Here is a 72,089-nt window from a genome sequence, read left to right as displayed (position 1 = left end):
AGAAAAAATTTAAATTCTAACTCTAAAAATATTATTTTATTAAAAAGTCAAAAGAAGGCCGTATAACATCATTTAACGTATGATAGCATGCAGCATTTATTTGAAGATTATACAACATGATCTAAAAATACTAATTATTTAAGAATTTGGATGTGGATAAGTAGAAGAATACTGTCATAGGATCAACATTGATGACCTCTATAAGATTTATTTTCACGGAGACACCCATGGATTATTTTGGACTTAAAGGAGACCTTAGAAGAGCCTTGGCTTCCGAGTTTTAGCATCCTAGTATTCGTTGTGCACCTTTATTTCCTAGGTTGAAACATCTATTATGAGGTCTCACTGTTGCAAAACAGTCTCAAGGTCAAGCAACTAAGGATGGAAGGAGAGGAATTCACGCTTACGAGGAGGCCAATTAGCCTAGGAATTGCCCGTGCAGGGAACACCATAGAGGAACATTCCTGCTGTTAGCTAATTATGTGCTACTTTAGTATATGTAACAAGATGTAGATTTATGTCAATAAATGGGTTAGTATATAAAAGTGTCAACCTGATTCGGAAAATAAAAGCACCAAGAATTAGACTTTTTGTTAACCAGTTTTTAGCATCTCTGTGATACAATATGTGGACAGTATGTAGAGACTGAAGACATGGTGGTCCTGTTCTCAATAATTTGCACCCCATATCGTTATCATGATGCGAATAAAAAAGAAAATTTGTAAAGAGTATATTAAAATAGACAAAATGAATTGTCTCCATATGTAACATGCGGCAATCACTGTATTGGATCATCAGTGTCAGAGTTACTCCTTTTCCTTTACATAAGAAGAAAAAAGAAAATTTTGATCATCATCTTATCTCACTTTAGCCTAAAAAATAGTACCATCAAACCAAGCCATATGGATCTCCTTAGTCTGAGCTGCAAAATCTTGATGATAGGAGAAAGGGTCCTCCGCCAACTAAATTTATAGATTTTATAGTTTTTTTTTATTTTTGTAAATCTCTCATCAAGTCAAGCATAACTGATCAAATTTTAAATAGATCCGGTCCCAAGCTCGATAAGAAATGAATACAGTTTAGACTCGAGATCTGATCCATGATCAATTTCAAAATCAAGCAAATAATAATCATATATTTAGAAATTTATTCTTATTCCGATGGTACTCCTATCCCTTCTCCTTCGGAGGAGGTTTTGAGTTTGAATCTTGAACTATTCAGCTTTGATGGGACTTATAATCAAACAGATATAATCATAAATTATTCTAAAGTCAAGCAGATATAATCATAAATTTAGAAATTTCTTCTAGTTCTGATAGTAGTCTTGCCCCTTCTTTTTTTTTGGAGGAAATTTTGAGTTTGAATCTTGAATGATTCAGTTTTATCTTGAGCTGCTCTTACTTTCAGATAAATAAGGAATTTCAGAAGAAGTCCACAATCGTTATCTGAATGGTTTGCTAGCTGTGATGCAAAGTCCACATCAAGGGGCAGTATTTGGAATCTCACTCAAACATCTCTGGCTGATGCTTGGCCCCCATTATAATTGAAGGGGCATCGCATTCCAAGGTCCCATCCCAACTGTTCCTTTCCGTTTGGAAAAATGTGACATGTGGATAAGAAACGGAACATAAGAAAACAAGGACATTGATAAGAAATAAAACGTAAGAAACCAGGAGGATGGGTAGGATGGGCCCCAGGTTCGTTCCATCCTTCGAGGCTATAACCCGCAGGAGCGGTGGAGCGCGGCGCCACCTCCGACCTCTCCCTCGCTCTCATCCACAGCTTCTTGGCGCCTGACTCTGTGATCGAGCGTGCTCGACCGCCGTGTTGCTGCCAGCCACCAACACGTGTGGACGTGGAATTTTGGGGCCCCAACACTAACGTCCGTGTGACGCCTGAGGAGGAATCATGGTTGCATGGCTGCTACGTGGCATCATGGTTCACATATTTTTTTCCTTTCTGTTTGGCTTCCCTAAATTGGCAGAATAATCGCCACCATATTTCTGTGTGGGCACAAACTTTAAAAAAAATGTGGTCTCCCCCCACTTTGAAAACCCTCTCCAAGAAAGTTACAAGCATCCAACAATTGGACTTGATATAAATTATATCATACACAACATACATCATCTGACCACCCCCATCATCAATCATAATCACTTATTTTTATAAATTTTTTTAATAAATAAATATTTTGATACATCATTACAAAAATAAATGATTATAATTGATAAAATATATGATCATACGAAACAAAATACGTAGAATATAATTTTTTCTTATTTCTATGATTCTTTTATTCGAAGTGCATTAGCTTGTCTTTTTTTTTTTTCTTTCATTTTTTTTATGAAAAATTTGGAGAAGCCATTATGTATGCTAATTTATCCGGTGAAGAGTTAAAAATTAGACAACTGCCTACATATTGTTATACGTCATTCATCGATTCATCGGTCATAGGTTCTTGGGATAATTGGTGTGGTATATAGAGATAGATGGTGTGTGTCATTAGAGATTGATTTCTACTTAGGATTGGTAGAACGAGTGGTGATTGGATAGACAATGTTAAGCATTTTGCTTGGAGATGCTAGCTTATGGCACGTGTGAGATTTCTTTCATTTTTTTTCTTACTCCAAAAGAATCCAACCAATTGCTTCTGAGATGGTCATACATATATACAGGCGTTTAGCTGTCAATTCCTATCACAAAAGCATGTCTGAGAGCAAATATGAAAATGGTAAAAGGAAAGCCTTTCATTTTGAGTTATCATGATTCATGATTCATGGAATTATTGTCTATACTTTTGTGTGCACATGGATAATGGGGACCTATATCTAATTTGGTCATCACCTAAAACACCCTACTTGTTGTTGGATATGATTAGACCAAGAGCCGAACACCCCACTTAAGCTTAAAATGGATCTAACCGTTAAAACTCAACCCAAAAACTTAAGCTAATAGGTTGATGGGCTCATGAGTATACTTGGGACTATTCTGCAATACCAATAGTATTAGATCCTACGTACTTGATCAAATTCAATATCATTAATCTAACATATTAATCCCAATCTTAGAATTTAAACATAATATAAAATTGGCACATAAAAATGGTGCTTAGCCTTGAAAAGTAAATATGATGGATCAAGGTTTGAATCCAACATCGAAATTTAGTTTAGCCAGGTAAAGGTCATAGAGGAAAATCAACCCCAGTTTTAATAAAATTTTGGATGATGTGACATATAAATTTTTTATATTTTTAAGTTTATAAATTATATTATCAATATTAGGCATATATTTATTGGTTATCGTAGATTTATAATGTCATCATAAGGATGAAGGACCATAATTAGTAGGTTACCATGCCAAGCCCTTCAAATATAATTTTTTTTTTTTTAAAGAAAAAGGAGACTAAGGGTCAATCCTTAGTCACCTAAAAATTATTAAAAAATAAATATTTACAAAGTAGGCTGGGGAAGAATGTATGGAGAAAAGAGTTAACAAAAAATGATCATAAGAAGAAGCATCATTCAAGGATAAGATTTCTAGTTGACTTATATATATATATATATATATATAAACTGAATCATATGCATTTTCTATGTCACAATCCAACTCTTGTTGCATTGTAGAAAAGAATGTGATTTTGAGTCAGATTTCTCTTTTGATAGAAGGGTTTTGAATTAGATTTCACGAAGGATTATAATTAATAAAATACATAAAGTGCCCCATATCCGGCTTGTCATTTTTTGGCTCTATTTATATATATATAATAAATGTTTGTATGCAATGAAAATGATGATATTGCTTTTGATGATAATATTTTTAAAGTTAAATTAGAAATTCTTAGAATTAAAAAACTTAGAAAATTAAAGTGCAATTTTGATTCTCATAAACTTGCTTTTTAGTTGGAAATAATGATATGACTCTATGGGAGAAGAGAAATTTTTTGTAATTTTAGTAAAATGGTTAATGTTTGATTTTGGATCAATTTACATGATATCCATGCAATGGTGAAAGAAAGATTCACTTTATTATCCTATGAAAAATTGGATAAGCCTCCCTACTAAAAAAGAAAATTGGATAAACCCACCAAATGCATACAAAATATGCGAGTGACTTGCTCAATATGCATCCAAAGTATCCAGTTCGTATTTGTATATTTTTAGTGTAAATAGTGAACCAAGCAATAACCTAATCAATGGCCCTTATGTATAAACTTATAATGCTGACCTTAGAAGCTATGGTCCTACAACTTAAGGACATTGTGAACTTCTATTTATCTTGCTTGTTTGATTGATAAAAAAAGAGTTCTCGCACTTGCTTGTTTACAAATCAAATCTAAATCAACAATTTGAGGTCTATAAGGAACATGACAATGAGAGAAAAATTTAATTTTAAATGAAAAATTGATCTTGATCGAACCAAACTATATCTAAACCTCGACTTGGTCAAAGGCCAAACTCACATTCTCTTATTCAAATTTTTTTTGGATAAGATCCATTGAAGTAGGATGCTTTGACCATCTGTGTAATAGGAAAGCTTCGATCTCTATCATGTGACAGTCTCTCATTTCAATGAATACTATTCTCCTATTCAAATCAAAAGTAATTTTTTTTAGTTTCCACTTTTCTACGTAGATGATTTTATTTTTTGCATCTTTCTTTTATTTTTATCCATCTCTCTTTTATCTTTTGTTCAGAAGGATATTTATTGTGATGACCTTTATAGGTCTATGTTTAGTTCAATATTGATTAAATACTTGATAGGTTTTGGATGTTTATATAAGCTTAATAAATCTAAATAACTTCTTTCAATTTTTTTTGGGAAAAGATAAAGTAAAGAAACAGAAGATGAGCATGGCTTATCATGGATAGTCAATTCTTCCTCCGTGACTTGCTTTTTTTCTTAAAAGAAAAAAGATCAAAGGAAAGTTTTATCCATTAATCCGAATTTTCGTGAATCTTCTAAAATGCCGTGGCAAAAATCCACAGTATCTCAAGCTCCATGTAAGTGTCTATATATATACGAAATATAAATTCACACCGGCCACCTTCCCTTCCAAAGCCTCCCAAAGCCTTCTCTTGGCGACACCACGCACCCGACGAAACGCGACGCCTCCCCTCGGAAACCCGCCGGCGAAGCACGAACAAATCGGAAAACGGAAGACTCCTCCTTTTTGATGACAGATAGGAGGAGCGGCGGAGCGACCGAGACCACCAGACGACAAGGCCGTGGCGGCGGCGGCGACGAGAGGGACCATGGCCAGGGCTCTGACCAGGAATCCTCTAATGGCGGCCGTCGGCCTCTGGGAGAGGCTGATAGCCGCACCGGTTCTCTCATCCTATTCCCCTTTGTGTAGAAACTATGGCACCTCTGCCTACAAGAACGAGCAGCGCCACCAGAAGTACTCCACCGAAGCGGCCGTGGCCGAGGTGGAGGGGTTGCGGCCGCTGCCGGGCGGCGGTGGTGGCTGGGATTTCGTGGGAGCGAAGGAGTATCTGGATTATAGGAGGGCCTTGTATGGAGAGATCACGCACAAGGCCGTCCTTGTGGACGCCGTTGGCACCCTCGTCGTCCCTTCTCAGCCGATGGCTCAGGTTTTCTCCGACTCTTTTTTTTCCCCCCTCTAAAACAACTCATTCATCATCATTTAAGCTCCAAGGTGGATTTTTTTAGGGTTTTAAGTTGTTTTGTTAGTTTTACGATCAGGTGTGATTCTTAAAGATTTTTTTTTGCTTTTTCAGAAATTTGTGGTTACATTGTTGTCTTCCCTCTGTTAAATATGTGTTCGATTCTAGAATTAGTAACAGATCAGGCAGGTGCATTTGTTTTTTGGACTGTTTGTGTTGTTCTTGTTTGTGTTGTTCTAGCGCTATGTAATCTTTTGGTTACTTTAGATTTACAGGAATATTGGAGAGAAATATGGCGTCCAGTACTCAGAAGATGAGATATTGAATCGGTACCGATGGGCCTATGAGCAGCCATGGGGCAGATCTCGTTTGAGGTCTGATTACCAAAAACATTTATTCCTTTCCCCCACTTTTTTGCTGTCATGATTTATGTTCCATAGTTCATGTGTAGGAAGACAATTGATTGCATTTTTAGCACTAAATATGTGACTTTGATGAATGTCACTTTTTTTCCTAGTCAAGTAAGAAGTTGCTATTTATTATTTTTGTTGTTATTGTAGAAATGGGTGGCATGTGTACAATGTAATTTATAATTGTAACCCTCAATTTTTATAGCAGGATGAAGTGGCAGGCTTGCTTTACTAAGACAAAATGGTCCTTCAATTTGCATTCAATGGGTGCCTAATTATCTCCTGGATGTTAAACGTTGTTTCCGCTTTCTCCAATTTAATAGCAGTTGAATGAGATCGAGACCTTAATTCCCTGACATGATTGTTTTTATTAATTTAGAACGTTGGAATTTACAAACATAATGATTTATGTGAGGAAGCTCTCAATTTTTTTTCTTTTGACTTTTTCGTATAGAGAATTCTATGATGTGTAAAATAGTCAAGTGCTTAGATCAGAGAATCTCAAAGTTCATAAGGTTTGTGTCATCTATTTTTAGTCTTTCAATGGGCAATGTTGGTTTAAGTGGCTGAAATTATCAAAATATTTCAGAATTTGAAGGCTGTGGATTGGTTCAATCAAGAAAGAAATATCGGGGAGTTTTTAATATAGGAATCAAAATAAGACAAATATTTAATATTTTGCTTAAACTTTGTACAGATTTAACTATACCTGTATCAAAAAGGTGCAACATACAAGATATAAATTGTGCAACTGAAAATTATTTATATAATAAAATGACAGGTTTGGTTAATCTTCGGTATGTAGTCGTGGCATGTTACCAGGACACTTCAGTTTCTGGGAGTTAGAGTATGGACACTCCTAGACATCACATGATACGACAAGACACTCTGTGATACTTGGAAACTTGATCGTTGTGCTTAAGTCAGCTAGAATTGTGAGCACTTGGCTTTGTGTTTTGGTGTGTCCTGTCAAGGATACCTCACTGCAATGGATGGCACTTGAATTCTTAACTTTCTTGGTATCAAACTATTTGTCGGAAGTCTTCAGATCATACCGGTGAAGTGTCATTCCTATTTCTTCTTTTTCTTTAGTGTTAATCGATGACTGAGTGCTATTCACTAGTCAATAAAATCTAGTTGTCATCATCATTCACATATTTATTTTTTCTTGCTTTTATAAATTGTATTATATGGACATGTCTTGATACAAGTGTCCTGTGTTGAGGTTTTTGGAGGTTATGATGTCAGACACTTGGGGACACTTGAAACCTGTGCCACTTGTATAGGTAACACTGTGTAGTGAGCAGGGAAAAAATTTTTGATGATAGGTGTTGCTTTGTCTGAGTACTTTATAGTTATTTCCACAAGATATTTTTAACTTGAATCTTAATGTTCATGTATGTTATATCTCACTGATATTTTCCTTTCCTCCCATTTGTGGAGGATCTTTAATTGATGTTCAAAGGGAATCTTTGTCTGGTTACCAGTTACTCTCTGATCCTGTTTGAAAACCTTCTCGTATGAACTTTTAAATAATTATTTGCAAATCTGGATTTGGAAAAATAGGACAGATAATATGCCTATTTTAGAAGCATGCATTTGATAGAGATTAGGGAATGAGAGAGAATGGATAAAATATACTATAATCAATAGCTTAATGGAATTCCCTTCCGATAATGCAAATCTGATATGGAACCAACTTTTCATTGGTTATGGCTGCTTTCTGATTATAGGATACTAAGCACCAATGCCACATCATTACTACTTTACTGTGTCTAGGTTCAAATGTAAGATTCAGCATTCATATAATTTATACCATCATACATTGTTTGTACTTCATCAATTCCTTAAATATGCGTGGTTGTCCGGTTATTATATTGCCTCATTAGGGTTTTGATTCATTCATCTGTTTGTGTGTCCTAATCCCAGGTATGTGGCTGATGGGAGGCCCTTTTGGCAATTCATAGTTAGTTCTTCAACAGGGTGTTCAGATTTACAATACTTCGAAGAGCTGTATCAATACTATTCAACTGAAAAGGTGGGCTGAATCTTTTGTGGGAATCTCATTGTAGTATCCAAGTTTGCTGTCAAGTCAGGTCTTACAGTTACTATTTTGTTTGCTAGGCTTGGCATCTTTGCGATCCTGATGCAGAAAAGGTTTTTCAAGCTTTTAGAAAGGCTGGAGTGAAAACAGCTATAGTCTCGAATTTTGACACCCGCTTACGGCCTCTGTTGCAAGCACTAAAGTGTGATCACTGGTTTGATGCAGTTGCGGTGTCAGCTGAGGTAAGCAGTCTTTTTGGTTTTCTTCCTTTTTCCCCTTCCTGTTAATAGGTATGTGGTGTGTATGGTCATTAATCACCTATAATTTTTTTTCTTTTTTTTGACTTAAAGAGTTCCAACTTGAGTTATGAAACCACCCTTCAAAATTTTTACATTTGTTCATTTGTATTAAGATGCTTTATAGAATTTAGATTGGTGAATCCCTGTTTATATTATCTTATATGCCACACAAATAAATCACAATAATATGCTCTTTTTAGTGTTCCTTTTTCATTTGATCCACTATTAAATGTTTGTCCTTGTCACTGCAAACGAACTAATTTTATTGGTGTTGATCTTATTTCTTGACTTTCTCTAAGATTTTAGGAATGCTTTGCAACAGGTAGCAGCTGAGAAGCCCAACCCGACAATATTTTTCAAGGCCTGTGAGCTGTTGGGAGTAAAACCTGAGGAAGCAGTGCATGTAGGTGATGATCGCAGGAATGATATTTGGGGAGCTAGGGATGCAGGTTGCGATGCATGGCTTTGGGGCACCGATGTCCACTCTTTCAAGGAGGTATCTTACATACTCTTAATTGTCAACTCATGACCTAAATCCTTAGATATCATCAGATACGATGAAGGTACTCAAAAAATATTGCTGCATAAATTATATGGCCCTTGTATCTGGATGCAACTATTATGATATAATGTGGATATCATTCAAAAGGCCACCACTGATCTTGACTATGACTACGACGGATCCAAACTCTTTGCAAGTTTCTGCCATGACTAAATTCATGTTGCAGGTTTCCGTGGAGATGTTTCGCATGATTTCAAAGTCCTTAATCAACTTAAATACCTTACAGGAGAGCACTGCCTTGGTTTTCTGTTTTGGAAGCCCGTTATTTCCTCTCTGATTTCTTTTACTTTTAGGGTTGCATGTCATGTTTGTGAGAATTTGGGGGATGTTCTTGGGCTTTTTAGCTTTAACCTGTTTTGGTGTGGTCTGATGGTTGAGCAGCTCAGTGCCGGCCTTGTTTCTTCTCCTTTTCTTTCCTCTTTCTTTTCTCTTCTTGTGATCATTGTATGTTCTTGAGTAATGCTAATACACTAGCAAAAGATTATAGCCCTTATTATATTAGTTTTGACTGGACAACAAGGTATCCAGCGGCACCGACGATCCGAGCTATTAGATGTGATTAACTGTTGCTAAGATGCTTACTGTCGGAATTGGAGACTCCTAGCCTCTATATCAAATGATTAAAAATGGACATTTTAAAAATAAAATAATGCGTATTTTGAGTATTTGATGCATAGGCTAGAAATCTTCAAATCAATTGATTTTTTTGATGGTAAATAGTTTAGAGATAGTAGAATATATCAAATATCTTGGATCATACTCCTTTCATTTGGTTAGGACTGACATGACGGGCTAATATCCTGTTGCAAGTAAATTAGCAATACTCCATAATCTTATTATCTAAATGAAATGATGGTGCTTCAACACCATATTTCTCAACTTAAAAAAAGAACAAAATGCCTTACTGTTTTATTGCATGGCAAGTTGGTTTCACGCAATGGCATTATGGAATCTTATTCATGGGTTGTTTGTGCAGGTTGCTCAAAGAATTGGAGTCCAAGTTGGAGGAAGCATTCATGCTCATGGCACCAAGTGATTCAGTGTTCAGATCGTGTGTACAGGATATCATCTCTTCCCTGTCAGCTAGTTTCTGATTGTAGCTATATTAGATAAAATTGCAGAAAGAAATAATAAGAAAGAAGGGAGATGTATCAGGACAATGCGATGTTGGTGAATTATCAGTTTCTTAAGTTGGAAATAATTATGCGAACTTGGATATCCATCATCACTATCTATTGCCATATTTTGCTGTTGGGAATCATGTAACTTGAGCAAGGAATATGCAATAAGACAAAAAGAGAAGAGTGTGAGATATGTAACAAAAAATGAAAATCTTCTCTCGAGGAAGTTATGTAACCGAGACTTGAGTGTGTTCGTGGAATTTTGAAATAGATTTGAATTGGCCTTTCTGATTTCTAAGATGCAGAGTAAATTAAGCCATCCTAATTATTCTATGATGAAGGTAAAGCATATATGCCTTTTCTCCTGCAATCCTCAGAATGGTTTTGTGTTTCAACTTAAATTGCTCATGCAATAATCCTGTTTCCTGACACCAGCACAATGTAAGTAGGAAAATGCTTGGTAGACTATTTTGCAACAAATCCCATGAAACAACTAATATGATTTGTATTTTTTATCAGCATGATATCAATTAGACCTATAGAAATAATTAAATATTATCCTTTATGAATTCAGTTGATGTTATATTGATGAAAGAGATTGACTTGTTTGTTGTTATATAGTATTTGCCCTATAAAGTGGTCTATTAGGATTGCTTAGATGTTAATTTCATGGGAATATTTCTCCCACTTAGCCCAACAGAGGTGGGTTTCACTGCCACATGTGGATGTGCTGTTTGGTCAAAGTTGACGCTGGACTCGCGCACCTATTCACCTGGGTTGTTGCTTCCCTTTGTTTCTGTAATTCTTGAGTTCATGAAGATTAGAAAATACCCTCATGTAATGCTAATAAAGATTGCACTGTTATTGATTAAATTCTTCAACCAGAATTTGATCAAATATTTATGGGATCAGAGGTACATCAAGTAGGAACAAGTATTGAAACATTCAGACAGCTTGAAAATTTAATGCTGTGCTGTTACTACTCTTTCTTTTCTGTTCTGAAATGGAGTTTTACTGGAAAGGTTGATGCAAATTCTGTAGGAAAACTTAGGCTAATTCAGCTAGATATATGTTCTTGCTTAACCTACTTGCAAGGACGGCATGATTTGCTTAACCTACTTGCTTATACTCTTACTTCACATCCAAGGACGGCATGATTTGCGATAGCAAGAGAACAAATCGATGAGAGAAAAATTAATTTTTATTTAAAGGATTTACCAAGACACCAGCACTGGGGACACCCACCTCCCCCCCAACATCAGGGACAGGTGCACTCCAGGACACTAGACTGACTCCAAGATACTGCCGGCACTTTTCTCAAGCCTCCATGTATGTGCCATGGTCAAACACCATTTAAGAAATGGCCTTTATTGGGACTTTCATCAGGACTTGAATCTAGGAATTACTTGGCCTGAGTCAGTCTATTGTAAAAAAAACACTACATGTTCCCATCCGTAAAGAGTTTCAGGTGTGCTTCAACAAAACTATCAACTGAATATATAAAAAAATAATCCTAGTAATGCTAGGATGACAAAAAGTTACCGTCAACACAAATATCTATTCCCATAAGAGTGTATTTAGCACTTAGCTTTGTAATTAGGGCCACTTTTTAGTCTAGAACCAATCTGAAAAATAACTTGGTACAATCTGATTGGAATTTGCAAGTTATTTGATTTAAGCTTAGATTGAAAAAAAAAAAAAATATATGATACTTTTTAAAAATAGTCTCGCTATGGATCACTAAGCATCCTGATTCAAATCCAAAGCAATATGAATGAATCCAAAATTTATATACTATGTTTTCACATATGTTTTAATATTTTTATATAATTAAATCATTGATTTATGTTGGCTTCAAATTTTATGCGGTTGTCAATCAAATTTAAGAAACTAATCTATTCAGTTTTTATAATTTTATTGTGGTACCATAGATTCGATTTAACCAAAAGACTTATAGATCAAACCATATCATAAATTTGACTCGATCCAATCTGAATGGAAATGGATGCGACTTAGATTCAATTTTCGGACATGATTCAAAAATGAGTTGGACTTGAAGTTCGCCGATCATCAATCCAACCTAACCCTCTTGCAACTATCACTCTCACGATTACCATCCTTTGAGTCTCAAACCATCTTTTTTCTCCTGATGTTGCCATCCATTTACAACCATTTCAAACGGTGGCTCATCGTATTTGTTCAGGGATGCATCCATGAGGAAATCTTTATAAACTTATCATCACACAACGAGGCGCGGACAGGATCCGAAGGTGGTAAAGCAATTCTAGGAATCATAAGTCACGGGCCCACCATTATTTGTAGGAAAGAAAAATTCTTTGTCCATTGTCCTCGTGGAAAAAAAAAATACATCACTTCACTAGATTAGGCGATATAGTATTATTGCGGCTAATCCCTGCTGCATCTGTCGTCGGTAAAGAGTACCTACAAAACAAAGTCCACACTAACCGGAATTGTATCCGGTGGAGACCCTCCGATATTTAAGTTAGTGGAGAGTGGTGAACAGCAGATAAGAATTTTGAATGGTAGTCTCAGCCTAGAATTGCCTTACCAATGTTGTTCATTTACTTCCCTTTTATAGGTGATTCAGATGTAATCGTTGAGCACGTGGTCCCACTTTTTATGGCACTAAAGGATAATTACTCCGATTATCAGACCATAATCATGGAATTAATGGACTGTTTATGTCCACTAATGATCGTGACATATAGTTGATAACCATTTATAATGATTAGACACGTGGGTTCTGCATATTCCGGCATTATGTGATCGTAGAATAGGTGGTTATACCCATCACTGATCATGTTCTGACCATTATGCGCTTTCTGCGCTGGCAGTTTCAGATAAGCCGACTATATGTCGATAATAATAGTATGTTGATAGTCGTGGAGATCCGAATGAGCATCGATCGGTAACTTTGATATGTCGATGGTCATCGATCGGAGATTAACCGAGTTGTCGTGGTTGTCTGTTGATGGCTGAGAATAGCCGACCGTCAGTCGGTCAACTAATTGTTAGTCGGCATATTGTGCTTATGAGGCTGATCTAGAGTCAAAATCAGGAGTCGATTGAATTGTCCCAATAGTTGCCCTTCACTCCCAAGTCCAAGGTAGTCTGACATGCATGTTGTCACGTGGTCTATTACGTTGGACGAAGGGAGTTGTCACATGCTGTTTCTACCCTCGATTCGGCTACTGGTATTAATGACTTTTTGAAATACGAGAGGTCTCTAGCTATTTTGTCGTTTCGATAACTGTGAGATCATCATTGGACCGTCATTTCGGAAAGGTAATTCGGCACCCAGAAAATCTGAACGATTTGATTCTGACTAGTAGATCTTGGCCACATGTTCAGATGTCATTGACTCTGTGCTATTCACATGGATAATGGTGAGGTGGCATGATCTGAGAATAGATGCGTCGAATCGTCCGATCAATGGTCGGTCTTAATGCAGCCACGTGTCGACATCTGAGAAGACCCTGATTTGAATGATTTCATCTGGACTGTTGAGGGATCCTATATATACAAAATTGCTTTCATTTGGACTCTACTTTTGCATTTGTCGCTTTTCTCTGCAACAAAAGGTTCTGCTAGAAGGTTTTGCCCCAGTACTAGGAGCTTTTCGAGTTTTGTTCATCGTGGGCTCCAGGTCGAGTTCTCCTTTCCTTCTCTTAAGATTTTTCTTCTCTTAGGGTTTTTCTTCTCTTAGGGTTTCCTTTCTTCTTCTTCTTTTTTTCAGTTCTCATCTTCAATGGCAAGCAAGAAGGCTTCATCTTCTCGAGATAGTCGGTCAGAGAATCCGACCGACGAATCTCCTTCGGATCTGAAGACAGAAGTCTCTTCTTTATCCGAGCCCAATGTTGAATGGCTTCGAGAACAGTATTGTATCCCGAAGCAGTATCAATTTTTTGCTCCTGATCCAGACAGTTGGGTGAACTATCCTCCTCCAGACCAGGTCGTATTTTATGTCGAGGACCTTCGGGCCAGTCTTTGAATTTCGATTCTGGAGTTCGTCCAGAATCTTCTTGATTATTATGGTCTCTATCCTGCTCAGCTGGCTCCGAACTCTATCTGGGTGATCATTAGTTTTGTCTTGTTATGTCGTCTTATCCCGACTGATCCTCATCCCTCTTTATTTCAGACTTTCTTTGTTCTCCGCCCTCATCCTAAGGCCAAAGATTGGAGATTTTTCAATCTGAAGAAGGATCTTTCTTTTATCTTCGATCTTCCATCATCCATTCATGGATGGAAGAATCAATTTTTCTTTACTTCTTCTTCATCTTCTTGAAATTTTTCTTCGTGCTAGGGTGAACCGAGAATCGATCCCAACGAGAACAATCAGGTGGATTTTATCGATCGAGAAGACTTCCTCCGACTAAAAGATATGTAAGTTCCACCACAGCGAGAGCTAATGATCGAACAGGCTCTTTATGATGTCGGACTTAGTTCGATAATTTCTTTAGGTATAATATAGTCGATCATTTCACTTTTCTTTCTATCTATTTCTGAACTTTGTACTGATCTTTTTCTTTTGATTGCAGCGATGTAGACAAGGACACGAGTGTCGGCTGGTGACATCCATTTATATGCTGTCAAGAAGAGGACAGCGATCGATGCTGGATCTTCTCGACCGTCGAGAAAGTCGGATTGATTCTCCATCGGTACCGGCAAGGAAATCCGATATTCTGTCGAAGACAGAGCCGATCCTAGCATTGTCGACCCCGACAATGCTTCCTCTGACTGAAGCATCGTCTATTGGAGTTGAGATGGTGAGAGATGAAGAAGCCACGATAGAACCATCAGCGGCTCCATCAGTGGGGGTTCGAGCTGAATCAGCAGTCGTGGTCGAACCCGAATAATTTGCTGTTGTGCCAGCTGTTCCTCCAGCAGAGCGATCTCGGGCGCAATCAAGTACTGACTTTCCAGCAGCCTCAAGCACGCGTCCGTCGACTGGAGATTAGGGGAAGGCACCTACTGTTTCTGTCGATGATGGGTCGTCTGCGGACCTCTCCATCAGAATCCCTATCGGTGAGTCAGCCTTGGCTAATCCGACATTGGCTAAGCGGCTCATCGAGGCTGCACTTCTTCCGACAGATAGGGAGAACAGAAGAAATTGGATAGTGTCCGAAATATTTTCGTCTTTCTACCTGATGATGCTTGGGGTAATTTTTCGATACTTCTCTCTCTCTCTTTTAATCTGACTTGTCCTTTCTTTTCAGTTGGTGCACGATATGTACGACTTAAAAAGTGGATATTGAAAAATCATCGATGTTCACTGGGCATGGATGGATAAGGTGGCGGCCGTCACCACTGAAAAGACTGCTGCCGTCGAACAACTTTAGATGATAACTGAATAGGAGAAGAAGCTTCAGGAAGAAGTCTTCCGTATGACGGTCGATCTACAATCCTCTAGAGCCAAACTTGAGTCAGCTCGTCAGAACATCACATCTCTCGAATCTCAGATCAGGAGTAAGAAGCACTCTACTAGTCAGTTTTGGAGAGAGAGAAATGGATGTATTGAAGAGCCAGAAGTGGAGTGCGGAAGGCATCGGGCCACCATGGAAAGGCTGGCACTGATTGATGCTTAGTTGGCCTCCGCGAAGGTTGAAGCTGAGTCGGTGAGAGACGCCCTGAGTCTAGTTGTCGAGAACTTCAAGAATTTGAAAGAATTCGAGGAGGAGATTCTTGAGGGCGGATTCATCTCTTACCGTGTCGGATACGAGGACGATCGAGATGCAATTGAAAAATTATATCCAGACTTAGATTTGAGCAGCATCGTTCCTCCTAGTTCGGGAGAAGAGACTATTGAAGAGGGCACCGCGTTGGTTGAAGAAGATGCACCAACTGTACCAGAGCATGCTCCAACTATCGAAGCTGTGCTAGAGCAAGGTGATAAAGAAAATGACTGATGATCGGTGTAATATTTTTCTTTTTTTTTGTAATTTGATAAATTTTATAATCGAACTTTAATCTAATTTTGTAACTTTCTCTTCAATGAATGAAAAAAAAAATTTAAATATAATTTTTTTGATATTTTTCTCTTTGTACTTTCAATGTTGTGGAATCATAGTCAGACAACTGATTACCCATCGATGAATCGGATATTCAGTAATAACTATATTAGAGTTTGTCTGTTAGTCGAGTGTCGGTTGACATACCTTATCTTTGAGGTATTTGGATAGACGGTAATAAGCTGAATATCCTTCGACTGACCGTAGTCAAATCAGTATGTCTAGATATTTGATAGACGGTGGTTAGCCAAATATCTTTCGACTGACTATAGTCAAGTCGATGTATTTTCAATTCGATTGAGGTCGAATCGGTATAATATTCCACTTAGTTAAAACTAAGTTGGCATAAGTAGTCATTCGATTGGAGTCGATTTTTACAGTAAAAAATTGAGATATAGTCGGTATGTCAATTTTTGTAGTGAAAAATCAAGATGTAGTCAGTAAAAATCGATTGATTATTTGTCGGCATGATGTCATTTTGTAGATATAGTTGATCAAAGCTTTCATGATCCTAAATTCCAATATTTTATTCTGAATATTGCATATGTGAACAATTTTACTGAAAATTTATCTTTAAATTATCGACATTCCAAGTCTGAGAGATAGTTGTTCCATCAAGAGTTTCTAACCGATATGCATCCGGTCGAATTATTTCGGTTATTCTATAGAGTTCTTCCCAATTCGAAGATAATTTTTTCTAGTCCAGAGGCTTTGAAACTTCTGCCTTTCTTAGGATCAGATCTCTTGGATGGAAGATCTTCGATTTAACTTTTGAATTATAATATCGGATTATTCTTTGTTGATATATTGCCATTCGAACTTGAGCTTACTGTCGAACTTTTGGAAGTAAGTCTAGATCGGCTCTCCAACATTCTGAATCACTCGGCTCATTATACTATTCAACTCTTATTGATGATAATCCGATCTCAAGTAGAATCATTGCTTCCATTTCATAGACCAGGTTGAATGATGATTCTTCCGTCGGTATACGAGGAGTTGCCCAATATTTGATGAGATCAGATACAATTCTTCCACCCAGAGGCCTTTAGCTTCATTTAGTCTGGTCTTGAGACCATATAGGATTGTTCAGTTTGTCACTTCCACCTCACCATTAGATTGTGATGGCCGATTGATGTGAGTTTGTGCATAATATAAAATTTTATACAGAACTCTTTGAGGTTCTGATTGTCGAATTATCGATCATTATCAGTGATGATAGTGCTAATAGACTGAATCTACATATGATCGATTTCTGAATAAAATCTTCTATCTTACTTTCAGTGATTTGTGTCAAAGGTCAGCTTCCACCCATTTGGTGAAATAATCAATGATAACCACTATGAATTTTCTTTGACCAGATGTCGGAGGGAAGGGACTGAGTATGTCGATTTTTCATGGTGCGAAGGACCATGGTGTAACAATTGATGTCAGCTGACTGGCCGGTTGATGTTGTATATTTATATACTTCTGATATGGTTCACATCTTCGGATGAGTTCAGCTGCATCTCTCTTCATGGTGGACCAATAATATCCTTGTCGTAAGACTTTATAAGTTAAAGATTTGTCCCCTTAGTAATTTTCACAAATCTCTTCATAAACTTCTCAGAGTGCATAGTTGGCATCTACTGGTCTTAAACACTTCAGTAAGGGAAGAGAGAACAATCTCTTATAAAGCTGGCCATTCATCAAAATATATTGTGAGGCCATTTATCTAAGTCGTTTGGCTTCTGAAGAATCTATGGGTAGAGTTTTATCAGTCAAGTACTGGATGATCGGATCCATCCAGCTTGGCTTATTATTGACTTGTAGCACTTCTTCGACTTTATCGATGCTTGATTGTTCAAGACATTCGATGAATGTTCGACCCAGCGAATTGAATGACGTAGTTGCAAGTCGAAAAAGTATGTCAACTCGAGCATTCTCTGTTCTTGAAATGTGAGAGATCTCAAAATATTTTAGAGTCGATATAAGTCTCTCACTTTCTGAAGATACTTCATCATAACGGAGTCTCGGGTTTCAAACTCGCCCTTAACCTATCAGATAATCAACTGTGAGTCAGTAAAGACTTTCAAGCTATCAATATCAAACTCTCTAGCAATCTTCAAGCCAGTTAGGAGAGCTTCATATTCAGCTTGATTATTTGAAGCTTTAAAATTAAATCAAAGGGCATATTTGGTTACAATCCTTTAGGAATTGATGAGGATGAGACCGACTCCGTTACCCTGTGCATTGGATGCTCCATCAATATATAGCACCCATGCTGATGTCAAGTCGGGCTTGGGAGTTTCTGTTAGATGTGTGTCCTAGATGCCAGATCGGCTGATACATTTCTGTACAAATCTAAGGACAAAATTATAATTTTGACTATAAATGAATGAAAGGATTATTCTTCTATCACATTATGTACATTGTGTCTGTGATACATCCTTTGAGTTAGTGAGAATGTTAATTCATATTTTCAAGAGTTGAAAATTTAAGGCATGAATTTACATAACTAACTCATAAACTGCTCCTGACCATAGGATCATCACAAGCATAGTGATCGATACAGAAGGTTGGTGTACGATCGCTTCCTTAGGGTAGATGAGTCTTGAGTCTACGGTGTGGAGACACCGGAGCGAGAGTACAGATATTCGTTGAGAACGAGAGTACTGAGCATGACCACCTCGAGCAGTCATAAGAAAGTCTACCTTCTCGTCGATGACTAGCTCGATGCTGCAGTTGTGTGTCTCGTTCTTTGACCTGAGGTGCATCGACGGTTCACCTTGAGTGTGTTATGGTTTGACTACACCATAACTCGATCTTCTAGCCATTTGAAATCCTGAGGTATATGTTGGCTGTAGCATATCCATTGTAGGAACCAGATCGCACCAAGATGGGATCTATCAACCTCATTAGATGTGAGGAGTAGTCCTATGATGATCGAAAGATTGAGTCCTTAAGCCCATGGCCATGGCAGAGTGAAATAATGGAAAAAAAAATTTTATTGAGGTTTCACATCAGACTCGGATCGATCGATTGATTTATATGACTGATGTTGGGTTTGACGAGTTCACCTTAACCCTAATTCAGTCGGGACTCATGATAGAGGAATTCAATCACACAGGTAGCTGCACCAAGAGGTTCGTCTTTAGTTCTGATGGATTGCCACCATATACTGCTAGGTATCACTGATGGATTTTGAGAGTAATTAGAATAATTTTGATGATCGATCATTCTAATTGTCTGAATCAGAAGAGTTTTGGTCCATCGAAAGGAGTTTCGATGATGTCGATGATGAGATCACGACATGTCTCATTACCATACAGAATTGAACATAACTGGGTCACACAAACAAGGGTTAGGGTCTGGATGTCATCAATTGGGCTACCCCAATTGATTTGAATAAGATCCAATTAGGTTCAAGAAAATCGTGCTAGCACTCGATTGAGCCTAACTTTCTCCTCATGTAATCTTTTCTGTCTCTACTGAGCCAAATATGATCTGGCTCATCCAGAGAACCTTGAAAAAGTTTTTCTCAGTCTAATTGAAGCTTGTCCAGCTTAGAAAAGGTTTGTCTTAATTTATGAGATGAATTTAAGACAACACCTGCTAATTTCTAGCACCTGCCAATTTTATTTTAGGACATCTGTCAAAAATTGACATATGGGTCTTAAACTGAAGAGGACTTATTGAAGGATTTTTGTGAAGTGTCCACATGCCTAAACCTAATTAAATTGGATGCCATAATCAGATTATGGCATGAGCCCAATTGGATTTAAGTGGGCGCCCCAAATGGATAAGAACCAAAGAGTCCAGATAAACTTGGACTCTTTGGCGCCACTCTATTTGTGCTTATCCAATGTTGGTGCCACTTTTTGGAGATAAGGTGGGGTTCTTATCTGATATGATTAGATGATATCACTCCACCAATTAAAATTTTTTCAGAATTTATTGGAATTTTTTGATTGATCGAATGATGTGGCACTGCGCAGCATACGGGAATTATATAAACCCTGCTGCACCTAGGGTTTCGAGAGAGAACTTATTTTATGCAAAAAACCTATTAGCTGCCATCCCCTCCTATCTTCTCCATATCCTCCCTATTCTCCTTTCTCCCCTCTTCACATCCAAGAAGTTGGACGTTCATCTGGCAAAGGTACAAGGCGTGGTGATGCTTGAAACAGAAGGCTGCAAGACATCTTCGACAGGCTACTGCTCCAACTTCAGAAGGAGTTCTGAAGTACTTCCAAATTAGATATTGATCTAATTTTTGGAGCATAGAATCATGAAGAGAAGTCATTCTAAATCCTACCTGAGTGGATACTGGTAGAGGCCAGGCACTTGCGTGGCTACATCAGAACCTCAGGCAGTGCTGCGATCATCTACAGGGTAATTAGATTATCCTTAAGGTATGTCTATATTTCTCATACTTTTAGATTTAATTTTAAATTTTAAATATCAAATAATAAAATTAAATCTAATAGATATTAGATCTAAAATAGCATAGGATAAAAATATAAAATTTATTCCGTCTCAGATTTGGTGAAATCTGGAAGATCCTACACAGGAAAAAGGCAGTTTTTCCCTTGAAGTGGTATCAGAGTCAGGTTGTTGGCTCTATTTCAGATCTATTTTAGATCTGATTTTAATTTTAATTTATCTGATATTAAATAATTTTAGATGTTACATCAGATATGATAGAATCTAAAATTAAAATATTTAAAATTAAATCTAAGAAGATCTAACATGCATGAGATGCATAACTAGACTAGGATTAATTGAATCCATGAATAGTCTTAAGTTTTATATTTTAATGAGATTAAAATATAAATTAAATATAATTTATTCTTTATTTTTTTAATATTATAATTATTATAATTAGATCAAAAAATAAAAAATTAAATTTTAATTATTTCATAAAATTGATCTGTTGCATGCCTAGACTAGTTGTAGAATTGTTCTAGTAACTTGTCTAGAATAGTTTTTATTTTGAATAGTTCAATTTAAATTCTATTTTTCAGATATTACATGTGATGTATCAGATCTAAAAGTATGTTAATTAGATTGATTTATGATACATGAGATGTATGCAAAGCATGTATTAGTTAGATCTTAAATTGTATATGTGATATGTTAATTTAGATCTAACTAATTTTGTAGTTAAATTTATATTTCTGATTAAGGTATTCCTCATGACCGTCCGGTCATAAGAACAAAATAAAGTTTTAAGACCCTCTCTTCCCATTCAATAGGGTGTTCATATGACGTGTAGGGGTGCCGCGCGTTCATCCTTAATCAAAAATCAAAACTTACTTTTCTGCAAAATCTTAGATCCTGAAACCCTATGATTTATTTTACATGTTTTGTTTATGAACCCAAACTTAATTAATGTATTGAGCTTTTGAAATTAAGTTAGGTCTAAAATTGAGAATTTCAGATCTAAGACATTTTCATAAGATTGGGTTCGGGCTTGGGTAGCTCAATTAGGTCTAGCGGTTGATCAAATCGAATCAAGAGTTGGTTAGGTGGGATCATGAAAGCTAATAATTGACCAGCCTAATAGGATTAAGTTTGGGTCAAGGTCGAATCACATTTAGATGTGACTCGATTAAGTTAAGACCTAATTTGACTCAGTAGTTAGAGCCTGGATTGTAGACTAACTCAATTAATTCTGGTTCGACAATTTGGTGTCTAAGGTAAGTTGGGCAAATGCGGCTGACTGGTTTTTAATTGGGAGCTACTCGACTCGAATGCGTTCTTGTCGAGTTAATGGCATATCCCTCCCACCGATCTCACTTATCCGGTCATATGTGTTGACCCAGTTCTGATTTGAGGTGGCTAACAATTCGAGCTGACCCATGCCACTAGGTTAGTCATAATTGTTATGACTATGTCAAGTCAAGTTTAAAGAGACCTAAATCAAATCTTTCTAAGAAAATATTAAGTCTAGGTCTTCCACCATTGTGGATGTGCGGGCCCTTCCCAGGATTGATTGTTCTCGACTAGTTACAGTGGCTCAGTTGCACAGAGAAGACGCAACCATGTCCATTAGGCATTGGATGCTACGGATTAGAGGATGGGTTGGGCTCAATATTTCGGATACGGTGAGGGACCCAATCAGGAATCTAGTTCGTGCAAATGGTGGGTTTGGCTTAACTAAGGATTGGAGTAATATCCCAGATACGGTGAGCTTCATGAATTAAAGACCAAGTTTTGGGTGCACCATGATTAGAGAATCATTGGACAAGAGTTGTCCACTCATCGGTTGATTCATCATCAATAACTGTTAGGTGAGGTGATGAGCCAGTCGGTGAGACTGCACCACCCACTAGAAATCACTAATCATAGAGATTTTCACATCTCTACCAAGAGAGTGTAGGGATATGAGAAAATAGTGAGAGCCTAATTTGTTTAAAAATAAAAATCTTAAATAAATTGGTTGAGTCTGATGACAAAATCTAACTTGAAACTTTTGACTCTCTACAGAAAACATGTCTGCCTCAAACCCCCTGATCAAAATTCTAGACACTCATAGACTGACTGGACCAAATTTTAAGGACTGGTTGAGGAACTACAGAATTATTCTAGGTTTCAAAAAATTGACTCATATCTTGGACCAGGACCCACCTGCCATGCCAGCACGTCTGACTGCTGAACAGAGAGCATCTCTGAAAAAGTGGATGGATGATGATAACAAAGCCAGGTACTACATGTTGGGTGCAATGTCTGATGATTTGCAGTGCCAACATGAAAATATTTTGACTACCCACCAAATGTTGGCTCACCTACAAGAGTTGTTTGGTGAACAGAGTCGCACGGCCAAGTATTAAGTCTGTCAAAGACTTTTTAAGGCCAAGATGCATGATGGGCAGTCAGTCCAAGATCATTGTTTGATAATGATCAAGGATCTTGAGGAGCTTGAGAAGCTCGGTATCATCTTAGACAAGGATTTTCAGATTGATGTGATCCTTCAGTCCTTGTCCGATGCATATGGTCAGTTCATCATGAACTTCCATATGCATAAAATGCAATGTACCTTGGCCGAGTTAATGAATATGCTGGTTACGGCTGAGCTTTCAATGAAAGGTTCAAAAGGCTCAGTTCTTACTGTGGAGCGGACTTCTTCTAAGAGAAAGTCTTTTGAAAAGAAAAAGAAGTCCGTGAAGAAGCAGAAGGTGAATGGCAAGAACAAGAAGACAGGACCGAAGAAGAAGGCTTCTGAAAAAGGAAAGTGTTTCCACTGTCAGTCAGAAGGCCATTGGAAGCGAAACTGTCCTCAGTACGTGGCCACCCTGAAGAACAAGAAGGATGGTCCTTCTGGAAGTATGCTCATTATCGAATCTAATCTTACGGTTTCTTCTGCATCCAGTTGGGTGCTTGACTCTGGTTCTAGTGCTCATTTGTGCACTTCTATGCAGGGTCTTGAGGAGAGCAGAAGGCTGAGGGATGGGGAGATGATCCTACGTGTCGGGAATGGAGTAAGAGTTGCTGCTGTGGCCGTAGGAACCTATCCTCTGCGATTACCGTTAGGATTAGATTTAGTTTTAAGAGACTGTTATTATGTGCCTGCAGCAAGTAGGAATTTAATTTCTGTTTCATGTTTAGCACAAGAAGGCTATGTGATTAGCTTTCATAAGGACCATTGTAACATATTTTATGAAAATAATAAAGTTGCAAATAGTTTTGTTATTAATGATCTCTATCAGTTACATGTTGATGTATCTGTTTTTAATATTGAGCCAAATGTGAATGCCATAGGAATTAAAAGGCCTAGAGATAGTCTAAATGATAAGTATCTGTGGTACCTAAGGCTAGGTCATATAGCAGAAGACAGGGTTAACAAATTGAAGAAATTCGGGCTACTGAGTCCGTTGACTTTCGAGTCATATCCAGTTTGTGAATCATGCCTTCAAGGCAAAATGACCAAGCTTCCTTTTGTGGGACATGGGGAAAGGGCCACAGACCTACTTGCCCTAGTACATATGGATGTGTGCGGCCCATTTGATGTGCCGGCTAGAGGCAACTTTGTCTACTTCATTACCTTTACCGATGATATATCTAGGTACGGGTATGTGTTTCTAATGAAACACAAGTCTGAAGCCTTTGAAAGGTTCAAAGAATTCAGACATGAGGTAGAAAAATAAATAGGAAAGCCCATTAAGGTTCTTTGATCAGATCGAGGAGGTGAATACCTTAGTCAGGAATTCCTAGACTATCTTAAGGACAATGGTATAGTCTCTCAATGGACTCCACTTGGAATGCCTCAACTCAACGAAGTTTCAGAACAGAGAAATCGGACCCTATTAGATATGGTCCGTTCCATGATGAGCTTCACAGACCTCTCAGAATTTTTTTGGGGACATTATCTCATGACAGCAATTTATGTATTGAATAGAATTTCTTCTAAAATTATTCCTACCACACCGTATGAGATATGGCATGGTAAGAAGCCAAGTCTGAATCATCTCAGAATTTGGGATTGTCCGGCTCATGTCAAGAGACAACAGACGGACAAGTTAGAGTTCAGATCTTTTAGAGCTCGGTTCATAGGATATCCTAAAGAGTTATTAGGATATTATTTTTATATTCTGAAAAACCACAATGTGATTGTGAGTCGAAATGCTATTTTTTTTGAAAAATAGTTTATTCAAGATGGTGGCATCGGAAGAATAATTAAGCTCAAGGAGAATGTCTCCCAAAAGCAACAAGCTAAAGAACCTGAGGAACCTAATCAATCAGAACCAGTCCTAACACAACCTCTTCCACCTCGTAGATCGACTAGGGTTTTTCATCCTCCTGAAAGGTACTTAGGTACCATACAAGAGAATGTAGAGGAAATATTCCTCACGAAAAATGGGGTTCATGGTGATGATCCCAAGACCTATGATGAGGCGATATCAGATATCGACTCCAAGAAATGGTTAGAGGCAATGAGATCAGAAATTGACTCGATGCACTCAAACCAAGTCTGGACCTTGGTAGATCCACCTAAAGGTATTGTACCTATTGGGTGTAAATGGATCTTCAAGAGAAAGATAGGTGCAGATGGGAATGTAGAGACATTCAAGGCTAGGCTCATAGTGAAAGGTTATAGTCAGCACGAAGGCATTGACTATCAGGATACCTTCTCGCCCGTAGCCATGCTAAAATCTATCTACACATTGCTTGCTGTTGCAGCCTATTTCGATTATGAAATATGGCAGATGGACGTGAAAATGGCGTTCTTAAATGGATATCTTGAGGAAGATATCTATATGGAACAGCCGCTTGGTTTCACATCCAGTGATGATGTTCACAAGGTCTGCAAACTGCAAAGGTCCATTTATGGACTTAAGCAAGCATCTCAGAGTTGGAATACTCGTTTCAATGATGTGATCAAAACGTTTGGTTTCATCAAGAACGAAGAAGAACCATGTGTGTTCAAAAAGGTCAGTGGGAGCGCAGTTGTCTTCCTCGTATTGTACGTGGATGACATCCTCCTAATTGGGAGTGACATTCCCTTGTTGACCTCAGTCAAAGTATGGTTGTCTAAGGAGTTCTCTATGAAAGATCTAGAAGAGGCATCCTTTATACTGGGTATTAAGGTCTATAGAGATAGACCAAATAGGATGCTAGGACTTTCACAGAAGATGTACATAAAGAAGGTGCTAAAGAGGTTTAGCATGGAAAACTCCAAAAGAGGTTTATTGTCTTTTAGACATGGCATTCATCTCTCCAAGAAGATGTGCCCTAGCACACCTGAGGAGATTGAACGCATGAGCAAGATCCCTTATGCTTCGGCAATAGGGAGCCTCATGTATGCCATACTATGTACACGACCTGATATAGCCCATGCTGTGAGTGTCACAAACAGATATCAGTCGAATCCAAGTGAAGAGTACCGGACTTCTGTGAAATGTATCCTTAAGTACTTGAGAAGGACTAAGGATATGTTTCTAGTCTTTAGGAATGGAGAACTCCAGATTCAGAAATTTACAGACTCAGACTTTATGTCTGATATAGATGATCGAAAGTCGACATCTGAAAGTCTATTCATTTGCAATGGTGGTGCAGTCAGCTGGAAGAGTTCTAAGCAGATGGTGATTGCAGATTCCACCTTGGAGGCAGAGTATATTGCTGCATCAAAAGCTGCAAAGGAGGTATTCTGGTACAAAAAATTTGCCACAGAGCTTGGAGTGATGTCATCGGATGCCATACCTCTTTACTGCGACAATAATGGCGCCATAGCCCTAGCTAAGGAGCCAAGGTCTCACCAAAAGTCCAAGCACATCGAGCAGCGATTCCATCTGATCCGTGATTACCTTGAAAAAGATTATGTCGAGGTCAAGAGAGTCGACTCCACAGATAATGTGACAGACCCGCTGACTAAGCCATTGGGCCAACAGAAGATCGAAGCCCACCTTGAGAAGATGAGACTTAGATATGTAGCCAATTGATATTAGGTCAAGTGGGAGTTTGTTAGATGTGTGCCCTAGATGCCAGATCGGCTGACACATTCCTGTACAAATCTAAGGGCAAAATTATAATTTTGACTATAAATGAATAAAAGGGTTATTCTTCTATCACATTATGTACATTGTGTCTGTGATACATCCTTTGAGTTAGTGAGAATGTTAATTCATTTTTCAAGAGTTGAAAATTTAAGGCATGAATTTACATAACTAACTCATAAACTGCTCCTGACCATAGGATCATCACGAGGATGGTAATCGATCTGGAAGGTTGGTGTACGATCGCTTCCTTAGGGTAGATGAGTCTTGAGTCTACAGTGTGGAGACACCGGAGCGAGAGTATAGGTATTCATTGAGAACGAGAGTACTGAGCGTGACCACCTCGAGCAGTCATAAGGAAGTCTACCTTCTCGTCGATGACTAGCTCGATGCTGCAGTTGTGTGTCTAGTTCTTTGACCTGAGATGCATCGACGATTCACCTTGAGTGTGTTATTTTTTGACTATACTATAACTCGATCTCCTAGCCATTCGGAACCCTGAGGTGTATGTTGGCTGTAGCATATCCATTGTAGGAACCAGATCGCACCAAGATGGGATCTATCAACCTCGGTAGATGTGAGGAGTAGTCCTATGATGATCGAAAGATCGAGTCCTTAAGCCCATGGTCATGGCAGAGTAAAATAATGGAAAAGAATTTTTCATTGGGGTTTCACATCGGACTCGGATCGATCGATTGATTCATATGACTGATGTTGGGTTTGACGAGTTCACCTTAACCCTAATTCAGTCTGGACTCATGATAGAGGAACTCAATCTCACAGGTAGCTGCACCAAGAGGTTCGTCTTCAGTTCTGATGGGTTGCCACCATATACTGCTAGGTGTCACTGATAGATTTTGGGAGCAATTAGAATGATTTTGATGATCGATCATTCTAATTGTCTGAATTAGAAGAGTTCTGGTCAATCGAAAGGAGTTTTGATGATGTTGATGATGAGATCACGACATGTCTCATTACCATACAGAATTGAACCTAACTGGATCACACAAACAAGGGTTAGGGTCTGGATGTCATCAATTGGGCTACCCCAATTGATTTGGATAAGATCCAATTAGGTTCAAGAAAATCGTGCTAGCACTCGATTGAGCCTAACTTTCTCCTCGTGTAATCTTTTCTGTCTCTACTGAGCCAAATGTGATCTGGCTCATCCAGAGAATCTTAAAAAGGTTTCTCTCAGTCTAATTGAAACTTGTCCAGCTCAGAAAAGGCTTGTCTTAATTCATGAGATGAATTTAAGACAACACCTGTTAATTTCTAGCACCTGCCAATTTCATTTTAGGACATCTGTCAAAAGTTGACATATGGGTCTTAAACTGAAGAGGACTTATTGGAGGATTTTTGTGGAGTGTCCACATACCTAAACCTAATCAAATTGGGTGCCATAATCAGATTATGGTGTGAGCCCAATTGGATTTAAGTAGGCGCCCCAAATGGATAAGAACCAAAGAGTCTAGATAAACTTGGACTCTTTAGCGCCACTCTATTTGTGCTTATCCAATGTTGGTGCCACTTTTTGGAGATAAGGTGGGGTTCTTATTTGATATGATCAGATAACATCACTCCACCAATCAAAATTTTTTCAGAATTTATTAGAATTTTTTGATTGGTCGAATGATGTGGCACTGCGCAGCATACAGGAATTATATAAACCCTGCTGCACCTAGGATTTCGAGAGAGAACTTATTTTATGCAAAAAACCTATTAGCTGCCATCCCCTCCTCTCTTCTCCATGTCCTCCCTGTTCTCTTTTCTCCCCTCTTCACATCCAAGAAGTTGGACGTTCATCTGGCAAAGGTACAAGGCGTGGTGATGCCTGGAACAGAAGGCTGCAAGACATCTTCGACAGGCTACTGCTCCAACTTCAGAAGGAGTTCTGAAGTACTTCCAAATCAGATATTGATCTGATTTTTGGAGCGTAGAATCATGAGGAGAAGACATTCCAAATCCTACCTGAGTGGATACTGGTATAGGCCAGGCGCTTGCGTGGCTACATCAGAACCTCAGGTAGTGCTGCGATCATCTATAGGGTAATTGGATTACCCTTAAGGTATGTCTATATTTCTCATACTTTTAGATTTAATTTTAGATTTTAAATATTAGATAATAAAATTAAATCTAATAGAGATTAGATCTGAAATAGCATAGGATAAAAATATAAAATTTATTCCATCCCAGATTTGGTGAAATCTGGAAGATCCTACACAGAAAAAAGACGGTTTTTCCCTTCAGTTTCAACTTGCTTTATTTTATTGTTGGATTCATCTTCAGGATTATTGTCAGATATGGTACATTCGATGATGAAATCGATCAAAATTTATGTCTTCATCGATAGATGTGGATGATATTGAATATCAAACTCACTGAGTTTTATTATCCACTTCATCATTCATCCTGAAGTATCAGGTCGGTATAAAATCATCTTCAATGGCTGATTTGTCAAAACGATGATGAGATATGCTTGGTAATAAGTGACCTATTTTTGTATTTATTATAGGTATTTTTGATATTTTATGGTGCTAAAATCTTCTAAAAAATCTAATTTCATAAATAAATTAGATTTTCTTACATAAATAGATAATTTAAAAAAAATAAAAATAAAATATATTTATGAAAAATAGATATTGATTTAATTGAATAATTTAAGTATCAAAATAATAAAAAATTATTAAAAAATTTAATACATATTTTTTTCTAATTTTTCAAGCAAAAATCAGAGAAAAAATCATGTCAAAATATCCTAAAAAATATTAAAAATTATCTTCAGTGCACGGTAGATCAGCCGCTCGGTCTACAGATTTGGTGGTGCGGTCCACGGGAGTGTTTCATGGCATTTGGCATGATCTACGATGGGCGACTCATTTTTGCACGATCGAACGATTGATATCGCTCCGAATACCAGCTTAGACGGTCGAGATTGCATCTTACCATATCCAGCAGTGGTGGCCCACTACAAATGCGCGATCTGATGGTCCAAATTGATTTGAATCAAGATCCAATGGTTGCTGTCGATTGCCAGCTGAAAACTAAGTGAAGAAGAAAATCCAGTGCGCGATCCGACGACCAAAACTTTATCTAAAGCTTGATCCGACGGCTGCAGTTATTCCCGACTTTGAATAGGAAGAGTTAAGCACTGATCAACGCTCCAGATTCCATTCGATGCTTGATCCGACGGTCAGAATTATTCTCGATCGTAAGAAGGACTTGATCAACATGTTTTGGACTGATCTAGGCGGTCCAATGAAGATCCAACGACGAGAAATTAATGTTCCGGATATTATGCAATTTCTAAGGATTTTGGGACTCCTTTTGCTATCAGAAAAAGGTAAAAAATTTATCTATAAATAGGAGGTTCGAGAATAAGAGTAGAGAGGAGAAAAAATTAGTGAAAAAGCGAAAAAAAATTAGAGAAAAAAATAAAAGAGGTTTAGGGATCCAAGAGAAAGGATGAATATGGAGCTAGAGATCTTGATGCATGGCTAAATCCCTTCAACCCGGGAATACGATGAAGCCTGTAAATAGATTTTTATTTTTTTTCTTATATTTTAATTTTTATATAATAAAATTATTCTTTTATTTCATATTTTTTATTTTTTTAAGGTATTGATCTAGTCTACACGGCCTAAACCATCCACTGACGTGCCGTGATCCTTGGATATGGTATGTGCCTAAGAGAGATAGATCGTGGTATGTTAGATTCCAATCTTATATCTTGTAATTGAATTTAGATAGATTATACTCTAATAGGACGAGCCGTGATCTACTGATACAGTCCGTACCCCTTAAAGATAAGCTATATTAATACCCTAATCATAAGAATTAATATTGCAATATAAAAAAAAATAAATCTAATTTGCATGATGGATTCAGAATTCTTGAGTTATCTCTCTGACTTATTTTCTTTCATAAATTAATTTATATTTATAATTGATTCTTACTATTTTATTCTTTCTTTAATTCTTCTATAATCAATTCTCTTTTATTTCTTCTTCAATAAAAAAACAATCGCTCTAGATCTCCGTGGAAATGATCCCGAGTCATCCTATCTATATAGTTTGAGTTGATTTTTATTCTTGACCATCTATGACAGTGATCAAATTTTGATACCGTTGTCGAGGATCTAAGCATGATTATTTTTTTATTAAATTTTTTTTTCAGTCTTATTCTTAGTTTCTTTTTATTTGCTTTCTAACTTGCTTAGTTCCTTAGTCAAACTTACTTTCTTCCAAAAAAAAAAATCTCTACATTGACACCTCATAATCTACTTAGAGAATTAGATACTTAATTACAAAACCTAAAAACTGAAATAAATCAATTTACTCTCGACTAATTACCAAATCTGGCCACCTTTTCTTCTTGCATTGCATAAGTCCATAAAATATCTTAAGGACACAAATCCTAAACAAGATAAGGTGGAGTTTTCATCACCTTTCCTTGGCTCACAAACCATCATACTGCATACTGCATTGACCTAAACTTTAACTTAAAATCGATTAGACGTTGGCCCCTAAGGACTCTCGAGTTCAATAGGACAAGAGATCCTAAGAGTTGGATCGGGTTAGGGTTAGTCAGTTTGACTGGTGTCTAAGAAAGTGGTTCAAAGACTACGTCCTGAAAGAAGATGATTATTTAATTGGTTCTATTCGCTTACCTGACCAACTCAGTTGGTATTTATGGAAAGCAACGGAGGGACCCCCACCAATCTTACACTTATCTGGCCAGTTGAGTGGCTAGTCTTTTATCCAGAGTGCTCAAAGACAATTTTGACAGTTAGGAGCTGTCTAGATTTAGGGTTATCCTTAGCTAGGATTGACTGCACAACTTGATTACTAACCTATAAATATTAATCCTAATTAAAATACTCTTCTCTATCATCTCTAGATTTAGGACTCCTTAAGCTCTCATTTTTAGAATTCTCTTCTTATCTATCTCTCTTTCCTCTTCTCTTTAAAAAAAATTATAAAAATAACTAAAAATTCTCAAATTTTTTTTTGGACAAAGATATCTAATCGATTAGTGAGAATAGATCCAAACTTTACATCGATCCAGTAGACCTTAAGCCCCCCATGGGTAAATCCGAACATGAATCTCGAGTACTGAAAGACCTTTGCTACCCAGTTGGGTTAGCCCAACCCTTATATATCCGATTGCCACAAACTGATGTCAATTTTGAAATTAAACCTCAGATCATAAATATACTTCTCAAATTCATTAGAATCGAGGATGCATACATTTTTATAAGAAAATTTGAGGAAGTATGCACTACGATGCGGCTCCAACAACTCACTGAGGATGCTGTAAAACTTAGGTTGATCAACTTTGCCCTCAAGGATAGTGCCAAAAAGTAGTTATACAGTTTTCTTAACCAATCCATAGCATCATGGGAGGGTTTTGTTAAAGTGTTCTTGAAAATTTTTTTTTCACACCATAAGACTGCCAAATTTAGGAATGAAATTAATCAATTTTATCAATTACCCGGTGAGTTTTTTTGGAAGTACTTTGATCGTTTTAAGAACCTTTTAAGTCAATACCCATACCATGGAATAGAAACTTGGAGGCTGTGCCAAATCATTTATGAAGGACTAGACCCAAACTCTAGAACCATGTTAGAATCAATGTGTCAGGGTCAATTCATGAATAAAGAGCCTATAGAAGTCTGGCAATTTCTAGAGGACCTAGCAAAAAAGAACCTACAATGGGAGATTACTAGGGAACCCGATAGACTCACACCTTCAAGAGGAGGTGTATATCAAGTTCAACCTTTTCTAGCTGAAGAGGCTAAATTTGCATCTTTGATCTGTAGGATAGAGGCCCTAGAACTCAAGAAACACACCCAAGTGAACCAAGTTGCAACATCCACTTGCAATGGGTGTAATGCCACAGACTACATAATGGAAGGATGTCCTTTCTTAATGGGTTCAATCGAGAACGAAGTAGCACAGGTGAGCACAGCCTATCAAAGACCCATAAATGACCCCATGCACCAACGTACAATCCAGGATGGAGGAATCATCCTAATTTTTCTTGGTCATAAGGGTCAAACTCAAATAGATCTGCCTTCACTCAGTCCAACCCCAGATTCACTTAATCATCAAATAATCCATCAGGTTTTAATAATGATCAAAGGTTTAACTTGCTAGAAAAGAGTCTAGAATCCTAGCGAAATCGACTGCTAACACCAACACTATACTAAATAACTTCATACAAATCACGGGCCAGCTTTTAACTTCCAACACCCAAGCTATTGTCTGTTTAGAGATGCAGTTAGGTCAATTAGCCATGGCTGTGAGTGAAAGAGAAAAAAATAAACTACCGAATCAACCCGAGGCTAATCCTAAAACTTAGAACAATCAAGGACCACAACAAGAAGCCCACACTACAATAAAATAGGTTATTAGAAATAAAAATTTTTCATCGCTAATAACCTATTTTCGTCGCTAATAGTTATTAGCGATAAAATTTTCATCGTTAATATTTCATCACTAAAATTCATGTCGTCGATAATATTTTATGATGAAAAAAAATTTTCATCACAAATAATCATTTATTTGTGATAAAAAATTTTCATCATTAAAAAAATTTATTTTTTCAAAAACTATTTACGATGAAAAATTTTAGTCATAAAAAAAATATTTACGATAAAATTTAACATCGCTAATAAATAATAAATTAATAGCAGTGAAAATATTTTTATCGTTATTAATTTAATTAAAAATTTTTATGAAAATTAAATTTTTAACGATGAAAAATTTTCATCATAAATAAGATTTTTTATGATAAAAATTTTTGTCACTATTAATTTAATTAAAAATATTTATAAAAATTAAATTTATAAAAATATTAATGATAAAAAAATTTTATTGCAAATGTGCTTATTAGTGACGAAAATAGTTTTGTTACTACTAATTTAATATAAAATTTTAATTTTTTTTAAATTTATTAAAAATTTTATTTACGACCAATTATTCATCGTAGTAAATTTTTTTTTATGATCAATATTTCATCGAAAATAATTTCATCACTAATAATTTATAAATATTTTTTTAAAAAATAATTTATGAATATATATTTTTAATTTATATTTATAATATTTTTTTATAAATTAAAAATAAAAAATTTATATAAAAAATTTATAAATAAATTTTATTATTTTATTATATTAAATTAAAATTATAAGAGATTTAAAATAAAAATAAAAAAACTACATATAGAGGCCGTCAAGTGTCGGCATCTGTAGAAGGAGAACGAGCTGGAAAAGAAAAGCGCTCGAAAAAGCTCGGACCGATCTGCTGCTGCCTTATCTGCTGTATCGTCTGTTCCATCAGCGTCATCTGCTCCATCATCTAGATTTGGAGTTGCTGATGCTCGTCGATGCGTGCAGCCAACTCATGAGCTCACTATCGATCCTTAGTAGCCTGCCTCTATACCTCCATCAGTCGAGCATCGCAGGTAACATAAATGTCAGCCCTAGACGAGCGTGTGGATGAGAGAGTAGTGATCCCATATCCTAGATTTCTAACATAACAGGATCTCGTACCAAGCACCTAATCACAGATCTCGTTATCTGTGGGTGAGATCGAGCCCTCAGGGATAGGTTGGGATCTCATGTCTGTCATACAGTCTTGAAAATTAAAGTTATAGCTATTTTAATTTTATAATAAAAATCAGACTGTAAATAAAAAAATAATTAAAAAAACTTATAAAGAGCTCCTGGCTCTCCATCGTCCACTCTCCTAACCGTCGTTGGTGGATCCACTGGTAGATATCGATCCTACCAGGAAGCTCGCCACTCTTAGTATCTCTCTGTAGTTTGAGAATAATTAATTAAAAATTTTTAAATAACTAGAGATTATATACTAATTAAAAATTACTTACCATTTGCTCCATGTGACAAGCGAACGACCTCGAACCTCCATAATACGGTACGATCTGTCTTGCCCGATTTGCGATGTTTTGGACACATCTTCTCTGTATAGTTACTAGTCAAATTAGTAGATAACATATTTAATTTAAGAATAAATGATTCAATAATTAAACTAAAAAAAATTAGATGTGTAACCTGATATGTCGGATCCTTGTAATGCCGGCATATGACATTCCAATCATCCATAGTGATGCTGTCATAGGGCCGTTGCCACACTGCCTCCTCCCCATGATCCTGCATTATATGGTACCAATGCTGATGGATGCGGTGGCGATAATTCTTGAAATGCAAAGATAAATGAGCGTCTATGGCTCGCCGCACATGATCTTCCTCAAAATCAATAATATCAAAAATATCCTGTCAATAACAAATATTAGAAGAATATTATACTAATTAAATATTCACAGTATAATTTATTTTACCTGTAAGTGGGTGTAGAAAATCTCTCTCTGAGCCGATACAATGTGATGCCAATCGAAAAGCATCACGGGGGCATATGATATCCAGCTCGGTCTGCCACAGCTCACACCATCCCCTAATGGGCCTGGTGTAGGTGGATGGTATCTCGATATGGAGATGCTATCCCGAATGCTTGCATCTCTAACACTGTAGAGCGAGGTTATTCAATGGACCTCATATTGGGAATAGTGTCCCAAAGCCAATCGTCAGCCTATTGACGGTTGTGCTCCTTTTGTATTAGTACATGAATTATAAATAAATAAAAGTTATTTTAATATTTTTTCATCACAAATATTTCATCTTCTAATGAACTCCTGTGTTGTGGTGAAGTCCTTAGGACTATTTAGACTCGACAAAGGAGGATTTGTCGCTTAGTCCTTAAACCTGTTCGCGACCAAATGATACGTTGTTACCAAGGACGACAATATTTATCGAGCATAGGTCGTTGTGTGCCATATGGGTTGGTTGTCCTCATAACCAAGGAGTGTGGAGACATTGGTATGGCATACAGGTGAGATGTAATGGTACATCTGCACTGAACGTGACCGACTCCGGAGCTATTTCTGCGTCAAGATTTGCTCCGATGGGATATGGGTATAAATGTCCCTCTGACCTGAGACCGCCACGGTGACTTGCAAGCAACTCACTGCACTTAGGCACTGGACTACCTGAATTTCTAATTCAGTGACGGAAGGCTGCTGGGTGTAGTCAAGTACTTGACTTGTCGGTGCGTGTGTCAAGATGGGATTGACCACTCCAGTTTAGGAGCTGTGTACAGTCGTGTTTCAATTTAGCAAAACCTTGGCCAGGATAGTCCTAGTGAGGAGTCACAGGACTAATTGAGTTGAGCACGATTCGGATGATCTCATCAGGGTTGACAGTTTCACCCTGAGTCGTCCTAAACACAGGGGTCAAAAGAGATGAATTATACGGTAACCATATTCACGTAGGTTCTGAATGTTGTGATTGTGACTATTCGATCTATCCGATCGTCGGGTACCATTGCTAGATGGTCACTTCGATTAGTACAGGAATTGGTTCCTGTGCTACCGGCTTAGGTTCGAACCTGCGGGGTCACACACATTAGAGGTTCTTTCTGATCTGATGGCTGATTATGAGTCTTATGTATCTAGGACTCTATGATTGAGAATTAGGATTCTCTGATCATGAGTTCCACACATTTTGGGTACCGGAGTCAAAATTTTGAATTTCAAATTTTGAATTTGAAATTTGAACTCTTTGATCAGGGTTTCATATCGATGGTCTCTGATGCCTAATTGCCCATCGGATTTGGACTCAATATTTATGAGAGATTTAATTAGTGATTTGATCGCTAATTAACTCAATTTGATTGAGTAATTATTTTTAGATCAAGTCCAATTGAATTGGATTCAGTTTGGATTGACCCGATTAGGTTAAGTGTTGATCTAATCGCTAAGGTGGTTTAGTCTCTGATTTGATCAGGGGTTAGGCTTAGTTATTTTCTGATTTGATTAGGATTTTATTGAGCCTAATTAAGCCTAATTGTGTTGGATTTAATCTGGTCTAATTGTGCTTAACCTATTTTAATTAGGTTGGCTCAATTTGAATCAAACCACCTTGTTTTAAATTCCCTGCGCCACCCAACTTTCTTGCGTCCATTTGAATTCACAAGAAGAAATTTTCTCCCACGCAAAGCTCTCTCATGCCCATATTTTTGTGCGTCAATTATTTGGATTAACTTGGTTTGTTACCCATCCAAATTCAAAGGGGTTTTGAATTTGAATGGATAACCAAATAACCATGCTCCAGCTTATCCTCTTTTGTGTGCCCCATATTCCACACGAGAAATGGTTTCTCGTGAAAGTCTCCATGCACAAAAAGGAAAAAAAGAAGGCCACGCCATCTCTTCTTTCTCGCACAAATGGATGAGGATAAGATTGGTTTACACTTGAATTCAAATTTGATTTGAATTTAAGTGAGCAACCACCTCTTCTTATCCACTCATACGCTTTTAACATCTCTTGCGATGTTTTATAAAATGAGAAAGGGAGGGGGCATGGGCAGAGAAAGAAAGAAGAGATAAGGGGCATGGGGAGGTTCTAAAAAAATTTTGAAGTGTTCAAAATTTATCGAGAGGAGAGAAAAAGGAGAGAGAAGTGGGCGCAGGATTTTTGGTGTGTACCCTAGGGTTTCTACCTAGGATTCGGGAAGTGAGATTGGTGTGCCATGAGTGTCGTGAGTCCATCAAATTTCAGGAAGAGATCCATCAGCCTCTCAACCAACCGTGCAGACGATCTGGAGCATCCGAGGAGTCGGCACACATCGATCGAAGGAGTTCGATCAACATCAGCTATCAAAAGGGTGAAATCACGAACTAGCATTCATGAGGAGCTGATCAGATGGGAGCTTCGTATGGACGATCCGCAGAGGTCAGACACTTGTGTGGCTATGATGTGATGATCAAAGCCCCCTGACGGTGATCAGATTGCGGTGATCGACTACCCGCAAAAGGTGATGTGTTTTGAACACAGTACAGTAAAAAGTTTACTGTTTCAAATTTGAATTTCAAATTTAAATACATGCTGTTGTATCATATTTAGATCCTAGTGTAGGGTTAATTAGTATTAATTAATGAGATTAATTAATAATTTTACTGTAAAATAGTAATTTTGAAAAAGTTTTAAAATTATCATTTTGCCCTTGCACTGAATTTTTGCTTCACCTCACCCTCGCCTCACTACTGGTGGAGACTGATTTGAAACAATAATAAATAAATCATTAATATGATAGCTATCCAAATAAAAAAAATTAAATTTTATTATATAAAAAGAGTAATAATACCACTCAGACTTGCCTCACTCGAACCTGTCTCACTGGGACCTGCTAGTGTAGGATCTTCTGATGACAAAACTGGTGCGGCAGTAGAAATCAGTGAAGGTGCCTCAGCCTCTGAGGTAGATAGCGAATACAAATATCGTCATCTGTCTCCTGGTGCCATACTTACAATTTTTGACATATAAATGAATATAATATTAAATAATAATAATGAAAACTATAAGTAGTTGAGCATGCAATAAATATAAAATAAATTTATGCAACAAATATAAAATAAACTATAAGTAGTTGAGTATGCAAAATAATATTAACAGAAAGTAATAACACAAAATCTAATTCTGAGGACTCGATGATTTTTTATTTTTTTTAAAATATTTTTTATCTAAATTTTGTTTTATAATTTTTTATTTTTTTTTAAAATATTTTTTACCTAAAAATATTTTTTTTCTAAATAATTTTTTTTCTGAATGAACTTCAGACTCGGCCTCCCATGGCACCTACTCCCACGATGCCGGCACCGTCACACACCCCGTACCGTCCAAACTCGGCCCCTACGACCTCTGCTCCCATGGTGTCGATGTCGGTGCTGTCACACACCCTGCACCATCCAGACTCGACCTCCCACGGCCCCCGCTCCCAGATACTGGCACTATTACAGACCTTGCACCACCCGGATCAGATCCCGATCTGGATTCCAATCTGAATTGAGATCTCGATCCGGATCCTGACCTCGATCCAATTCGGATCATGATTCAGATTTTAATTTTATTAATCAAATAATAAAATTTTTGATTAATATTTTTTTATTTTTTATTATTTTTTTTCTATTTTTTTCTATTTTTTTCTTTTTTTCTTTTTCCCCCTCCTTTCTCTCTTCTCTTCCTCCCCATCGTGCAAACTCCTCCCCGCCACCGCCGCCACCCCCTCCTCGACCTCGTCTCCCCCGACCACCGACCGCCCCCTCCCCGGCCCCATCTTCGCTAGCGACAGCCTCCCCGGTCCCATCTACGTCGCCGCCAGCCGCCCCCTCCCCCCCGGTCCCATCCCGCCCCCCACCCCATCATGCGTGCCTATGCTCCAGACCCCCCTACCAGCTGACAACCTCCCTGTCGGCCGACCCCCTCCCCGACCTCATCTCTGTCGCCATCGGCCACCCCCTCTCTGGCCCCATCCCCCCCTCTAGCCCCATCCCGTCCCGCCCCCGTTTGGATCCCGCCCCCTCCTCGCCGGCCGACTCCTCCTCAGCCCCATGGCACCGTCAGCGGCCCATGGCACCCCCCTGTGGATGGCTCCGCCCCCCAGTGGCTCGATCGACACAAAAAAAAAGGGTTGAAAACCTTACCTCCGACAGACGGTGGACGATGGGCGGCGCGGTCAGTAGACAGTGGATGGCGGACGGCGACGGTAGAGAGGGGCTCGCAGGCAAGAAGAGACGGAGGGGAGAGCATGGAGAGAGGAGAGCTCAAGGAGAGGGAGAGAGATCAGGGAAAGAAGAGAGGGGGGGATAAGGGTTTCATGCGGTTTCACACGAAAAGATATCGATTTGACGTTGATTGAAAGCAGGAGTATTAGCGATGTAATTTTTTGTTACTAATCATATTATTAGCGATAGAAATTAATTTTTATCACTAATAATTCAAAAAAAAATTTCTTCGATAAAAAAATTTTATCACAAAAAAAAATATTTGCGACGAAAAAAATTTCATCGTTAATAACGTTATTAACAATGGAAAAAAATTTTCATCACTACTAATTTCTATCAAAAAAAAAATTTCTCATTTTTTTCTAAAAAAATTTTTCGCTAAAAAATTTTTCCACCAAAAAAATTATTTACGACAAAAAATTTTTTTTGTCGTTAACTATGTTATTAGTGACAAAAAAATAATTTTCCTCGCTAATAATTCTTGTCAAAAAAAAATTATCCTCATTTTTTAAAAAATTATTTATGATGAAAATAAAATATTTCATCGTTAATTATCTTATTAGCAACAAAAATTCGATCTGAAGCTTGATTCGACGGCTGCAGTTATTCCCGACTTTGAATAGGAAGAGTTAAGCACTGATTAACGCTCTAGATTCCATCCGATGCATGATCCGACGGCCAGAATTGTTCTCGATCGTAAGGACTTGATCAACATGTTTTGGACTGATCTGGGCAGTCCAATGAAGATCCGACAATCAAAAATTAATGTTACGGGTATTATACAATTTTTAAGGGTTTTGAGACTCCTTTTGCTATCAAAAAAAGATAAAAAATTTATCTATAAATAGGAAGTCCGGGAATAAGAGTAGAGAGAAGAAAAAATTAGTGAAAAAATAAGAAAAAATTAGAGAAAAAATAAGAGAGGTTTAAGGATCCAAGAGAAAGGATGAATATGAAGTTAGAGATCTTGATACATGGCTAAATCTCTTCAACTCGAAAATATGATAAAGCCTGTAAATAGATTTTTATTTTTTTTATATTTAATTTTTATGTAATAAAATTATATTTTTATTTCATATTTTTTTATTTTTTTAAGATATTAATCTAGCCTACACGGCCTAAACCATCCACTGACGTGCAGTGATCTCTAGATACGGTACATGCCTAGGAGAGATAGATCGTGGTATATTAGATTAAAATCTTATATCTTGTAATTGAATTTAAATAGTTTATACTCTAATAGGATGAATCGTGATCTACTGATACAGTCTATACCCCTTAGAGATAAGCTATACTAATACTCAATCACAAGAATTAATATTACAATATAAAAAAAAATAAATCTAATTTGCATGGTAGATTCAAAATTTCTGAATTATCTCTCTGACTTATTTTTTTCATAAATTAATTTATATTTATAATTAAATTTTTATTATTTTATTCTTTCTTTAATTCTTCTACAATCAATTTTTTTTATTTCTTCTTCAATAAAAAAAATAATCATCCTAGATGTTCGTGAAAATGATCCTGACTCACCCTATCTATATAGTTTGAGTTGATTTTTATTCTTAACCGCCTACGACAGTGATCACTTGGAAGTATGGGTGAAGTTGTTGTGATGATATGATTAGAGTATAGATCATCTTCTCCAACTTTGAATATTTATTTTGGTATTATGAAGCACCTTGCTAGTATAGTAAATAGGTCGTTAAATTCGATTTTCATCCTCTTGGATGAGTACCGAACTAATTGCCTCTGTCGAAGTTGCTAAATAGAGATACAAAGTTTCTCCCACCTTTGATTTTGTAAGTAGCGACGGAGATGCCAGATATCTTTTTAGATCTTTGAAGGACTGTCGGTACTCATCTGACCATGAGAAATCTTTTGCTTGTCTCAAGATCTTGAAAAAGGACAAACATCTTTCTACCGATCTTGAAATAAATCGGCTAAGCGTGGCGATCATTCCGTTGAGTTGTTATATCTCTTTCTTGAAGTTTGGAAGCTTCATATTGATGATAATCTTTATTTTCTCGAAATTGACTTTAATTCTTTATTATGACATAAAAAATTTTAAAAAATTTTCAGAAGTTATTCCAAATGTACACTTGATCGGATTCAATTTCATCCGATATCGTCGAAGTATGCCGAAGGCTTCTTCCAAATCTCGCACATGATCAGAAGTTTGGATGCTTTTCACCAGCATATCATCCACATAAACTTCTATATTTCATCCGATTTGTGCCTTGAATAGCTTATTGACTAGCCATTGATAAGTAGCTCCGACGTTCTTTAAACCGAACGGTATTACTTTATAACAGTAGATGTCTTTATCGGTTATGAAGGCTATGTGCTTCTCGTCTTCAGGCACCCTCTGAATCTGATTATATCCTGCAAAGGCATCCATGAAGGTTAAGAGTTGGTGTCTTGAAGTTACATCAACTAGTTGGTTGATCTTCGGCAAAGAAAAATTATCCTTTGAACAAACTTCATTTAGATTCGTATAATCGATGCAGATTTTTTATTTTTCATTGGTTTTTTTCACCGTCACTACATTGACGAGCAAATCAGGATAATTAGCTTCTCTAATGAAGCCAACCACGAGAAGCTTGTTGACTTTTTTGTCGATGACCTTCTACCTTTTAGGAGCAAAAGATCTTTTCTTTTGTCTCATCAGCCTAACTTTTGAATCAATGTTAGCTGGTGGGTTATTATCTCTGAAGGAATATTTGGCATATCAGTAGCCGATCAAGCAAAAATATTGGTATTTGCTCTTAGTAGATTTATCAGTTGTTGTCATTCCGGATCAGACAGCTACGATCTAATTTGGACTGTCTTCTTTGGATCTTCTTCTTTTAGTGGGATGAAAAATCAGTTATTCGGCTGGTTCATCTCTTTCTTCATTTTCTCTTTGGTCTAATTTATTGACGGATAAAGAATCTTCAGATTGATTATTTTATGTGGAGATGAGAAAGCAGTATCGAGCAAGCTGTTGATCTCTACGCATTTTTCTGACTCTATTTTTTATTAAGAATCAGACCAGCAAATGATATATTGAAACTACTACTCTCAGGGCATTAAGTTCAGGTCGTCCGAGTATGACATTATAAGTCGAGGAAACTCGGACGACTGTGAATGTCAAGAGAATAGTACTCTATTGTGGATCTATTTCTGTGGTTTATGGGAGAGTGATTTCTTTTTCCACAGTAACTGCATCCCCAATAAAATTGACTAATGACGTCTAGATTCTTTTGAATCAATCAGTCGGTAGTCGCATTCGAAAAAAAATCGAATAAAAGAGAACATCAGTTGAGCTTCCATTATCAACTAAAATTCTTTTTACATCATAGTTTGCTATCATCGTCGAGACAACGATAGCATCATCATGGAGAGTTTGTATTCTCCGAACATCATCTTTCGAAAAAAAAATTATATTATCAAATCGTCGTTTCTTCACCGACTCTTTTTCAGAAGTTGCCCCTCAATCCTTCTGTCATGCAGAAATCATATTGATGACTCCCGTCGTTGGTCGATTGTTGATCGTTTTCTCAGCTTGTGGCTGAGATTGTAGGTCAGTGGGAGGTTGAGTTGGACGATCTCATCAAAATTTTTTGAGGTAGCCTCGTCGAATCAGGGTCTCTATTTTGTCCCTGAGTTGGATGCACTATTTGATATCATGTCTGTGATCACGATGAAACTGACAGTACTTTTTTCTGTCACGACTTCTCGATGGTGCTTTTATTGACAGGGAGTGTCGAAGAAACTCCTCTCCTTCTATCTATATCAAAATCTACGCACGAAAAGTAGAAAGAGGAGTATATAAGTCATACCTGCCATAATTGTTTGGCTTTGGACTCCGTCGTCAAGGTGAAGCTCGTTTGTTGGTGGTTGGCCAACTTGATTCGGCTAGAGCTTCACTTTTCTTCTGCTTTTTTTTCTGATCTTTTCTTTCTGTTTGACGTTGGTCAGAAGTACCCTTATCTACACAGATATACTTGTATACGCGCTTCAAAAGCTCAGTATAGGTCTGGAGAAGAGTCTTATCTAGAGAATAGATGAATCTGGATCTCCTCAGACTCCTCTTCATGATCGATATGGTCATATCTTTATTGAGGTCCCTGACCTCAAGTGTGGTCACATTGAAACAAGCCACAAAATCTCTCAACGTCTCTGTCTCACCTTGCTTAATGGAGAAGAGATTGTCTGATGTCCGTGGCACCTTTTGGTTAGTGCTGAAATGGACCATAAAAGAATGCTCAAGCTGCTCGAAGGAGTTAATGCTTTCCGACTGAAGTCCAGAATATCAGGCTCGAGCAGCCTTCCGAATAGTCACCGGAAGGCTAATGCATAAGAGGACATCGATTGCCCCCTAGATCATCATGAGAGTCTTATAGCTTTCCAAATGATCGATTGGATTGGTGGAGCCGTCGTATGGCTCGATCTGCGATATTTTAAATCGAGATGGAATCGATTCGTTCATGATATACTAAGAGATAGGTTGGGCAGTATGGAAGTCGTAGTCGTTGGAGGACTTCCGACCTTTCACCTGAAGTCGGACAAGTTGGCGGTCGATCTCCTTGAACTTGCGCTCGTAGTCGTTGAGCCACCATTGTAGGGATAATTTGGGGGTAGAGTCCCCCAAAGAATTTGAGGATGGAGAAGTAGAAGGTGTACGCGATCTTTTCCCCTTCTTGATATTATGTACACGGGAAGGAGAGAGAGAATACAGTGAAGGATGGGTGGCACGATGGGAGTGCCGAGAACGCGATTGCCTATCTCGATGAGATTGCCGAGATGGTCGCCGCTCTGAAGATGGAGAGGGTGAACGTCGTGGAAGACGGTGACTGTGCCTAGATGGCACCGAATGAGCCACCAGCTCCTCCACCGGCAGCTATTGCTACTGTTGTGTTTGTTACTGTTGGAGACTGTGGACTGCCTTCATTAATACATTCATTTGCTGCATTAGGATAGCAATTTGTGGGTCCATAGTGACTACAGGATGCGAAGAGCTGGGCTCTGCCAATGGAGGTGGGAGAAGAATATCTTTCCAGTGGAAAGATCGCCTCGCAGATTCTGTTGAATGTTGAGCTCTGATTTTTGCCATGATTGTCTGTATTGCCCCTACCTGGCGTCCCAATCTGTTGCAGCTAATCACCTGCTGCATTTGTCATAGGTGAAGAGCATCTACAAAATAAAGTCTGCACTGACTGAAATTGTATTCGATGGGGATCCTCCGATGCTTAAGTTAGTGAAGAGTGATGAACAGTAGATAAGAATTTTGAATGACAGAGTCTCAGCCCAGAATTACCTTACCAATATTTTTCATTTACCTCCCTTTTATAGGTGATTCAGATGTAACTGTTGAGCACATAGTCCCGCTTTTTATGGCACTAAAGAGCAATTATCCTGATTATCGGGCCATAATCATGGAATTAATAGGCTGTTTCTGCCCACTAATGATCGTGATATGTAGTTGATAACCGTTTATAACGGTTAGACACGTGGGTTCTGCATATTCTGGCATTATGTGATTGTGGGATGGGTGGTTATATCCGCCACTGATCATGTTCTGACCATTATGCACTTTCTGCACTGGCAGTTTCAGATAAGCTAACTATATATCAGTAATAATAGTATATCGATAGTCATAAAGGTTCGAATGAGTATTGATCGGTAATTCTAATATGCCGATGGTCATCGATCGAAAATTAATCGAGTTATCGTGGTTGTCCGATGATGACTGAGAATAGCTGACTGTCGGTCGGTCAACTAATTGGTAGTCGGCATGTTGTGTTTATGAGATTGATCTAGAGTCGGAATCGAGGGCCGATTGAATTATCCCAATAAATATAATTAATAAGGAGACATATATTCAATACAGCTTAATTTTTTATCTCAAATTTTTTTCTGATCAAAATATATATATATATATATATATATATTTATTCTATTTTGTTCATGTTTGGACAGAATGCTATAGATAATAATAGAACGTCATAATAATGATATGACATTCTCTTGTATCTTATAAATAATTATCAATATATCATAAAAAATAATAAAAAATCATAATAATGATATGACATTTTATTGCATTTTATGATATTCTATTGTATTCTATAGATTATTATCGAAATATTATAAAATTAATAGATTGTCATAATAATAATAATATGATATCTCGTTGTATCATCCTATTGCATCATATAAATAATTTTTCAAAATATTATAAAAAATAATATGATATCATTATTATGATATAACATGTTGTTGTATTCTGTAAAAAAAAAAAAAAAATTAAATTTTATTAATATTATCAAAAAAATTATAATATTTATTAAAAAAATATTTTGATTAAAAAAAAATTTAGAAGAAAAATTAGGCTGCCCTCTGTTAATTATGCTATACGGTCTAATCCAATCACGCAGCGTATTTTTTCTCCACGGATGCTGTGGACAAACAATTACTGTTGCAGAGAAACCTACTCGCGAATCTAGAGGTAGACTCTGCCTGGGTTGGATGGAGTACGGACAGTCTCTGCGGTCTCCACCCAGGAGTAGCCGGCAATGGGGAAAAATCTACTCACCTTCCTCTCTGCCGCCGGCGTCGCGCTTTTAGCTATCCTCCTCCTTCCCGCTCTCAACCCTTCTCGTATTAATCACTAAACCCCTTTCTGTTTCAAATCTTACGGTCAAAAAGAAGAAGAAGAGAGCGATAACCAAGGAATCGTTGTTGGAACCGCAGGGAGTCTATGGAAGTGGCGCCGGACTTCCGCGGACCTGGTGGTGATGAACGCCACCATCTACACCAGCGACCCGTCCTTTCCCTTCGCCGAAGCCATGGCCATCCGGAACGGCCGGATTCTCCGAGTTGGAAACTATTCTTCCGTTAAGGTAGTTTCGATCTCTTTTATGTTATTAAAGTGCCGTTTTCTTGGTTTATTTCCACTTGTATAGATTATTGGAGTCTTTCGTCATTGTGACTGCAGGACCCAGTGGGTTATGGAACTCGAGAATTGAATCTTAATGGGAAGGTTGTGATGCCAGGGTTTATAGATTCGCATGTGCACTTCATATCTGGTGGTTTGCAGGTAGTGTAATTTTTTATGTTGCTTATTGTAACTTGGTTCAATGTTAGGAGGCTTGCAAAAAAATTCATAATGGCAATTTGTTTGTGCAATTACATTGTCATCAAATATGTGAACATGTTGTTTCATATAGATCAACTGTTGTAAGCTTAAGCTTGCATGCCATGAAGTGAGTTGGACAGACCATGGAATTTGGAGATATAAAAGCCACTTTTTGATGAACTATATATAGGATGAGTGGGATAAATTGTAGATCTTCCCTCAAAATATATATAAATGGCCCTTGAAAGGAGGATGGTCTACTCTGGCTTGATCTGTAATAATAGAATGTACATTTACAGAGCTGCATATGAATATGACATCATGATTGCCATCACATGAAGTACCAAGTACCAGAATAAAAAATTATAAATTGTAGTTTAGAGAATAAGATCACAATGAGGTATGTCATTTATCGTCAAATAAGTTATTATCTCGGACCTCACAAATCCGAGCTCAAAACTTGTGAATCCACTCTCTAGGGTAACTTTATCTACTCAATGGATCGTTTCTTCCTCTTTCCTCAGAAGCTCTCAAATATACTAAATACTCTCTTACATAAAGAAAAATTGACCTCTTCTTGAACTATTGGAATCAAACTTTCAAAATGCTTATAATATTATCATCATAAATTGCAAAAGTTTTATGTTTAGTCTTAAAAAAAAGGCTGTGCAGATACCAGATTAATCATTCCAATGTTAAATACTTCTTTTCAACTCAAAAATAGATGAAAATGACTCCAAAATGATGCACACCTGAATGATAAACAATATAGCATCCATGGTTAGCTTGTTAGATTGAGCTGAGACCACCAATATGGCCTGAAACTAAGCTGAAACGGAGCAAAATCAAGTTTTGGACTTCAGTTTGGGATGAATCTGATTTCATTTCATGTTGTTTTCAGTTGAAACATCACATCTTGGTATATACATGATCCTATCTATGCACAAGCACAGAAGGAACAACTTTTATTCTATCAATTTTTATGGTCAATGGCTCAATTTAAATGACTTTTTGATGCACATCCTGAACTATTTTAAGTTCTTTTTTTTTGTCTTACTATATTTCATCTCTCCTTTCCTGTAACACCATGATGTGTAATTCTACTGGACTCAAATTGCCTAAGCAGATGGGCCGAGTGGAACTTCGAGGTGTCAAAAGCCAAGATAGCTTTGCTAAAAAGGTCAAAGAAGCTGTGAAGGGTTTGAATCTATGCCATTCTCCCTCACATTTTAGTCCAATATCATTATTTGTCAACTGGTTGGCAAACCAAGTTCATAAATTGTTATAATTCCTAGAACAGTGTTAGTTCCAATGCTGCTTTATTGAGTTTGTGATTGATTTCAACTCATGGATAATTGTTTATATGATCATAAAAGTGGCCTGTCAGCAATATGCCAACTTCGATCAAGGAATCACTCACATGCACAAGGGAACAATAAGGACTGAGATTTTCACAGATTTGTGCAATTGATCTTCAAAACTTTTGCAACCTCTATTAAACAACCGTAAAATTGTGGGAGGGATGGATGTGCAAGCATGACAAGGGAGTTTCCATCCAAGGGCAAAAGACCCTATTCTTGTATGAAGAAAGAAAAAACCATATTGAAATTGCAAAGAGGAAAAGAATAATATTTTTTTTTTAAATTTTTGAATTTTAAACAACTCAATGATTGATGCTGACAACATTGTTTGCATGCTTAAGTCTATATTCCAAAGACTCAAGTTATGTTGTATAATCTTTCCCACCCTTGGGTTTGTTGGATATGTTAGCTTGCATACGCTTCAAGGATTAAAGTATTGTATGTTGGTGGCATGTGACCTTGGCACTTCTATAATACTTACTGTGCCATGCTGTTTTGTGCTTGGTGTCTGGCATGCACTGGCCTGGCAGCATGCCAAAGAACCATGAGAATGCCGTGTGCCGGTAAGGCATTAGCTTGGCAAGGCAGGTAACACTGCCATGCTGTGGTACCTGCAAAAGAAAAAAATACCATATTTACGTAGGTGATTACTAGAAATATCAAAATATCTACCAACTGTTCTACCATTGCATCTAATTGAGTACCATCAGACCATGATCTGCGTGGTAAACTTCTTATTCTGACAAGAGTATTTCTGGATTCTGGTCATTACTTATTAGATGATTATCATTGCTGGTGGCAACTAAGGTGAGGGCATTCCCTCTGGTTTACTCTAACAGGGTTGTGCTCATCTGAATTGTCAAATTGTTAATTGATTGCTCATCAGCAAAAAATTTAAGCATTTTACTTGGGGGCCTGGACAAAGTCTGAAGCTCTTTTTTTCACTGTTTACCAGTCCGTTTTGATGGTTGACTCTAGTTTGCTTTGGAAAGTACCAGATCTTCCAGGCTTCTACTTGCTAGCTATGGTTTGAAACTTTGAATATATCGTTTTTATCCAAAGTTGTTTCTCAAGTACTATCATGAACTCTTGGCCATATTGTTATTGCTTTTCTCATATATTATCCTTGGATGTATTCCACTGTACCCTTGTGACTTTGTTTATACAAATTAGTTTTATTGGTGCACTTATCAAATCCCTTTACTTTTATAATTCTAGTTTGACCTATTAGTGGGGGAATTTTCAGTATTATATTTGATATCGAAATAGCATATTTGAAGCTGTTTTCTTTTTTTAGTCCTGGCCACTTCTTAATAATATATATCACCTAATCTTATATGCTTTGAGAGGCATAAGGTTTGCTACTCTCTATGTCACACTTGGGATGTTATAGGAACCTTCAATTTATTATTATGTTCTTTAGACTGATTTCCTTCTTGTCTTCCTTGAACCTATTCATAACAGATAAAGTTCCTGGTGAGTGGGTCTTAGGTGGAGGATGGAATAACGATCTCTGGGGTGGAGATTTACCTTGTACTTCTTGGATAAATGATATTTCATCTAACAATCCTGTGGGTATTTCTACAATAATATGTATGGTTAAGCTTAAAGAATTTCTATAACCATGCCTTGATTGTTAACATGTAATATGCAGGTTTGGCTTTCACGCATGGATGGTCATATGGGCCTGGCCAATTCACTCGCTCTAAAGATTGCTGGAATCACTAATGATACTCATGATCCAGTTGGTGGAACCATTGTGAAAACTAATGATGGAGGTGAAGTTCAGGTTTTCAAATACTTCAAAAATTCATCTACTATTAAATGGTTTTATGATATGCTTTGGCTATCTTTTCAGTCTGAGGTCTCCAGCCAACAACTTGTTGCCTACATTATCAGGATATTAAAAAATTGAAAGGATTATATACTTTTACAGAATACATATAATTGTAATTTTATAAAATTGAAGTATCTGTCTAGTTAGAGTGATCCTAGAATGTCATTTAATTCCCGCTTTTTGTATATTGAAGTATCTGTCTTGTTAGAGTTTGATGATGATGGAAGCATGGTAGAAGGCAATCCAAAATGTTCTATATGATGAAGGATGATAGCTGCAACTTATTTATTTTTGTCATAAAACAAGCCCTATCCCACTTATAGGAGAGCATGGATCAAAATATGATTCATAGCTTGAGAATATATTATCACTAGCTCTTGACCTAATGTAAATGGTATTGGTCATTCCTGTTTCTTGACAAGAGAGGAGCTTGCCATAAAACTTTGAAGGCTGATTAGATGCCGAAGAAATCCATCTTCTTGGTTACATGGTTTAAGCTTGTGAAACTTGGGAAAGCTCTCTAACTTTGTGCTAGATTTGAAAGAATCTAACTGAATTACAATTTCCAAGACCTTTGTGATTGGTGAAGGGGAAAATTGAAGGTGTATGGTAGCACTAAGAAGAGATGTGCTTAAATAAAGGTCATTTTGGTCAGCTGAAATGGTACAAGACTTATCTCATGTGCACGTTTAATTCATTTTTCTTTCATGGGACTGAATATACCATCATTAACCAACTGATCCATCCCCCCTGCCACCTTCCTCCCTTGAAGATGAAAGGGAGAAAAGAAGGGAAGAAGAGCCCACACTCTTTTTGTCACAATCAGCAAGATAGAAAAAGGAATACTAAATGGAGCTGACAAACTACCCATTCAAAATGTAAAAACCGAGGAAATCTCGCTGGAATGGGGGTATGAAATGATACCATTGGTACCATAATATTTTGATGAAAAATTGGGAACTGAGAAACCTGTAGGACATGAGTTTTCTTGAACTGAGACTTCTCAACTGTCCCGGTAGGTTCCAATTGTCCCTATTGCACCCTGACACTCGAGATGCATCAGGATGTTTGGGACAGACACGGACAATTTTTTATTTTTCTTGTTGTTATTGGTAGTTCCAGTATGCCCCGATTGTACGTTCCCAACCAGACATTATAGTATCCTAGAAGCACACTGGGATGGGACCTGTTATGGTGATTTAAACCCTTGGTAGAAACTCTTGTACATTTGGAGGGCTAAGTATTGCTTCATATAACAAATACGGGAATCATCGCACAAAAGATGAAACCAAATCTCCAATTTGACCATATATAGCATCTTGCTTATGCAGTGGGTGTTAGAAAGGACTTTTGAAGCCCCAATTAATTTTCAACATCCATGCTCTAAATTATTGAAATAGCAGAAATATTCGTAAACTTTCTTCTTCTTCTTCTTATTATTATTATTGTTATTGCATTTGATAAGTTTTGCTCACTTCTATAGATTTACTAAGAATCTGTTCCCTTATCTGGCTAAAAGGCCAATACATGATCCTGATTGTGGACTAACATTTTCTAAAGATCCTTCATACCATTTGTCTTTCTATCCTTGGTCTTCATGTGGTCTATCCATGCTGTACCAATGTTTAACCGAGCAGTACCAAGGCTATCTCAGTACAGCAAGCATCAGTTCAAGGCCAACTTGAGCGAACTGTATCAAACTGCTCGAATTGCTCAAGGATCGAGTGTTTTGGAGCTTATCGTGTTTGCTCCCAAATTAACTGGTTCATTTGTGACACTGAGTGGTACTGCAGAGGACCCCTCATTTCATGCCTAGTTCTCTCCTTGCTTGTCTCCTTGTGATAAATATGCATATTTTTGACTTCACCTTGAAGAGAAAACCAAAACTATGCCCGCTAACTTGATACTCCCTTTTTTCCTTGAAAAAATGTAGTATTTATATAAAAATATGATTAAAAAATCCAAGAGTCAGAATTTGGAGACCAAAGTATGCCATACCATGGATGGCTAGCGTGCATCTCTGCACACCTATCAATACCTTTCATTTTGGTATGGTTCCTTGTGCTAAACCCATCCTAGAGTAATATGGGGTCCTTATGCTCCACAAGAAATGACGGTCAAGGATCAACCAGTATGTTATGTATGTTATGCTCATTTAAGATGGATATTGGAGAGATTGTGACCTTGAGAAGGTCTAAATGCATGTTAGAAGGATAAAGAAAGAGGTGGTAAAGACCTGATGTTATCTCACAAGATCAGGATGGGACAGCTGGGACTCTCCCCGTCCGATCGGAACTTTAATTCATGCAGGTATTCAGACAACATCTGGTCTTTACCACCAGTGCTAGTATCTTACCGGTACAAGCTAGTATCTTCTATACACACTAGTTCATAAATCTTTGCTTAGTACTATCTTTGGAGTTATAAACTTATACACAGTCAAGGTTTGCTGAACCGGTACCGCCGGCTGTTTTGGCCGGCCGGCGGTACGGTTTGGTATGGTTTCATACCGTACCGAACCGACGACCCGAACCGGAAGAAAAAAGAGAGAAATAGAGAGAGAGAAAGAGGAAGAAAAAAAAAGAGAGAGGGGAAGGAGCCGGCGGGGCCGCCGAACAGCCTCCGACTGGCCGTCATGGCCGTCGGAGGGCGCCGTCCACACGCGCGGCGCCGCAGGCGTGAAACAGGGGCATCGCCCCTGTTTCGCAAATTTTTTTAAAAACATGGTTTTAAGTGAAGTCGGCAAATGATTTGCCGGCTTCACGATTTTTGCTTTTTTTAAAAAAAAATTTTTAAGTCGGCAACCCAGTTGTCGACTTCATAAGTTTAAAATAAAAAAAAAGAAAAAATCGAAATAGACGTCATCTGTTTCGAAAAAGAAGAAGGGGCGGAGCCGCGGAGGGGCTCCGCCCGCTCGACCGCCCTCAGGCCGTCGGCATCGGCTTGCCGGCCACCGGGAGCCTCGCAATGGAGGCACCGTCTGTCCGGTTGGTTCCCCGCCCCCCTCCGAGCGCTCTCTCTCTCTTTTTTGCTCTCTTGAAAGTCCTATCGGGCGATATGGGGCTCGGAAGCCCTCCGACGGCCGCAGCCGGCCACCGCCGGCCTCCAGTGGCTCCCACCTCCCTTCCTACCCTCCCCTCTCTCTCTCTTTCTCACTTTCCGTTCTTTATTCTTCGGTACTGCCGGTGTACCGATTTTACCGGCCGAATCGTACCGGTTCTCCGCCGGTTCGATACGAGATGGGGTGTACCGGCCGGTTCGGCACGGTATGGCAAACCTTGCACATAGCATTCCTTGTTTGATTTATTATTATGACATTCAAGAATTTGTATATTCATGTCAAAATGGATGTCTCTGCTGAAATTTACATTGCTGAATGGAAATGGGAACTGTTTAACTCCGTGTCATCCTTGCATGCAGAACCTACTGGCCTGTTGGTTGATTCTGCAATGAAACTTATTCAAGCTGTGATTCCTGAGGTCTCAATCCTAGAGAGGAGAGAGGCCATGGTCAGAGCAAGCAAGTATGCACTGATGAGGGGGGTGACAACAATTATCGACTTTGGAAGATATTTCCCTGGTGCCTCAGTTGATCATGTTTGGCAAGATTTATCAGGTTAAAATTTTTGAGCCTCTTTCATTTTTCTTGGGGATAAAGTTTGCAGTCCTAGGCTTCTGAGTTAGGTACCATTCCTAGGAGGTTGATTAACCTTTATCAGTGTGTTAGACTTCTGCTGACCTAAACATGTATATTTCACTTTCCAAATTATAAGGTCAATGTTGGGTATTGTCTTTCTAGTTGGAAGCAAATGAAATGCTGCCCCATACCTCTTTCAAGGTCAAGTACCCTTCTGGGAGGAGGCTATCCTTACTCATCCTTTAAAAAAAAAAAAAAAAAAAAATCCTCTAGTTTGAATAAATTTGTTGCTTACGAGGATCTGTCCATATGTTCTTTGAAAGCATGGCATGCTGATGCACTATGACATCCATGTGGATGCAGATGTTTACAAATGGGCTGATTCTGCTGGAAAAATGCTGATCAGAGTTTGCTTATTCTTTCCTATACAGACATGGTCTCAAGTAGTTGTAAGTGTCTGTCATGAAAATTTATCCATTCTCTTTGTTGTAGTGATAAATTTTATTGCAATATAAAAATGCCAATCTTATTTAACTGAATTCCAACATCTGTTGAAGAGAAAATAATTTCTGGTCACAGCCTGAAAAAATCGGGTCAAAAAAGACTCGTTAATTATTTACTTACAATATGGTAATAAATAGTTCTTTTATTTGAATGTTAATTTTTTGTTTCCTTAATGACATAATGAATCCTGATGCTTTATTCTGGCTGACCTTTGTAATTAATTGTTAGCATTTAAATTTTGTTTCGGGGCATAAATTAGAATATTTCTAGTGATTAATCAGAGGATTTTAAATTTTGGCTGTTTATTTTAGAGTCTAAACTGAATCATATACATGCATATACACACACATACATATATACACTCTGTAAGGAATGTGAGGATAAGCTAGGGGACCTTCTTGATAAACAATGAGTTATTGATTTGAGTTGCGGTACATTTAAAGCCACATAGAGCATGACTGAGTTTGTCAAATCAAACAATTTAAGAATATACAATTAATAAGAGGGCTCTAACAGGTTGGTAGCAAAATCTAAACATGCTGATTACTGCATTTCTGGACATCAAACACCAGTGTTAATGATTTAACAATGAAAGAAATGTGAAAAATCTTTACCAACATCTGATAGCCATGAGACAAAGTTTTGTATGTGGAACCAACACAAGGATGACAGTACTGGTTCCTGATGTCCATCTTTTCAGTGGAATCGCATGATTCAATAGAACAATGAAGTCTACAATGGCCTACTGACATGTGATATTCACATGGATCTTACACTTTTTTTTCAAAAAAATAAAGCTGGACAAAGGAAAACCTTCCTTTCCCTAACTTAAGGTCCCTTCCTCATGGTTTCCTTGATTATAGAAAGACATAATCTAAACAATGGCTAAAGTAGAAATTGATGTAATACATTGTATTAGTATTAGACAAAAAATAACAGTGGTACAACAGAAGATGAAGAAGGAAGAATACGTTAATGATGTGAAAGATGGAGAGAGAGACATGAGAAGAGGAAGGGGATGCTGCATGGTCCCTTGTAACAAGGGGGCAACTACTAATTTAGGGGAAGAAAAGACTAGCATGCCTTTAGCAAGTGGTTGGTTAAGTGCATAACGGCAAGCTAATTAAATGCCCAAATTCAAAAGGAAATATGGCTCATATGTCCTGTAAACATAAGTGCAGCATATGGCAGCACAAGGAAAAAGATTTTTATTTCAATGAACATGAACCTCCAGAAATGACATGCATGTTTTCATGTATAACATTCATGCATTATATGTATTTTCGTTGGAGTGCCGTGATATAAAAACAAAGATCCAAACTGTTGAATGTGATTTGCTGCATGAAAACTGTCTTCAAACTAAAATCAGATGTTTTGGAGACTTTTTGCCTATATAGTAAGACGTCTTAATGTTGAAGGTACGAAGAGCGAGCATCCCAAGTGCATCATATGCTATAGAAATTGAAAATCAGAACTGTTGATCTTGGTTCTAGACATATTAAATACATATAAATCATATTTCAATTATTGTAAACACTTCCAAACAATGCATCAAATGTTATCTACATTGTTAAGTTTGGAATTCCAAAACAAATAAATTTGGTTTGTTGTCAGTTTAGAGGTAGCAGATCATATTCAAAAGCTTAGATCTGTATTTGGAATGGCCATCATCATGTTTGACTTGACTGGATTAGGCGTCTAATCCAGTCTAAATACATGCACTAGACTAAATATTGGAATTTTGTAAACAAACCAACGACTCAAAAATTAATGATGGGCCTCTAAATTGGAGATCTACAGTGTTGATCTTGATGTACACTATGAATGATACCTAGGAAGTGAGATGTTTTTGAGGTGTTCAACCTATCTATTAGGTGCATAAAAGTAAAGGCTTTAGTGGCATGAGATGTTGTTTTGTTATGAATTAAGTAACAAAGCCTGTTGAATTTCACTCTACGTCATTTAAGATGCATGGATCATAATGAACCAGATGGATTTTCAGTTTATATGTTCAATAACATATTTTAATGCGCAATTGGTACCATAATGCCATTCATTTTTACACCCATTCGGTGCATAGATAGGAGGCCACCAAACTATTTAAATCAAGGTCTGCCATACCATACATAATCGAATGGTATGGGGCATACCACACCATATTGATTTGGTGCCGGTACACTGTTCCTGGAGCGTACTAAGTGTTGGTATGCCGAACTATCCGCGTACCAATAGTAATAGTGTGGCACCGGTGCAGGGCTTAGTATGGAGACAGCATACCTTGGTTTAAATTATAGTTTCTAAGCATTTTTACTGGCAACATCATGATCAATGTTGTGGATATCTGAATTGAATGGCCTGTCGTTAATTTCGGATCCTTAAATCCTTTGTTGAAGAGTTGACATTTATTATGCAATCTCTCTCTCTCTCTCTCTCTCTCTCACACACACACACACACACACACACACACACTATATACCTCCATGTATTGTAGCATTATACTAACTTTTTGATCCAATTGTTGACTCTTTTAGGATCTTTTCCAAGAAAGGGGCAGAGAGTTGAGTCAATGGATATATTTGGGTGGTGTCAAAGCTTTTGCTGATGGGTCTTTAGGTTCCAACAGTGCACTGTTCTATGAGGTCTGTAATACTTGCACTGTTTATGCACATCAATTCATTTGTGCACCAGGTTACCAATCATTTCTTCCCTTTTTTTTTTTCTGGATGTCATTGTTGGTAACAGCCCAATATACATGCTATTTCTGGTAAAGACTAGAGAAAAATGCTGTTTTATATCAAGAGCTGTACAGACTCTACAGAGGCAATCTACTATGTTTTTTTTTATGCATTGGAATGATTGGATATAATTCACATCACACTGTTATTAATTATGTACAATGTAGTGATTGAAGGTTTTTTCTGAACTGATATTTCTAAGCTCATCCTTCATGAATCTGAAGATGATATTAGTAACTTTATGTTGCATCAATGCCAAGTAGCTGGTACATCAAGTTGACTTTCCAAATTTCAAATATGAGTAACTCGCTTAATTCAACACAAATGGCAGACTTGTCGTTTACCATTTCTCTTAAGTTGTCTCAGTGTAAACACAAAACAATTTCCCATGCATAAATTAATAGAAATCTTTGATTCATTAGATCACAAAGGGACTCTTTTCTTTTTTTTGTCTTTTTTTTTTTTTTTAAACTTAACAAGTAAAAAATGATTAGCAAAACTTGTATGTTGACATTAGTAGGCAATTTGACTAACATCATATACCAGAACCAAACTTGAAAATTGGATAAGCTATGATGCAGGAAAAGATGCTAAGGTGAAACATATGCCTCTTATGGAAACAAGATAGTGATCAAGGCAAATATTTCTCACAAACCTTTTAATTCAAAGTCTTTGACCTACTTCATCTACCTTTTCCATGAGTATTGTCATAAGTGGTGTTTGGGAACAATATCCCAGGGGACAGATTTGATGTTTGGAACAAAAAATGCAAACTTTTGAAGACTTAAGAAATATTCAGATAATTTTAGAAAAGTTTATGAAACAGAAATATAACATTATATATTAAAATTTTAATTTTAAATGTGCAAAGCAAGAATGTTATAAGATAGCAAGAATAGCTCCTCCCCAAGGACCTAAACAATGTGTGACATTATTAATTTGTAAGCCATGGTTGCATTTTCTGAATAAATCATGAAATTCATGAATGACTGAATTATTGTCAACTAACTCGATTACCTGAGAATGCTTCGAAGAGTCCTTTGGCCATGTGAAACAATTTTAGATATTCTCAGTAACATGGAGGATTTTTTGCTGTACTGCTTTGTATGTGTACTGGTCTGTTGATGGGTTATATTGGTTTTTGCTGTTGGATCATCAGCATGCACTGGCATGGCCTCAGTTTCTATCTTATATAGCCTCTGTAAATATGACCAACACGACATGGTATGGTAATCCTGAGTTGATTGCCTTACAGAACTAAAGCCTAAGCTACACTTAGCAGGTTGCTTAAATAATATGATTTTTCACAGCAACAAATTGAAAAGACTGAAATAGTTCTAAAATGGAAAGCTTAGAACAGGATACTTTCAGTAAGTATGATGCATATATTTTCAGGAGGCTGTAGCTTTTTGATTAATAAGTGATTGTGCGAAAGAAAATTATAACTTGTACAAGAACATTTCTTGATAAAAATGTAGTTACTTTGCTTTGGACATTTTTCCCTAACAGTCACCATGACTGTAGCTGATAAACATTATCCTGTCTCTATGGATTGGATAGCCAGCCATAGTATGTGGAAATGCTGCCAATGCAAATAAATATGATCATTGATCATGAGATGAAACAAGTTGGCTTGTCTACTCTACATTTGGGAAGAAAGAAGAATTTGCAATCTTAAATTACCAAAGCAGTTGGAAATCCAACTGAAACTGGATTGGTCTATTGTTCATTATAATTTTTGTTAATATTGAAATATCTAATTCAACCCTTTTTAGGGTTACATTGTCAGCATATAGCCTCTGTGCTTTTGTGCTTTTTTACTGTTTTCATTGATTTTATCAAAAATAATTGTTGTAGTGCAGTTTATATGGAAATATTTCTCAGAAAGAGATAATGGAAATTTATTGCTTTTTGACATGCTTTAATGGAATAAGGTAGTGCAATGGGTTATAATTAGATCGATATAGTTTTTAAACCAAATAACACTGTTCAACTTTGCATTGCCTGTAGACTGATGATTTGATTTGGTAGGAGGATCAAATTAATTTTGCAATTGATTTCTTCTTTGATTTTAAGTAACTAAATATTTTGATTTTTTTCACTTTCTATTTTTATTTAATGAAAAATGTTTTGTTTTTCTTCTATTTTCTTGCAATAAATGAGATTTTGATCCGATGTTTATGGATCATTTATCTAACAAAAGAAATCTTAATGAGGTTCTGTAGCCTTACGAGGATGATCCTGATAATTATGGTTTGCAAGTAACAGATATAGACTGGCTTCTCAATGCAACACTAGAATCAGACAAATCTAGAGTTCAGGTAGTTTCGTTATGCGGAACTTTCTTGTTCGTTCTGTTTTTTTTTAACAATTATAATATATTTCTAATGTTTGAAGGTTCCATGAATGTTTCTTAGGTTGCAATTCATGCCATTGGAGACAAAGCAAATGACATGGTGCTAGATATGTTTGATTCAGTGGTATCTTTTAATGGAATGAGAGATCGCAGATTTAGGGTACTCTTTCTTCTGTGATATAAATTTTGTTTTAGTGAATTCTTATCCATGTTGAACAAGTTGCCTTTACATGTCAGTATTTGATAGCCTGGTAAAGTATTTAAAAGGACTAGGCAAATTTCAGATTGAACATGCCCAACATCTGGCTCAAGGAACAACAACTCGTTTTGGTCAACAAAAGGTTATTGCCTCTGTGCAGGTAAAATAGTAATTGATTATTTCATTGCCCAGTTATTATCCATTTCATATCTTTCTTCTTTCTTGTTTTTTGGCTAGCTATGGACTCAACTTGGCTTCTCTTATGTCAGTCTCTGCTTCAATTAAATATATAAGGATTGTGTTGTTTTGAAGAGTTGTCCTAATTTATCAGAGGAAAGTTTGGGATAAAATTATGCCAACTACAACAAATCAAACTCAAAGACTCTAAATTATTGGGAGCTATTCTATAAGTTATGCAAGAAAAATACTGGATTTATGTCAAAGAGTGTGTTTATAGGAAAATGATGATATTCCTTGCAGGAAAGAAATAATATACATATTGTTTTTGTTGACTTACAGAAAGACAGAGAGTATGATGGGCATAATATTGTGGGGATTCAGAGAAGAAGGGCATACTCAAAGTTTCATTGAGATTATAAAAGACTAACATGGATTACCAGTTGGAAGGATAGTTATTGCAATATTAATAAGTTTTCTATCATTAAAGACTACACTAGAGTTCAGGCATAAAACAATGTCCATTTCAACTTGAACATGAACCTCCCACTCATAGGGGAAGACAAAGCTATATGCAGATAATGTCTATATCGAGTAGAGTAGAAAATCACTGCTAGCTAGCATAGTTCATAATTTCATATATCATGCTGATGCTGCAGTATATTGACTGGCACTGGTGGACACAAGAAGGTAAGCAAGGCAGCTAAATTATACACTGGTATGCTTGGGAAACCTTCTCCCCTGGATGCAGTTAGTTTAGGTTCTTTCCAGTGGGAATTGAGCTATTTTTTAATGCTCAGATTTAATTTTTTACCAACTTAACAGAATTTTGCACCTGGAAGTGTACTAAAGATTTTTTTTTCCTATTTGTTTGACAATGATCTTTTTGTTCTACTTTGATCTATGAGATTTTTAAGAAGGGTTTGGGGTTCTTTCTTCCCAGATCCTGCAAAAATCATGAATCTTAGTTCTATCCATGGTCAAATTGGAAAACTCAAAGCCTTGAATGACTTACAGTGTTTGATAACATGCTCATGATGAAGTATGATTAGTATACATGCTTTACATCAGGATGGTTCATGTTGGTCCCTCCAATCATGTGCATCTAAACCTTAACATGGCCATATGAGTATGTATGCATGTCTAGCATGTTTAAAAGAACATGGCTGACCAATGTGGCTGGACAGTTGCAATTCTAGGTTAAACAATTACTTTGTTGAAGTAGTTTTTATTTGTATACTGAGAAACTTCTCATTTGCTTTGAAGCAAATTATCATAATGTACTTCTGAAATTGGCATGGCCTCAGTTGTCACACCCATCTGCTTGGCGTCTTGACTCTTGAGTGTACTCCACAGTACTCAGACTATTGTAGTTAATATACCAAGTGGGTTTGCCTTCCCTTCTCTCTTATAAAAGAAAAAATAAAATGATGTAAAATATTTTTCAAGACAGAGTTCTCTTCTCGTACATTTGTTATTTTGAACTTACTAAATATGCTCTGAGCATGTTACACACAAACACATACACACAAATATACTCCCCTTATTAAATTGATCTTTTAAAGTCTACTTTATTGACTTAAATGATCACTTCTTGATGACAGCCAGATCATCTCTTGTATGATGCTGATTCTGCTGAAAAGAAGTTAGGGGCTTTCAGAGCACAAAAGAGTTCATATTTATTTCGCTCTCTCTTAGCTGGTGATGCGCTGTTGGCTTTTGGTTCTGATTGGCCAGTGAGCATTAATAATCGTTTTCTTGATTTACAACTTTTGGTCTTTTTTTGCACTACCTATAATGCATTAATTGCTGTGGAATTTTATTTTAATGATAAGTTATTTATGCAGGTTGTTGATATTTATCCATTAGAAGGGATCAAAACTGCAATGTCTCGGGTGCCTCCTGGATGGGACACTGCTTGGATTCCAAGTGAGCGTATTGCATTGGATGATGCTCTAAAAGCGTAAGACGTACAACGATCTGTAGTCAATCTTTACAGCATCATGTCTTTGCATTGGTCTCAAACTTGGCAATATTTTTTTGCATTGATAATGTGCCTTCATTTGCTTGTCACCTGAAAAGTTTCTGTCACTGAAGTAACTCTTCAACCATTTTCATGTGGAATTTGATCTAGTATGCATTCTAGGGAACCTTGTGAGCTGTTGCATGGTATAGATTATCGGTAAGCAAAGGCTAACTGTTCTCTCATGGGGACTAAAAAATTTAATTGATGTGGCTCCATGCATGGTTAGATTCATAACTGAGAATAATTATCATCAGTATTTGCCAATTTGCTAGGTTGGTTCTAGCGAAAAGGTGCTTTCATAATGTCATTTCCATTTCTTCATGCCTTAAGAGATTTCTAGAAATCCCTGATAACATAGTTCTAGGAGTGTTGAATGGTGAAAAATTCAGGTAGTTGAGAGGGTCTGAGCATGGAAGGTAGGAATTGCAATGACAGGGATGGTAAAGTTTACTATAATACAGCTAAGAAAAAACAATTCAAATAACTAGCATATGGTGGCTTGTCAGAATTAGCACCAAGAAAATATCTCTCTACCCAAGATATAATTTTTATTCAAAAAAGGACCAAGTTATTGCAAAAGGACCTATGGTGATAAACGTCAGGTGATGAGGACTTGCGTTCAATAATATTACAAAGTACATGGAATGTAATTTTAGTGAAAATGTACATAAAAATGAGAATCTGTCCCAAATTGATAGCCAAACTGCATTACCCAGAAACTCACATCTGGCTCAAAACCCTGTTGGTTATGTATCTAAGTTGGATATGTATTAAACACTTGGATAATTATGGTTGCCACTTTCAAAAGATTGGCAGAGAATTGAACTCTCTGAACAATGAGTTTGACCCTTTATTTTCATGTTAGAAGTGAATATTCATTCTTTTTATTGCTTGGCCAAGGATGTAGGTATTGAAATAACTTTACAAAATATTAATTTTCTTAAATCCTCATGTTTATTGGAAAGTTTAATGAGAGATATGTATATTAAAAGACCTCTACAGATAATGTCTTTAATATTTCTTTGTAATGTTTAAATAAAATGTACAATATATAATTTAGTTAAAATTATAATTTACGCTATGTATCCCCATATCTCCTGTTTCCTTCTTGCTGTGTTAGACAATTGGATACATGTCCAAATTCAATTCTCCTATCCATGTCCATGCGACATTGTGGCCAAAGTGATGCCGCAGTGTGATTGATTTAGTTATCTCAGATCTGTTGTTTAAAAGAAATGATAAGTAAATGAAGACTTGTATAGCTTCAGATCTTGACACGTGATGACATGCAAGCATGGAAACAGGGAGAAAAAGGAAATGAAAAGGTCACTTGGTGGGTTCTGACCAGTGTAGTGGGAAAGAAAACAATGGGTCTTGAGTTATGGTTTCTGCTGAGAGGTGCACATTGTGACTTGACAAGATAGAGGGGGAATTTATTCCTAAATTCCTCAAAGGGTTAAATGAGTTTAGGATTCTAGAAGGATCTATCTTATAAGAGGGAAAAATAGAAAGCAAAAAGTAAGAGGGAAAAATGGTAGTCATGGCTTGAGATTGAAAGGAAACATGTCTAATAGAGAGAGAGGATTTAGAACTCTAGAAGGCTCTAATTTAAGAGTAGGAAGAAAAAGGAAACGCAGGATATGTTCTCCTCCTGGAGCATGGAGCATGAATACATGTGGCTTCTTTTACATTTTTCCTATTTTTTCCTCATATTTTGACATAGGGCTCCTATGAGAAGGGAGACCTTAGGCTTTGGAGGCTGGTCTGCATTATGGATGGTAAAGATAATAGAGTTAGAGCTGCGCAGATGGGGCAGAGAGATGTTTTTGACTGTTATATCGGCCTCATGCCCAGATGATTTAAAGAGAGTCGAATAAAACTGCAACAAAATAATCTAGAATTCAAAAATGATATGTTAGAGGGAGGAACAGGAAATGATTCTAAAACTAGGCATGATAGACTGTTGAGGAACAGGAAACTCCATGGGAAGTGATTATATTATATTATAATGTGTGGCCTGTTCTTTCTGGTCTTGGCTCTTTCCTCATGGCAACGGCATAGAGCCATAGTTTGTGGCTATGTGGCCTCATGTAAACCTTCAAACCCATTCTCTTGTATCTGTTTATCTGATGGCTCTTACTCAAGTAGGAAGTATTAAAATGATGATGATGATGATGATTATAGTGGTAATGATGGTGATGATGTCTGAAAGACATTCTTTTAACTGATTGTACGGTCTGAAGATATGAAACCAGCAATGGGGCAGGATATGAACTAATGGAACCGTAAAAGCTAGATGGTTAAAATATGCTGTAGATTCTACTTCTCAAGATAACATCCTTTTACAAAAGCATCAGGATAATATTTTACGGCTGCTTTCCTAATGGAAATGTTACAGATATTGTATCATTAATGATATTTCATAAATGAAAACCAGTATAGAGGGATTCGTTGGGATTTTTCCGCTGGTAATAAATCGTATGGTTGGGTCTGGAAAAAGTTTTCTGATTTAAGGTCTGGATCATCCAAGTCTTGAAAGATCAATGGATTCATGATGTACCATCAGTGGATCAGTCTCACCTCAATTGTCATACTGCAAACTATATCAGCCCTTTTATATTTTTGTGATTGTACCACTGACTGATCATCCTTGATATGCAGGCACACCATTTCAGCTGCTTATGCCTGCTTCCTTGATCATGATCTGGGTAGTTTATCTGCCGGGAAATATGCGGATTTTGTGGTACTGCCAGCCGATTCATGGGATGAATTTTCGAATGATTTACCATCATCTGTCCTAGCCACTTATGTAAATGGAGTGCAGGCCTACCCATAAAATAACCGAGCTCTGGAAGCGTGCACTATGTGATGCTGCAACTGTAATTATCTTTCAGTTTACATATAAATAATGGTAAAATATAAATATAGCAGCTTGCTGCTCCATTGGACTGTTGCAGTTCCCTCTCAGTTGAGGGCTGTATTTCAGGCTGATACTAGTAGTTGTATCTGCTCAAGGGCCATTTCATCGTACCATCCAAAAAAAAAAAAAAAAAAGTGCATATTCTTTTTAGTTAATGAAATGGACCATTGCCAAAGAAGTTGAGTCAATCAATTAGATATTAATATACTAGTGGAAAATCAAGGCAATATGTGCTAAATTGGCCATTCAGGTGATCAAGCTAATCGATCTTGTAGATTAGGTTAAGTCATTACCAGTTTACTCAATTGATTGGTTCCAGCCAGCGGGTGTTGCAGCTTGGATGGCATCTTAGCAAGGAACTGTGTGTTTTATTGTGCCATTTTCATTGTTGGCTTTCCATCTTCTCCTTGTTTCTTTCTTTCTTTGTTTTTTTTTTTTCCGGTGGTGGACGGATGAAGAAAGTGTAAATAAAGCAAATATCCTGATGTCTCTAAGCCAAACAACAACTATGATATTTATTTAAATATTTTCTGATAACTGTAAATATTGTCTTATGTGTTGGTTATAGTATTGATATTAAAAGAATTGAGCTGCTAATTTATTATCGTATAGGGGATGACATCTCAGGATATATCAGTTCACATGGGGTGAAGAAACGAGAGTTGATATTATTATCATAGAGTTAATACCATTGTATATTGTGATAGCCTAGCCCGAGTAACAAATTTCAGCCCACAAAGTCCGAACGAAAAAAAAAAAAGAGAAGAAAAATAGAGGGGAAGAATTTTCGAAGGGAGTCTTCTTCCTTCTCTTGCTGGCTCTCAATCAGAGTCGGAAAGAGCCCCCTCTGGCTCTATTTAAGGAGGAGAACCCTTCTCTCTCCCTTCCACCAAAGATCCGAGATCCAGTCGACGGTAATCGTCGGAAAATCACTACGGAGATCCGTTTCTGTGCCCGTCCAATTGCTCGTCAGAAAAGCCTCGCCGGCATCGGAGGTAAGTCTCCTCCCCTTCCTCTCTTCTCCCCCTTCCTTCCCGTATCAGTATGCATGTTCACCGGCGATCAGAGTCGTCGGATTTTCATGAAAAAGGGTTCGATTTTCTTTTGATTTTTTGGATGCCGGTGGTCATCGCCGGCCACCGGTTTGGGCTCATTCGGGTGGCGAGTCGCGCTCCTTCGGTCGCCGACCATCCCCGTGTCGACTGCGCTGTCGGTCGGCCAACCAAACGAGGGGACCTTACGGTCCCCTGTTTCAGTCAAAGTAAGCCCGGGAAGAAGAAAAGAAAAAGAAGAAGAAGAAGGAAAAGAAAAGAAAAAGAAAAAGAAAAAAAAAGAGAGAAGAAAAAAAAAAAGAAAAAAAAAATAATAATAATATAATAATAATAAATAGGATTTTCTCTCCTCTCTCTTCTGTGAAGAAAAAGAAAGAAAGAAAGAAAGAAAGAAAGAAAAGAAGAAAGAAAAATAAAATTAATTAATTAATAAATAATGATATAAATAATAAAATATGAGAAAGAGAGTTTCTCTCTCTTTTCTCTCTCTCTTCAACTTGAACTAGTATTTTCTCTCTTTATAATTGAATTTTCTCTCTCTACTTTCTCTCTCTTAAGATTTTTTTAGAATCTCGAGAAGAATGATAATGAATTTAAATGATCTTAGTGATGGATTTTTGATCTGTGATCATCGGACGGTACACCGACATCCACTTTGATCAGATTAGATATTTTTAGATTTTAATTTTTATAATTTTATTAAATTATCTACATGATAATTTCAGCATGATTTGATCTGATCGATCGGATTTGTTGAATCATATCGTTCAAGGAGTCCAAGATGAATTTTCTCTCTCTAAAATTTTTTCTCTCTAAAATATTCTCTCTCTAAAGTCATTTCTCTCTCGATCGATTTCTCTTTCTTGATTGATTTATTAATGAGAGTTTCTTTTAATATTTCTGATCTGATGAAGAATCTTGATCCATGATTGTTGGGTAGTATATTGGCACCCACCTTGATCAGACCATGAATCTTTAGATTTGATCATCCATGATCCCGATCTAGTCATGATTTGATTTGATCATGTTAATTTCACCAATTGAGATTTTGGACCAATCGTAATGTTGGATTGTGTCACCTGATCAATTCAAATTGTACCTCATGAATTCTCTCTCCTCTAATTGTCTCTCTCTACTTGATTTTATGAAATCGATGAAGAAACCTCGGTCCTATCACTTCGAATTCGATTTGATCTGATAGTCAAACTTTGGATCGTTTAGGTCCTAATTAGATTTTGATTAGATGAAATTAGATGATCGGACCCAATTTAAACCGTTGAAATATGATATTCGTATTCTTTCTAATTATTGAAATTGATTCTGTATAGGATTGTGGATGTTTGATCATGGGATATCGCAATATGATCTACGAACAGAATTTTTGAAAGAAAATTTATAGAATTATGTGGATTTATTGGAATACGTTCGAGGTAAGTAATGTTTCACTTTTTCTACATTTATCGATAAATTATAATATATTTTTCTGACATGATTTGTGAAACGATGCATGAATTGGATGAATGATATTTTGTTATGAAAATATCTTATTTGAAATGTTATGATGAAGCATGATTGAATATATTAATTTCATGATGCATTATATTGATTGATTTCGATACTACATGATTATATATTTTATTATCGAAATTAGAATATGAAACATGATTTATGAAGAATTATGATATAAGAAATATTATGAATTGACAACCTGACTATATAAAGGACCCTGCCAATGGGGGCATATACGTTGGCAATTGATTTGTCCTGAAGGTTTACGTCGTCAGAGAGACCAGTGACAAACCGCTAGAGAGACCATCGATTCCGAAGGACTTGCTGCTAGATGATTCGCAGCTCACCGCAAGAAGATACGCGGTGTTATGACCCTGTCATAGGAAAAATATAGTCATAGCTCATGGTTGACGAAAAGAATTGAAGAATGAAAGAAATTGAAATCTCGAAAGAAACTTGAATTTTCGAAAAAGAAATGAATTTGGCATGAACTATATTACATAATTGAAATTGATTTCGAATTGATGAACTCTATATGCTTATTTTCTATAAATGATTATTTACTTAAATACCTGATGAAATCTGTTGAAAAGTGATCATTGCTTACTGGGCTGTCTAGCTCATTACCTTCTATTTTACTGTTTTTACAGATGTTGAGGAATTAAGATGATACAAGATATGAATGGAAGAGTGATCAGAAGTAGAATCTCCATATTTTTAATTTAGGTTGAAAGTCTTATTGAATTTGATGTAAGGCCTATGAATTATTGTTGAATTTATTAAGATATTAAAGAAGAAATTTAGATCGTTATATTTTGGATTTAAATTATTGACTAATTATTTCACTGTTATTTTAAGATAGCATGATAAGATGCCTTGCATGCTTATGGAAAGAGTTTTCTATGAGTATGCGGCGGTTGCCATGACCCTCGATTCACAATCTCGGATCGGAGGTGTGACAATTAAAGTGGTATCAGAGCGTTAGTAGATGAACTAAGATGTGTATAGAAGGAGTGTTAGTGGATAGACACTAAGGATATTATGGTGTAGATCTTTGATGATTGTAGTGGGAGAAATCTTTATGAACTTTTGGTTAAATATTGAGATTATGTATGAAAGGATCACAAGAGATTATGACATATAGAATTTGAAATATGATGGATGATCTATTGATCATGATATGATTAGTTAGATTTTGATAGAAAGTAATTACAAAAGGATTGACATAAAATTTTATTGTGCATTATGGTTATTAATTTGATCATTGGTTATTCAAGTGAATCGTAAGTTCAAATTTGATGTGAGAATAATACTATGATATTACTTCTAGTTGAGAAGTTGACTATTATTGGCAAGATAAAGATTTGATAATAAAATATTATTTCAGAATGGGCTAAGAAAGTTTTTTTTTATGATGCTTGATTGGAATATTTATCAAAATTGAATTTGGTATGTGGATTATATATAAAGTGGCATATTAGGATGAATGCATATTTGAGGATATTACAAAGAAACCTATTTCTTATTGATGAAATCGATTATGAGGTTATAGAATATTCATCGTACTGGAATCTTTAATCATCATCCTTAGATCTAGATAATAGATCTTATTATGTCTCTTGGAGACTACATGATGTGTATGAAATTTCAATTTAAAAATTTCATATCTAAGTTGATCAAGAGATTTTCTGATATTATTGTTGAGGTTGTTAATGAAAAATTGATATCTTTAGATTAAGATAAAAAATCTGATTTATATTTATTTTAGATTAAGGGATCCATGTGAATTTATAATTTAGAAATTTTAGATTTAGGAATTGATATGGAGTTCCTTTGCTTTTGTTAACGAGGTCCCTAATTGAATCTACTATTAAATAGAGATTTGATTTTTTGAAGTTTGTATGATTGTTATAAAAAGATATTTGATAGATATTGAAGATCCTGATGATAAAAATTTTAGAAAAAAAAATAATGATTTGAAATTCTTATATATTCTGATTATGTCCAAATTTGGTGGAGCATCGAAAATTTTTTTTTCTTCATTAATTTGACTTATAAGGATTTTTGGTTTGAAAATTATCGAATTGAATAGATATGAGAATTAAGATTTGATTCATATTGATTATAGTAAATCTATATGATGGTTTAAATATGATATTGGACTCAAGGGTTAATCAAGATTATTGTATACCAGTAGAAGTATGAATGAGAATCAGAAGTTAATCTTTGGCTTCAATTGAAATTTAAAATTTAAAATTTTTTTTCTATTGATAAGGTAAAGAAATAATTTGATCAAATTTTTTTTGGTGAACCTAAGAAATTTTGATTGTTAAATCAGAGTGCGCAGCAGAAGCATGGTAATCTGGATTACTTTGAGTAAGTCAGGAATGTTGATTCTTTGAATTAAAGAATTATGATAGATGATATAGTTTGATACAAAAAATTTATTGATATTAGAAAGAATAATATTTTAAAAATTTTAAATTATTTTAGATATCCTAATGTGATTTTTAAAAGTAGTGCTTTCACCTACTATGCTAAAAAAAAAAAATAATTAGCATTCTAATTCTAAGATGAGTGGACCTTTGATTTTTGATTTTAGATTTAAAATATTTAGAGATAAATTTTTTCTATCCTAAAATTAAATTTTACAATTCTCTATTTATTAGGAAGAATTTGAGATCGTTTATCGAATGATGATTTTGATCTTAGATTATTATACTCAAATATTTATTTTCAGAGTATAATAAAATTTGAAGTTTGAACTCTTTTGATTATTATTATTTCTCTGACTAAATGAAAAAGATTGAGGTTATCTATTGATATTGATGATTGTTCTACAAAAGATAGATTGGAGTTATTTATAATTTAATTTGATAATGAATCGATTAATTAAGAATAGTTAATATTTATATAAAGCAAATTGATATACTTACTTAGAATAGAGACATTGATTTTGATTATAAGAAAAATATAGTTTTGATTTAGATCAATTTTTGAGTTATTGATTTTTATTATGGAATGACTTAATGATAAAATTTACTTCAAGAATTAGAATATTTAAGAGTTTGAGTAAGAAAATTTCGATGACTAGAAATAGTGATATTAATTCTAATCAACAATGATGATATTGATCTTTATGAAATGACTTAATGATGAAGTTGTATCGAGAATTAAAATATCAAAAGTTCGAGAATGAGATTGAAATGATAAATCTTCAACTTTTGAAAGTACGAATAAGAGAAAATATTTTTGAATTTTGATTGATTAGGATGTCATCAAATGATTCATAGAAGTATGTTTTCCTATCTTATGATGGGTTGAAATTAAGAGTGGTTAATATTTTAAAAAATAAATAAATGATGATGAAAAATAAAATTCTTATTCAAGAATTAAGATATTGATTTTCTTCTATTCACAAGAGATAGATTTGATTTTGATCTAGTCATGAGGTATTGAACATTATTTTATACGGAATGAGAGCATAATTTTGAAATCTTGAAATATTAAAAATCTTTGAGATGTTGGTCTTGATAAATAAGAAAATGAATGGTTCCGTTTCAGATAGATATTTGATGTACTGACTTTTTTCTTATGAAATGATTTAAGAATGAATTTATATCAAGAATTAGAATATTAAAATATTTGTGGATGAGATTCAAGTAAGAAACTATGAAGACTCAAGCAAAAAAAATTTTGAGGACGAAATTTCTTTTAGAGGGGAAGAATGTGATGGCCCAGCCCGAGTAACAAATTCCAGTCCACAAAGCCCAAACGAAAAAAAAAAGAAGAAAAATAGAGGAGAAGAACTCCCGAAGGGAGTCTTCTTCCTCCTCTCGCCGGCTCCCAATAGGAGTCGAAAAGAGCCCCCCTCTTGCTCTATTTAAGGAGGAGAACCCTTCTCTCTCCCTTCCACGAAAGATCCGAGATCCAGTCGGCGGCAATCGTCAGAAAACCACCACGGAGACCCATCCCTGTGCCCGTCCAATTGCTCGTCGGAAAAGCCTCGCCGGCGTCGGAGGTAAGCCTCCTCCCCTTCCTCTCTTCTCCCCTTCCTTCCCGTATCAGTATGCATGTTCACAGGCGACCAGAGTTGTCAGATTTTCATAAAAAAGGGGTTCGATTTTCTTTTGATTTTTTGGTGCCGGTGGTCATCGCCAGCCACCGATTTGGGCTCATTTGGGCGGCGAGTCGCGCTCCTTTGGCCGCCGACCATCTCCGTGTCGACTGCACTGTCGGTCGGCCAACCAAACGAGGGGACCTCACGGTCCCCTATTTCAGTCAAAGTAAGCCCGGGAAGAAGAAAAGAAAAAGAAGAAGAAGGAAAAGAAAAGAAAAAAAAAAGAAAAAAAAAGGAGAGAGAGAAGAAAAAAAGAAATAAAATAATAATAATAATAATATAATAATAATAAATAGGATTTTCTCTCCTCTCCCTTCCGTGAAGAAAAAGAAAAAAAAAAGAAAGAAAGAAAGAAAGAAAAAAAGAAAAAAAAATAAATTAATTAATAAATAATGATATAAATAATAAAATATGAGAAAGAAAGTTTCTCTCTCTTCCCTCTCTCTCTTCAGCTTGAACTAGTATTTTTTCTCTTTAGAATTGGATTTTCTCTCTCTATTTTCTCTCTCTAAATTATTTCTCTCTCCTAAGATTTTTTTAGAATCTTGAGAAGAATGATGATGAATTTAAATGATCCTAGTAATGAATTTTTGATCTGTGATTACTGGACGGTACACCGACATCCACTTTGATCAGATTAGGTATTTTTAGATTTTAATTTTTATAATTTTATTAAATTATTCATATGATAATTTCAGCATGATTTGATCTAATCGATCGGATTTGTTGAATCATATCGTCCAAAGAGTCCAAGATGAATTTTCTCTCTCTAAAATTTTCTCTCTCTAGAATATTTTCTCTCTAAAGCCATTTCTCTCTCTTGATTGATTTATCAATGAGAGTTTCTTTTAATATTTCTGATCTGATGAAGAATCTTGATCCATGATTGTTAGGTAGTGTATTGGCACCCACCTTGATCAGACCATGAATCTTTAGATTTGATCATCCATGATCCCGATCTAGCCATGACTTGATTTGATCATGTTGATTTCACTAATCGAGATTTTTGACCAATCATAATGTTGGATTGTGTCACCTGATCAATTCGAATTGTACCTCATGAATTCTCTCTCCTTTAATTGTCTCTTTCTATTTGATTTTATGAAATCGATGAAGAAACCTCGGTCCTATCACTTCGAATTTGATTTGATCTGATAGTCAAACTTTGGATCGTTTAGGTCCTAATTAGATTTTGATTAGATGAAATTAGATGATCGGACCCAATCTAAACCGTTGAAATATGGTATTCGTATTCTTTCTAATTATTAAAATTGATTCTGTATAGGATTGTGGATGTTTGATCATGGGATATCGCAATATGATGTACGA

At 36.5% G+C, this 72,089-nt stretch overlaps 2 protein-coding genes across 5 annotated transcripts; both read left to right on the top strand.

Moving 5' to 3' along the window:
• The first annotated feature begins 5,044 nt into the window (after positions 1 to 5,044).
• LOC105057614 (uncharacterized) lies at positions 5,045 to 10,358 on the top strand. The gene is made up of 6 exons (XM_010940268.2): positions 5,045 to 5,591; positions 5,892 to 5,998; positions 7,964 to 8,072; positions 8,159 to 8,320; positions 8,700 to 8,873; positions 9,916 to 10,358. Exons 1-6 carry the CDS (start codon positions 5,253 to 5,255, stop codon positions 9,973 to 9,975), a joined length of 951 nt encoding a protein of 316 aa, XP_010938570.1. The 5' UTR covers positions 5,045 to 5,252; the 3' UTR covers positions 9,976 to 10,358.
• A 35,288-nt stretch (positions 10,359 to 45,646) lies between these two features.
• On the top strand, positions 45,647 to 64,102 carry LOC105057613 (protein LONG AFTER FAR-RED 3). Of its 4 annotated transcripts, XM_010940265.3 has the most exons (15): positions 45,649 to 45,850; positions 45,944 to 46,092; positions 46,188 to 46,289; positions 47,455 to 47,527; positions 49,154 to 49,260; positions 49,344 to 49,467; positions 52,947 to 53,141; positions 53,526 to 53,611; positions 56,198 to 56,305; positions 58,627 to 58,722; positions 58,819 to 58,917; positions 59,042 to 59,116; positions 60,738 to 60,869; positions 60,981 to 61,096; positions 63,821 to 64,102. In XM_010940265.3, the coding sequence occupies exons 1-15, from the start codon at positions 45,766 to 45,768 to the stop codon at positions 63,993 to 63,995; spliced, it is 1,722 nt and encodes a 573-aa protein (XP_010938567.1). In that variant the 5' UTR covers positions 45,649 to 45,765; the 3' UTR covers positions 63,996 to 64,102. The 4 variants fall into 4 exon arrangements, with proteins under 4 accessions (XP_019710184.1, XP_010938567.1, XP_029124091.1 ...); XM_019854625.3 differs by having other exon boundaries at positions 45,647 to 45,850; positions 60,738 to 61,096; XM_029268258.2 differs by lacking the exon at positions 52,947 to 53,141.
• Positions 64,103 to 72,089: the final 7,987 nt, after the last annotated feature.

Source organism: Elaeis guineensis, chromosome 14, assembly GCF_000442705.2.
Source record: "Elaeis guineensis isolate ETL-2024a chromosome 14, EG11, whole genome shotgun sequence".
Lineage (NCBI taxonomy): Eukaryota > Viridiplantae > Streptophyta > Magnoliopsida > Arecales > Arecaceae > Elaeis > Elaeis guineensis.
The sequence above is the reverse complement of the archived record's forward strand: the minus strand, read 5'-3'. Positions and strand labels throughout refer to the sequence as shown.

Bases quoted from the DNA above. Each gene is read 5' to 3' on its own strand.
- LOC105057614 (XM_010940268.2), top strand. From the start codon at position 5,253: ATGGCCAGGGCTCTGACCAGGAATCCTCTAATGGCGGCCGTCGGCCTC. The intron at 5,592-5,891 runs GTTTTCTCCGAC...TGGTTACTTTAG, and splicing joins CTTCTCAGCCGATGGCTCAG to ATTTACAGGAATATTGGAGA. The intron at 8,321-8,699 runs GTAAGCAGTCTT...GCTTTGCAACAG, and splicing joins CAGTTGCGGTGTCAGCTGAG to GTAGCAGCTGAGAAGCCCAA.
- LOC105057613 (XM_019854625.3), top strand. From the start codon at position 45,766: ATGGGGAAAAATCTACTCACCTTCCTCTCTGCCGCCGGCGTCGCGCTT. The intron at 49,468-52,946 runs GTGAAGTTCAGG...CCTTGCATGCAG, and splicing joins TGTGAAAACTAATGATGGAG to AACCTACTGGCCTGTTGGTT. The intron at 58,723-58,818 runs GTAGTTTCGTTA...AATGTTTCTTAG, and splicing joins CAGACAAATCTAGAGTTCAG to GTTGCAATTCATGCCATTGG.